At 35.7% G+C, this 72,089-nt stretch overlaps 4 protein-coding genes across 4 annotated transcripts; all 4 read left to right on the top strand.

Annotated features, from left to right (window-relative positions):
- The first annotated feature begins 33,397 nt into the window (after positions 1 to 33,397).
- Positions 33,398 to 37,346, top strand: LOC133798412 (uncharacterized). Its single transcript, XM_062236685.1, has 10 exons — positions 33,398 to 33,809; positions 33,904 to 33,979; positions 34,071 to 34,168; positions 34,794 to 34,895; positions 35,071 to 35,157; positions 35,353 to 35,469; positions 35,984 to 36,087; positions 36,275 to 36,414; positions 36,510 to 36,646; positions 36,765 to 37,346. Exons 1-10 carry the CDS (start codon positions 33,543 to 33,545, stop codon positions 36,939 to 36,941), a joined length of 1,305 nt encoding a protein of 434 aa, XP_062092669.1. The 5' UTR covers positions 33,398 to 33,542; the 3' UTR covers positions 36,942 to 37,346.
- A 7,468-nt stretch (positions 37,347 to 44,814) lies between these two features.
- LOC133798411 (serine/arginine-rich SC35-like splicing factor SCL30) lies at positions 44,815 to 48,305 on the top strand. Its single transcript, XM_062236684.1, has 8 exons — positions 44,815 to 44,932; positions 45,371 to 45,578; positions 45,719 to 45,796; positions 46,817 to 46,981; positions 47,088 to 47,134; positions 47,425 to 47,506; positions 47,587 to 47,763; positions 47,933 to 48,305. The coding sequence occupies exons 2-8, from the start codon at positions 45,379 to 45,381 to the stop codon at positions 48,027 to 48,029; spliced, it is 846 nt and encodes a 281-aa protein (XP_062092668.1). The 5' UTR covers positions 44,815 to 44,932; positions 45,371 to 45,378; the 3' UTR covers positions 48,030 to 48,305.
- Positions 48,306 to 52,092: 3,787 nt separating this feature from the next.
- Positions 52,093 to 52,680, top strand: LOC133796018 (uncharacterized mitochondrial protein AtMg01250-like). Its single transcript, XM_062233501.1, has one exon. The coding sequence runs from the start codon at positions 52,093 to 52,095 to the stop codon at positions 52,678 to 52,680; it is 588 nt and encodes a 195-aa protein (XP_062089485.1).
- Positions 52,681 to 53,616, top strand: LOC133796017 (uncharacterized). The gene has a single exon (XM_062233500.1). The coding sequence runs from the start codon at positions 52,681 to 52,683 to the stop codon at positions 53,614 to 53,616; it is 936 nt and encodes a 311-aa protein (XP_062089484.1).
- Positions 53,617 to 72,089: the final 18,473 nt, after the last annotated feature.

Here is a 72,089-nt window from a genome sequence, read left to right as displayed (position 1 = left end):
ATCTAAAAACATAGTTTCTAGAAAGAATTCGATAACTATTTTAAAGAAAAATATTTAATACAAAGTTGAAAATGAAAAAACTAATTTCCATGTCAGTTATCTCTTGGTCTACCAATCTGCAATCATTTTCTTGTTTTTCTTTCGCATTTTTTTCTATTCTTGAATAATGCGTTCCTAAAAACAAGACAAAAATATGGTTTGTGGCATAAAAATTTGAATCAACTATTCAAATATATTAAAATGAGAAGTGCAAATCATATTTACCCTTTCTTCTTGCAAACTTCTCAAGTGATCAAAAGAATCTCTTTTGATCCTTTCCCATATCTCGTATGTAGATCTAAGGTTCACATATCTCGATTTAATATCGTTAGACATAGTCTTTAGTATGCAATGACGAGCCAAATAATCAGATCTCATCCAATCCGCATATTTTTTTATGACTATCATAATCAGATAAAATGATGGCTCATATGGAGGCACATCAATGATTGTATCATACACTTTTAGTTCACTCAAAATTATGTGTATGCATCTGTACCAAACATCAAGATTGTTGAAGTCTAAATAAAAAGTACTTAGGTAGCCATCACGAGGATTCACTGGTTCTTTCACATTTTGAGGTTCTTGATCAGGATTAAGAAAATTAACCATTGTTGCTGGAAATAAATAAATAAAATATAATGAATTAAAACATATAATAAATATCATATTTTATTTGGAAAAGTAAACATGATGCATGAATGCAACATAAAAAAACACATAAAATATATACTAATCCACCATAAATTAAATGGAAAATTAATGGACCGCCTTGGGGTAGATCAGACTAACTTCAAATTAATTTTGAGACAAATCTCAATTTCATAAATGAAAACTTAAAAACGCATTTTTCTTCTTTTGACTTATGAACTACCGCTAGTTTGGTCAAGATGCACTAGTTGTGCTCGAAAGTCTAGATACACATTTGGAGTGTAACCCATTATTTTCAATCAATGACTTAACTCAAGAGTGTGCCTTAAGGTCAGTCAAACTTGAAATACTTCACTAATTATATTCTCATAAGAGAAGTCAACATTGAGATAAAATAAACATATTTGGAAGTCTTTCCTTAGGGAGGCCGAAAACGAATGCGACACGAGGCCCTTCCTATGCCTCTCAGTGTTCAACTAATAATGGAGACCATGGGACTCATTGTCATAACTCCCTCTCCCACTCACTATTTTGAAAAAAAAGTGTGTTTTTCACAAAATCAATATTTTTTAATTTAGTTGTAAAAATATATTTAGTTATTTTTACGAAATGATATTCTAATAATTACTAACCCAATTAAACAAAACAAAACAAAATTGTGCTCGTAATTCTAATTCTAATTTTGCTTTAATTGAGATAATATCATTTTTATTTTAATAAAATATTTTTCATTAAAACAACAAATTAAACAACTTTAATTTTGATTTACCATCTTAACTAATTAAGACTAAATTTATTATTATATGATTTATCATATATAAACATATAACAAAAATTATAGGACGTTCCTAATAGCATGTTTCTACACGAATGTAATGCATGTTAATTGCATGATGTGTGGGTATATGAATGGCTTGTTATAATGCATGATAAAATATTAAACATTTTAATCACATTCAAACATTTATAATAAGTAAATAAAAGCGGGTATGGTAACTTTTGGGTATTTCTAGAAAAATTACAACACTTGCAAAAAATACATGAAAATGTAACCTAGACTAACTAAGGCCTGATGAAGAGAACTTTGATCTTGAACCTTGAGATGTAGTCTTGTTGAGTCAATGCCACCATATTCCATATCCATTGAATTATATAAGTTTTTAATTATTTTAAACAAACTTTTAAAATAATTAAACTTTGGGTTTTAACACCCAAAAAGTTTCTAAAGCCCAATTTGAATTTGGGTAATTTAATTCAAAAATAAAATTAAACAATTTAATTTTAATAGATTAAAATTCAAGGTAATTTTAATTTTGGATATTTTAATTATGGAAGATAACAATTAAAACATTTTTAATCAAGAAAAATAATCAATATTATTTCAATTAAAGAAATTTCCAAATTAAAACCATTTTAATTCAATTTCTAATTTTTAATTAAAACAATTATGGTAACTACACATTAGGGTTTGTAAGATAGAAAACCTAGGTGTGTACCATAAGGTGCATTGGCTGGGAGGTCCGACAGTGGAGGCACAGTTGAGGGCAGGGGCGAGGCACAGTTGAGGGCAGGGGCGTGCAACAGGGCATGTGTGGGTGGCACAGGGGTGCGGGCTAGCTCAAGCGGGCACGCAGGGGCGCAAGCTGTCAGGTACGGCGCGACAAGGGAGCGGGCTGGCGCGCAAGGTGCAGGCGCAAGGGGGTGGCTCGGGGTTCGGGCCATCTTGGAATTTCACCCATAATTTTTATAAGAAAAATTACAAAATTCATATGCCCCAAAATTGGCTTACATATTTCATCTAGAAATTTTAAGAACAATTCCTCAACCCAAAAGCACCATAATAAACAACCCTTAAGAATCTATCATCATGAAAATAAACATACATCCATTCAAACATATATCACATATAATATAAAAATACACATAATCCCACACAACAATTAATAATATGCATAGATTAATAACCTGCTCTGGTACCAATTGTTGGAAAAATAATCAGAGTACGCAGGGGAATAGGCGTGGTGGGCCCATTGTATACAACAATAAAAATTTTCATCTCTCATATAAACAGTTTATATGATCAAGAAAACATCCAGACATAAACATTAATATACAATATTATTAATCATGCAACATATATATATAAATATACAATATATTTATATATCATATAAACATATACATAAATATTCAAGAACATAAGTATTTACCTCTTGAAGCCTATCAAGTTTTCTTGAGACTTTTCGTGTATATATATATATCAATTTTCCTATCCAACGCTTTGAGTACTCAAACCATAATCTTCTTGTAACGCCCTGGATAGCCAAGACCGTTACACTGTGTGTTTATAAAGTGCCAAACTTGCTAATCAAGTATTTAAAGTAAAAGCGTGTTACTCAAATAGTAGAGGAACTAGGGTTAAAAGAGTTTTGGTCTCAAAAGACACGTTTTCATTACTAAACATTGTTTATGTACATGGGATCCCAAAAATGATAGTTTAAAAGCCATTTACAAAAGTTACAAAGTCTATATACATCAACAGCCATACTAAGGCAAAATGAGCAGTTAGGTAATCTCCGTCCTGACACACTCCTTGACCGTGGTGATCGAACGGCTGGCTATGTACATTACACCTCGGAGCTCTCCACCTCAGGCCTGGTCCAGCTTGCCCTGGCCCTTACCTGCACCACGAAGCACCCGTGAGCCAAGGCCCAGCAAGAAAACACAGCAATAATAGAGCATGAACAACTAGCAATCAAGGCAATTACTCATATAGCATCTCATAAATTCAAGTATATCATCATTCAAGTATACCACATACTAAGCATCTCAACTCATCATACACAATGCACAGACGATAACCAGGGCTAGCGCTCACAGGCTGCTCCCTCTGTTATCCTATTGTTTCTGGCTCCCAGTGGCCAATTCGCGCCCCGTGCGCTAAAATCATGAACGGTACTCTTAGACCGTTTAAACGTGTCCCTTGGCATAATACCAACGATGACACAGTACAACTCTCGGGAGCACTTAGTCCCATCACAACCATACATTCGGGTGCAGTTTTCTTACCTTTCAATTCACTGGTTTCCGATGCCACGTAGCCACAAGCACGGTCCTCTACCCCGAGCCTCTTCAAAGTCCTAATCACAACACAAATATAATATTCTTTGTCATTAACCGATCCAAGACTACCTTCCCGGTACCTAACCCACACTCTCGGAACCCCCAAAACCTTAGAACAACACCCCGGAGACATCCCCCGAACCCCCGGAGCAAAGGCCAAAAATTGCAAAATGTAACACCCTGAAATTTGCCTTGTGCCGCGGCACCACTTTCCTTGTGCCGCGGCACCCAACACCAGAGACCCCTAGGCCGCGGCAAGCAAAAGCTGTGCCGCGGCACACCATCGCAGACCCAGATTTCTGGGTTTTCCTTCGCGTTTTTCCCGAGCCTAACTCACTCCAAATCACCCCAACTTCATACCCAAGCCCCAAAACCTGTTTGAAACCCCACATAGACCAACCAACAACTTTTAAACACTTTAACCCAACTCAACTACACATTTACCCACAGAATTCACACCTAAATTCAGATTTAAACCATTGAACCAAAGCTTGAGAAATGTGTAAACCAGCCCCTTTAGATTCTTAAACCATAACAGCTACGAAAATTTAAACATGATACACTCTTACCTCAGTCAAGTACTCAGCTTGGATTCTCCCCAACTCTAGCTTCAAATCACCTTCTCCTTTTGATTACTCCAACTCTAAATTCATGCAAAACCAGCCACCAACTTGCTTCAATTCATATTCATCTCTAAAAATTCAGACTTGAAACTTAAACATATTATAGCCAAATCCTTACCTCTGAGTTTTCTTGGCCTAAGCTTGGTTGATAACCTCAATCACCCCCTTGATTCTCCTTCCAAGAGCTAGAGTTCAGCTTCTCTTTTCCTTCTTTCTTCTGTTATATTTCTAGGTCTCCAATATTCAGCATAAACCAACTCCCAAAGTGTTATACGTAAATGTTATTCCTTCAGCTCAAACTCATCTACTAACTGCCAAAATACCATTTTAACCCTCCATTAATATCACTTACTAACTAGACCTCAAGGGCTTATTTGTCCTTTCCCTAACTTTGCAATTCTACCACTTTCCCAATAAAACCTGTTACTCTCTATAGTTACCAACAGTTACGCAGGTTACCAAATCACCAGTTACCATTATCTAGTTTCCTAGAACCGTCTTGGCACGTGCATCACGTTTGTATCACAGCACCCACACAGTACAATTCACATATCATAATTATCACATAATATAATTCACATAGTCATATAACATGCTTAAAATCATAATCATACATCTTAATCATAATAACCACACATAATTCCCATCTTGCCCTCCCGGCACACTAATCAAGGCCCTTAAGCCTTATTAGTAAATTTGGGTCGTTACACTTCCGGAGTGTTCTCTACACCTCAAGATGTGTGTGGGCACATAGAGAACATGCGTTTGTAACTTAGGAATCACAAGTATTTCTCAATACATGAGAACTTGAAATATGGTATGAGAAATGTTAGAATAAAGAAGAAGAAGATAAACTTTTGTCTGACAAAAATTCTGAAAACTATTTTGAATTCTATTGTATTTTCTTGTGTATCTCTCTTTATTCTTCTTATTATTCTATATCATATATATAGAGATTATTCTATTACCTTATTAATCCTAATAATAATATCATAATGATGATAGGAATTGAGTTAGGTAAATATCTAACTTACCAAATTTGAAAATATCTATTTTCAAATTATTAATTAATTAAATAAATAAAATAAAAACAACACTAATACAATAACAGTGTACTGATACACACATGTCACAATCCTTGGACTGTGTCATGCGTGAACTGCTAATTCCCTTTTCAGGGATATTGCATTTTTATTTTATTTATTTGTTTAACTAAAATCAATCTTCCACAAAATAAGATATTTATCTTTTTAAGGAAAAGATGACAATCATATTTCAAAATTTAAATTTTAAATTCAAAATTTAAAATTCAATTTGGTGATTATCATTATCATCATCTTTTAAAATTAAATAAATCAAAAACTATTTTTGACTTACCAATTTTATTTTCTCCCACTCAAATAAAATAATTAATTTCAAAATTTATTTATTTATATGAATTTCTAAAATTATATATTTAAATTAATAAGCATATTTTTTGAAAATTTAATAATTAATTCCAAATTAATTATTTAACATCAATTATCACATAATTGTATACTTGACCCGAAGAATAAAATTCTTCTCAAATTTCCAAATTATAGTTTTACCATTGTATCAACTCTTACATTGATATGGTGTTGATAGGGCCACATTAGGGACCTATGGACCTATAATATCAAGCTCCAATATATATTAGATTATTAATCAAAGCTCTTTGATTAAATCATCATATTAATTAATCTCATGATTACTCCACTATAAATATGAGATTGAACTCTTGATAATTATAGACATATATTTATAGAGTACTTTATTAAAGAATAAAGTGTCCATTGATATAATCATTACATACAACGTTAATCTTCGATTAATGGTTCATAATTAAAAGGGAATAAAATTATCGTTTTACCATTTTAGATATATCTTGTTTCTAGTGTACCATTAACTTTACTAGTGAAGGTTGTGTCACAACAAGTTTGTGACGTGAGCGCTCATAACCTTTTCAGTTCTAAAAGTCAACCCAATAGGGAACCATTATCCAATCTATAAGAAGGTATAGATTCCATATCTATTAAACTATGTCCCCAGCCATATATATCATTGAGTCCCCAAAACAATTGTTCTTAGCCTGATCATTATGACAAACCTTAACGCATGAATCAAAGGATCAGATGACATATATAGGATTTCATAGCAACCTCAGGATTAAGATCATCATTTGATGTGTTTGATTAATACTATGAAACAGTGTTTAAATAAGTATTAACAAATCACATCTTATAACGTCCCCAATTTCCTAATAAGGCTTAGGGCCTTGATTAGGGGGACATGATGGCAAATTATGGAAATTATGTGTGATTATATGATATTTATGTGTATCATTATATGATTATGTGAGTTATATTATAATATGAATTGATATGCATGTTTTGGTTTATTAAATATGCATGTGGGCCAATTTCTGATTAACTGGGCAATTGTTGTAATTTGGCCCGTTTTGGGTATATTTGGCATATATGTGATATATGTGTGTGTGAGACCACATTATTATGTGGATATATATATTTGGGTTACTCGGCACGAGACGATCCTAGGGAGCAAGCTAGTGAGAAAGTCACAATGGGACTCATACTTGACTTAGAGTGAGTCAAGGGGTTTATTGGGTATTTAGCACATTACAAGGATATTGGATAATGGGAATGATTATTTGATGATATATTGGGAGTTGTAGAGATCAGGAGGGAATTTTGACTATTTTACCCCGGGGGCATTTTTGGGACCCCAAGCATTAGGATTTGCTTGAGGTTACTTAAGCTCAAAGTAACATGTCAGAAACATAAAACAACGTTCAGTACGTTCTCTCTCTCTCTCTCCCGTTCCCTTTTTGACGTTTGTTAGTATTTTCAAAGGAAACTCGAGTTTTAGGACTCAAATTCAAGCAAGGTTAGAGTCATAACGATTCTAGGAAAGATTAGAAGCTTATTAGCTGGAGGATTTAACTAGGAAATGACTCAATCAGAGGTAATCCAAGTTTTTAAGTTTTGAGTTTTCGAATTTCTAAGCTTTGATTGGATTTTATGCTTGGATGAGTTTTCGAGTTGTTTAAAGTTTAGGTTTTTATGGTTTTGGGAAATTGAGATGTTTGGGAACTTTGATTTTGTGATTTGGATATGTTTGGATAGGTTTTTGGAAGATTTTTAAATGGAGAAAACGAAGAAAATGGATGGGTTCGAGGTTGGGTTGTGACCTTGTTCTTGGAAGTCGCGACCTATGTGAACCTAGAACCAGGAGGGGTTCTGCCTGGGGGTGCGCCGCGACTCTAGAGGGCAAGTCGCAGCCCGTGCCCTGAAACCTAGGTAGAGGGATGTCTATCTGGGAGGCGCGCCACGACCCCCAGGGCCAAGTTGCGGCCCGCCTGTGCATTTTTTTTTTTGGCCAGGTTGGGTTTTTAGTCGTGGGAACTTAAACCTAAGGGCTCTGGATTGATCCTACTACTCGGGTTGGTAGGATTCGACATCCCAGAGGCTAGGACTCGGTCCAAAAGTCTTTATTTACTCATTTTTTACAGGATTCTATATTATGGTTGTGACTAGGTGATTGCTAGGGGTTCAGAATCAGGATCATGCTCGAGGGTCGTTTATTGGTAACCTATGCTTGGACCAAAGGAAAGCAAACTGCACCCAGTATGTAATGCATGTGATACAAGTGATTATGGCATGGCATGAATGTTGAATATGGAATTGATCAAAGCTTAAGTCTCTGTAAATGTGCATGATTGATTATGCTCGTGATTATTAATCAAGCATGTTGAATGCCTTATATCTGGATATTTGACATATGATATATGCCTATTTGCATTACCTCATTGAGGAAGCACTAATTTATTAGTTAGAAACGGCAATAGTGCTGAGCGCTGGTCATAAAGCTCTGACTTATCAGTCATGAGCGGCAATAGTGCTGAGTGATGGTCGAAGAGCATTGACTTATCAGTCAAGAGCAGCAATAGTGTTGAGTGCTGGTCGTAAAGCTCTGACTTATCAGTCATGAGCGGCAATAGTACTGAGTGTTGGTCGAAGAGCATTGACTTATTAGTCAAGAGCGGCAATAGCGTTGTGCGCTGGTCGTATTGGTTAGGCTAACCAGAAGCGTCAGGTACGCTAATACAGAGGATGTGGCTAAGAGACCTGAGGTGACTTAATAATCACATATCCTAGCATTGGATTATTAGTCAAGAACGACCTTAGCACGTTGAGTGCTGGTCAGCGCCAGCTACGCTTATACAGAGGATATGGCTAAGAGACCTGAGGTGAATTAATAGTCACATATCCTAGCATTGACTTATTAGCCAAGATCGGCAATTACATTGAGTGCTGGTCGAAAGGCATTGACTTATTAGTCAAGATCGACAATAGCGTTGAGCTCTAGTCGAAAGGCACTAACTTATTAGTCAAGGACGACATTAGCATGGTGAGTGTTGGTCGAAAGGCTCTAACTTATTAGTCAAGGACAGCAATAACACACTGAATGCTGGTCGTAAGGCATTAACTAATTAGTCAAGCAGGGCAATAGCGTGCTAAGCGCTGGTCCATATTATCTAGCCTAACCAAAAGCGCATCATACGCTTGACCGATCTATTGGTCGAAGACAACCTAGTGTCGAGTACACTAGATCAGCTCGAAAGCTGGTTATATAGAGGACAGGGCACAGGGCCCCCGGGTGACTTATTAGTTCCATATCCTAGGGCGCCAAGCCAGAAAAATTCCAAAACCATTTATTTGAACTTGCTTGCATGCATGAATATGGTTATTACTACTAGACATGCTTATTATGATTTGGTGACATGTTATTAATTGCTTATGAGCATGTTCGAGTTTTCTTGCTGAGCCTAGGCTCACGGGTGCTATGTGGTGTAGGTAAAGGTAAAAGAAAGTTAGAACATCCTTGAGTTGAAGAGCTTAGGTGACGATGTGTACATATGCGGCTGCTCGACCACCACGGCCGATGGTTTAAAGAGGAACTAGGGTTAAACCCTATTTTGCCACTTAGGTCAGCTGGTTGTAAATCTTTTATTGTAATTAACCTTTTAAATGTATATTGGGATCCCATGAATACATTAAACGTCTTAGTGAAACGTTTGTATCTTTGACCAAAAGTTTTATCCATAAATTGTTAATCACATTTAGTTACACGATTATGGTCAAATGACTTATTTAGCGAGTTTAGCACTATTTAAAATACACAGTGTAATGGTCCCTTGGTAGTAGGGAGTTGCACATCTGGTCCAATTCTGTATATCACTATATATAAAGTACATTTACTAAAGTGTCCTACTACACTAGTGACCCGGATCTAGGTCACTTGTATTAATAATACTAGCAAACCTTACTAGTAGTAATTAATCTAAAGATTCTATAACTTTATTTTACTGTGAACTGTTTTAAGGTTATTATCTTAATCTTGATCCTCTCATACCATTATGATATTAAGACCACATAGATAAACTTTAGAATTTTCTGATATTTACTTAATATTATCAACATAATATCAGGCATAGTCTATATATATAATAATTCATTTCAATTATTTATTTCATTTAAAACATTTGTCAACTACAATTTCTTTAAGGGCACTATTCCCAACAAGAATGAGTTTGGGATTAACAAGTCTTGGTCTTTAAACAAGTCAAGCTTTCTTGATGACGATCTTGGAGAAAATTAGTAATTTGTGAGTTAGAGAGAGAGAGAGAAAGAGTGTGTGTGTGTGTGTGTGTGTGTGTTTCAGAGAGAGAGAGAGAGAGAGTGGAGAATGATCAATTCACCAAAATCTCAAATGAAACCCTTAGGCAATGCATCGCCTCTCAACAGGTGATGCAACGCTTGTTGCACTGACTTTTAACCCCGTCAATCGACCCAAAATACTTCCAAATGCCTCCAAAATTTTTGGGTACTCTTATCTATGCCAAAGAAACACGTTGGACCCCAAAATATAATTTTTTAAGTGCCTACAACAAAAGTCAACCTGCTCATGTTGACTTTAGTGAAATCGTTATGGTTTTGCACATCTTTGTGCATAACTAATTTCACTATGTATTTAACCAATCCTAACAAGAAATAATGCCAATTTCATAAGAACATTGGGCACACTACACTGACATGTTGGGTCTTGCAGGATGAAATTGAGGAGTTGATAAGGCAAGGGTACTTTTTAGAGTTCGTTGTAAAGAAGGAAGAAATGAGAGTGCCTCTATCTTTGTGACATGTGGCCTTCATAGATTTGTCCCTCAATCTTCAAAGAAATTCTATCTTCTCAAGGACTACAATCTTCATCCATGTATTCTTATCTTGTTGACTCACGTATATTAAGGCACTGAAGTGCTTCATTTGGCTCATAAAGATGATTGCAACTTTTTGGTGTACCTTTTTCACACGAGTAACTCACATAGGAGGGTGTCAAGGTTATGATGCTTGATTTTTCCAAGATGATATGGACCGTTCATTTAGACTTCAATCAAGGGCTGAAAATTCTTTGGGTTGGCTATTTAAACTGCCTCACCTTCCCACCTTTTCACATTCATACTTCTAATTTTCAAAGTGTTCTAGAGCTTAGATTGGCCATTTTCTTCAGCAATTATGTCTCCCTAAGCTTTTCTCCATATCGTGTTCATATCTCCATCTTCGTTTTCCTCATTCCCTTTATTTCTTTCATCCATTCAAGGAATCCTCCCTCGCCTATTCTATTTATTTATTTTTAATATTCACTTTGCTCTTTTGTTCATTTTTTTGTGGGTTCACTAGGTTTGCTTTTTTTTATTAGGGTAGAAATAGAATTGTAGACAGAGAATTTTTAGCATTATTGAGTGTAATAGCTACTGATATTTCACTAAATTATAACCTATTGAGATATCCTAAGGCTCGAGTTCACCAAGTTCAAATACTGGTGCATTAGTGAGGTTGACTGATGAAGTTCTTAGACGCAATGAAGAAATATTACAAAAGGATACCAGGAGTGCATCTTCTTGGGAGATTCCTCTTTAAGGCATGCATCACTCTTTTGTCCTTGTGAGCTTACTGCTAATGCACATTTCCCTCCCATGGGGATCTTATGAGAAAAGTAACTTAAGGGGCTTCAAGTGAACAAGAGGACATAGAGCTCGCGGTGCCTCGCCACTACTAGAAATATAGGCTTCAATTTTGATTTTTACACATGGAATTGTTGGGAAATACATGAAAACTGAAGTTAAATCCTTTGATGGGCTTTTAACTATTGATATTGGTTAAATATAATTGTTAAGTTGTTTACACAATGTGGTACTAAACACTTAACGATTTCAGTTAAGTTGAAGTGAAAATATGAGAGTTTGTTGTAGGCATCTATAATTGAATTTTATGGGTCTAAAGTGATATAATGAGGTATCTAAGTATGCCCAAAAAATTTGGGAGCATTTGGAGGTGTTTAAGACATGTTTTGAGAATGTAAGTCAGGTTTAGAGACGACACGTCACCATCCAAGAGGTAACGCATTGCTTGGGCCGAAACCTTTGAGAAACTGAAACATGCGATGTGTTGCCACTGAGGCAATGTGTCACCTATGAGGTGATGTATCGGATAGTGCAAGGCGATACATCGCCTGGTATGTTCATACAAGTCTGTACGGTTAATTGGTTTTATCCCCAAATGATGTGTTTAAAGCTCTAATCCTACTAGTTAGACTTAATGACGGTGCCTATACTATAAATAAGGGCTATTATAGTTGTAAAGTCTTGACCACACTTTACAACTCTCTCTCTCTCTCTCTCTAAGTTTTCTTCAAGAAACTCGCAAAGAATTTCTTGAATTTTGTGAGTTTCAAAGGTTTGTTCAATCTCAAACCTCATTCTATCTTGGTGAAGCTTCAAGCAACTAATGGGAAGGCTTGAAATAGAGATTTTCGACAGCGATACCCATCGTGTATAAGCCTTTAGTTGTTCCCCACATTTGAAGATTCAATTGCTCAATTCAAAGGTTGTATTTCTCCAAACCCTAACTTTTAATTGGGTTTATATTGTTAGTATTGATGATTAAATGTTTCTAAATTCACGTTATAATCATTTAATCACTTAACATTTGATTATCAAGATTTGCATTCATTCTTTGAATATGGTTCTTGATTAGTTTCTAGGGTTTGTAATATTTAATTAATTCATTTAATCATTGTTGATAAAGAAAATGTTGACCACAATTTTAGCCAACGACGAGTATGTTGGGTTTTATGCCCTTAATAAAACCATTTTTCTTATGTAACACGTTATTATTATCAATAAAAGAAGTAGAAATCATTTTGTTTATTCAATTGCATTGTTCGCTTGTTTTATTACATGTTTAATCAATTAATACAAACATTCATAAAATCCTGAACATATGGATAGTTACAATTATGGTGACTAGGTCACAGTGGATTATAGTTGTAATTATATGTTCAAAAGAACAAGTCCTAGATTAGATCAGTGCATTGGATTTTCACTGATTAGGAAATCTACGATATGATCTACTTACACATTAGGAGTGTGATGTCTTGTCCAAGGCATTGACCAAGTAGATATGATCGGATGTATTTGGTTACATCGGACTAGGACCGATATTGATTATTGATTGATAAATAAGTATCGTTGTTATCGAATCTAATCAATATCACAACGTTGACCATAGGTTAAGTCGATCTTAATTCTGAGTGATAATATTCTGCTAATTATATTATTTAAATCTTTTGACTTGTTCGTTACCAGCTTACCCTACGGTCTAGCCCATACTTACATCTTGGAGATTTAGTAATGAAATTGAGTGGGAGTATTATTCATAGATATGAAATCTATAACTTCTGTATGAGAAGTGAAAAGATGATTTCCTTAATTGCTTTGTTCAAAAGGTTAAATGATTGAGATCTCATTTCTGTGATTAAGTTCACGGAAATATCATTTATAAGGAACTTAGTGGGAGTTAAGGATAAAATACTGATGAGGGGTAAAACGGTAATTTTCACCCAGCTTGTTAGTAAGTCATTGATAGAGGATTGACTAACTGTAATGGTTATAACAATGGATAACGTATTTATGCTTTGGAAAATACGTTCTATGAATTCAAGAGTTCAATTCCAAGTCTATAGTGGAGTCACGAGGAATTAATAAGGTAGTGAAATTATTCGTAAATAAATTCACGGTAACTTATTGGAGCTTGATTTCATGGATCCATGGTCCCCGCATCACCTTTGAGTAAATCATCTAGAATGTCTCAATTAATTGATTTAATTATCAATTAGGATTTTTTTAAAGCTGACTAGGTCAATTTTGGAAAATTTATAGAGATATGAGATTTAGAGAATAAAAGAGAATCTTTGGGTAAATTTATTAATATTGATAAATTGGTGTCAATATAAATAAATAAAAATTAAATCAAGTTTCAAATTATAATTAGTTAATTTGAATAAGGATTTAGTTAATTAATTAAAATAAATAAATAAATAAAAGGTTTTGAATTTAGGCCCAATTGGGATTTAAATTCAAAATAAAAGTATTGGGCCCAAGTCCATTTGTGGGAGCCCAAGGCTTTTATCTTTTTGTTTATTAGTTTAATTAATTCAAAATTTAAATTTAAATTTAAATTTAAATAAAGCCCATTAAGTTGTCTATATAAGGAATATGATATCTAGGGTTTTCATAAGTCAGTATCAGTTGATTCATTGGGTAAGTGAAAACATAGACACTCTAATCCTTTCTTAGCCACTTTCTCTTCTTCTTTTCTAGATCTCTTTCTCATGTGTTGAGAACCAGCCCACACTAGTTCTAGATTGATCAAAGGCTTGGTGAGGAAGACTATGTTGCTAATCTAGTTCAATCTCTTGATAATACTCTGCTACAGAAAGGAATCAAGAGTTAGAGAGATTGAAGGAAGGAGTTGTTCCAGTTCCGCTGCGTATTCGTAAGTTTCTACATCATTGTGTTTATGTTAATTTACGAATCTAATGTTCATATGTATGTCGTGTTATTCTATGTTTCTATTATGTGTTTGGAAAAATAATAGGAAGCATGCATCTAGATTTAAATTTTAAGATCCTACAGAGTAGACATCAAAATGACAGTAAGCCTTGAATAGAAAATAATGACACAAATAATTTTATAGTGGTTCAGCCCAAATTTGTTGGTAACAGCCTAATCCACTTCTAGGGTTGGAACCCACCTACCCCTCATGAGGTACATTATTTGTTCGATCTTAGGACTAACCCCAGCCACAAGAGTACAGGTTTTTTCCACCTCTTTCATAGGCAAAAAAGGGTTAAGTGTCTTCATGGCATTGCCCATAAATCGAATCCGGGAAAGTATTATACGAAATAATTTTTTACTCCAGACATCAAAGCCAACAACCTGGCTTTTACGCACTTAGGCCCTTTTAATCAACCTCTCCCAATCAGGGAAATGCATTCCCGGGCAGATGATCTCGCTAACATGCCCATTGAGGATAAGGATGCTAAGCAGTTGGTCACCTTGGAGAATCTTCAATTGGTAGGATTGTTACAGAACAACCAAGATATTGTTGTGGGCAGAACAACTGATGAAGCAAATACGACTGATCAGTCCAATGTCGATACTGAAGTAGTGACTGACCAGTTTTCTCCTGAACCATCTCCTCAACCACACCGACCAGGTGGTCTCATCATTAGAGAGCCTCTTCTTGAAAATTCTCACCGACCTACCTTCCCTAATAGGCTTGGGAAAGGAAAAAGCACTGAGCTCCTTAGAGAAGACAACTCATCGTCAGAAGACGAGGACGACATTTTCGATGAAATTCTGAATTCAGGTTTTACTAACAATAACCATAATTACATTTTGAGAATGATTGTGATGAAAGTCTGTAGAGTCATGTGGTCACAGTAAAACGTTTCATTCACTTATATTTATTTCTCGTTTTCACTGACCGGACTTTGCTTTACTTTTTTGTAGATCCAAACATGTTTAAGTAGTTCAACACTACCTCTACCCAAAAGAGGAAAACTGATGAAGGGAGCAGCCTAAATCCTCCAAGCAAGGTCGTGAGGACTACACCACCTAACTAGGGGAGACCATCCGATCAGTTAGTCATTATCCCACGCTTGACTCCTCCGTCTATTCCTTCTTTTGTCAGCCTTCAAACTACTCGATCAGCCTGCTTAAGCGAGCCCTTTCGCATTGCTGGTGAGTATGGCAAAGAGTTACTAGACCATACTCTTCACCACTCAATGACAACTCAGACCTTTGAGACTCTACCCCAACAAAGCGTTGAAGATGTTCTTCACAAAGGCCTTGCTCAAATTATGAGTGTAAGCACCTTATCAGAAACACTTACTTTCTTATTGATTGTTTTTATTCTGAATACTTTTCTAGTTATTCACTCCAGAGACTCACCACTGTTAGTCATGCTCAACGCCAAGCAGTCGAATATAAGGAGCTGGTCAAGGTCTTGAATGATCAATTGGTGGAAGCCCAAGCAAAGATTGAAAGTCTGACTAAGTCTAAGAAAGATCTCCAAGAAAAGACTGAGCAAGCTAAGAAAACAATTGCTGACCATGATAGATCGTTGAAGGAGTTGGTTGATGAGAACAGCAAGCATGTCCAGGCCAATAAGACATTGACCGACCAGCTGAAGAAGAAGACTCAAGAGAATGAAGAGTTGAAACAAGAAAAGGAAATTGATTTGGCTCATTATGAAGAAATCTGCTTTAACTGCTTCTATCAAATTTGGAAGTTAAACAAGCCTCTCAACCTCGAATTTCTCTCTGAAGAAGCAAAGGTCAAAGAACTCGCCAAATGCAAAGCCAAGGCCACTGAGGAGGCAGCTCTTCTAGCTAGCACTGTGCCTGCCTCTCTTGCTCTATCATTCCGATCAGAGGAGGTCCTAGATGTTGACAACGGTGTTGACCAGCCAGAGACTAGTGTCCCCAACCAATAGACACTCTTAGTCGACCAGAGAGCATCCTATCCAACCATGGAGCTTCCTACTCGACCAGTGATGCATGCTCAGCCGACCAGGGAAGTTGTATCTTTTCTCCTGACCAGGGAAATCTTGCACCTGACTAGCAAAACGTTGTACCTGGCCAGTGATTTACTCTTTTTTCTTATACTTTTGTGAAGACAACTGCTGCTTAGCAGCCTTGATATTTTTCTCGTACGGCCGAGCTGTTGGCATTTATACTTTACTTTTCTTTGTTGACTTGAAACATTCTAAGTCTTTTTAGACTTAAAACATTATAAGTTTTTTGTGAATAGTAAAGTCACTCTGATGTATGCCTTATATTTTTGCATGAGTACTTAGTTTTCTAACTTAGAAATTCTAGACATTTCATAAGTCCCTACTAAGTATACTTTCTCACACTCTTATTGCTCTAACATTTTATGTTCATAATGTTTATTGTAACACGAATATTTGCTTCTAACTTGAAATTTTGAAAAATTCCAAGTTACTTAAGCTTTGTCAAACAAGTTAGCTTAATGACTTCGAAATTTTTTAAGTTAGCCTAAAAACAAATATCTTAACTCGTGCTCTTATTGCTTGTGTTAAATTATATACCATTATACCCATGTGCCCCCCCAGTGATTGAGGGTTGAAAGATCCTTGGTCAATTGCTACTTGACTGAATCTGTTCGAGCAGTTAATTACTCGTGAAACACATAGAATATATGGAAAATATTCGAGCAGTTGAACACTACTTGAACATACTGAGCAGTTGAACACTGTCCGATTTTATCGACCAGTTGAACACTATTTGAAAAATTAACACACATGCATATTTGTAGAAAGAATCAACCACACTGCGTGTAGTCTCTTTTATTACTCGTAAATTAAAAAAGGCAAAACGTGTCTAATAACGAGTCTTAAACAACAAAAATTGTTAAAAAATAAATGACTGGTCAACAAATAACCAGCTCATAAACCAAACTTAAATAACTTGAAATTAAGTTACCACTTTGAAAGTAGCATTTAGTGATAATATATCCATAGACGCTCGCCATTCCAGTGGTTCTTGATCAAGCTCTGTTCACCCAATCTGACCTTAGCACTCCAACTCATGTCGAAGTGTCCGGACATACCTCTCCCTTGCTTTGTTACTATCCCCAGCCAAGTGTGGACCTCCACATATAGTGTCTAAGGTAAAGTCCACAGGCCCAGGTTGCAAGGGTGGAGATCGCTGTCGTTTGAACCCAGGATTGTTGTTACCTCCTTCTCCTTGGGGTTTTTCTACCCGATACTTTTTCAACTTGCCCGACCAGAGAAGAATTTCTATCTCATCCATGAGGTGGTTGCATTCATTCATTTCGTGACCATAATCTCCATGGAAACGACAAAACTTATCCATGTCTCTCTTACTCATCTCTATCCTGATGGGTGGAAGTTTCCTGTAGGGAACCTCCTCATGACTAGCGAGATATATTTCTGTCCGGCTACCCTAGAGAGTGGTGTAATTAGTGAACTGAGGCTCATACCTAGTTGGCTTGTCATTTGAACACAACTTAGCCTTCTTTTCTTCATGGCGGTCAGACCCGTTATTCCCACATTAATTTCCACCATTTTGATCGTTTTCACTATTCTTAGGAGGGTCAGCTGATCCGCCCGGATTATTTATGCCCTTCTCCTCTTTCCCGATTACGTCGTCCAATTTCATATACTTGTCCGCTCGGTCAAGAAATTGTTGAAGTGTTGAAATGGGATTTCTATGTATACTATCCCACAAAGGGCTTCGGTAAGTGATTCCAGAGGATATGGCAGCCATCTTCCCCTCATCTCCTACATCAGTTGCTCTGTTGGCCTCTCTCATGAATCTCTATATATAATTCTTTAGAGATTCATCCTTTCCTTGTTTGATATCTGCCAAGTGGTTGGCATAAATTAATGGAGTCTGAGCAGCACTGAATTGTCTACTAAACTCCTTCCTGAATGTTTCCCAAGAGGAAATGGAATTCGGCTTAAACTTCCAATACCATTCCTGGGCAGTATCTGACAATGTAGTCGGGAAAAATTTACATCGATAATCGTCACTTACCCCGAGCAGTTCCATCTGGTCCTCAAATTTCCCAACATGTCTGATGGGATTTGCTTTTTCTGTATACACCGGTAGCATCGGTGCTTTATATTTTTCCAGTGGCTAGGCAGGCACAAAATGGACTGCTACTCCTGTGGTCTACTGCATCTATCCCGAAAGGTCGTTAGATAAACCCTGCACTACAACTGTTAGCGCATCAAGTTGGGCTTGGATGGCTGGTGCAACCGATAAGGCTCCAAAATTTTGACATCCTAGTTGGGCATTTCCATCTGGTGCAGTGTCATCAAGTATTTCTACTTGATCGGTAGGGCGGGTCAGATCTTGCCCTTCGACCGGGACGGTCTTCCTCTTGTTGCTAATAATGTCCCTTAGATCCTTCTGGGAAGCACGCTCTCCTAGCCAATCGAACACCGTACTCTTCAATTTTTCAGAGAGCTTACTACGTGGGACTTGCTCTCTCCCACTGCACTGTTGGCCAGGATGCACTGGCGGCTTCTTGGCACGGCCTGGGCGGTCCTTTCCTCCTTCTTGTTGTTTATTGCCTTCTTTTTCTTTTGACCGGTCGGTTTGATGACTATTAGCCTCATCCTGACTATACCCATCTTTATATTGTGGATTTTTCTTATCTCGAGGAGCTCTGGTCTAGTTGTGCCCGGGCGGAGTCTTCTTACTTCCCGACCAGTGACTTCCTGATCGAGAAGTTTCTGACTGGTGGCTTCTGGAAGGGGTTCCAGAATTCTCCCTTTGCGTTGATGCAATCCCAGAGCGGACCCCATCATCTGTCCGACTAGTGGGATTGCTTCTACTTCTGTCTGGCCCCTGAGAATCGGCCCTGCCAGCAGGGGACTTTTGACTATCATTATTGTTTCTTGCTCCTTGGGCAACTGCTCGTGCCGCGGCTTGGGCATTGGCATGGGCCAATTGAGTAGCTATTTCTAGAGAAAGTGCTTCCTCGCGATGTCGTCGGTCGGCCTCCTCCTGCCATCGCCTGATCTCTTCGCTTCGACAATCCATTTCCCATCTCTACTGCTCAAATGTAGCTTTCTGCTTGGCCATCTCCTTAGCGAAAGACTCATGTCGAGTGTTGAATTGCATCATCTCTTCCTGGAAAGCACCCATGGCCTCCTAGAGTTGTTCGACCTCTGGAGTTGTCTCCTCGAGAAAGACCCTGGGCTCAGTGTCAGGGTTATCAGGTGTAGGACCTTCTCATCTAACAGTTTCTTTACAGTTGACGTACCGAACTTCCTGGGCGCCATATTGGTAGGATAGTAGTGTATTTCTTCTATTCAGGCTCTCAATGAAAGCATCAAAATGTTGACCACGATTTTTTCCAACGACGAGTAGACGTCAAAATGACAATAAACATTGAATAGAAAATAACGACACAAATAATTTTATAGTGGTTCGCCCCAATTTTTTGGTAATAGCCTAATCCACTTGCAGTTGTGATATATGAAGCCTACACTTAAGATCAGATGGACCTGAGCCAACTGAGTTTCTCAAGTGTAAATAGAAAAATACAAAGTTTCTCTCTCTAGAGAATACAAGCTTTCTCTCTCTATAATCTCTCAGAAAATGCCTCAAGAATACCCCAAGTCACAGTCCCAAAGCCTCAAAATTAGAGAGTCTAAAATTATCCAAAAGATCAGATCCTTTAAATGATGCCATGAGCTCTTTATTTATAGGCTCATGGATCCTACATGTAAAATCTCCCGTTTTGTCGGAGTCCTTGGTTATTTTAACCAACTTTGACTAGAAAATGTATTTGAATATAACGATATGGCTATTACCTAGGGATATTTGAGAGATTCGTGCGGTAGTTACGAGCGATTCAGGTTGAAGTTGTTATTGAGATTCTATAAAGAAGTCACTGGGCAGTTAACTCCTGAGATTCTGACACATCCGGTCAGCTACACTCCTTAATCTGACATAGCTGGTCGGGGGAAACCCCTTCCTGAGGTGATTGGTCGGGTGAAACTACTTCCAGAGGTGACTGGTCGAGTGAAACTGCTTGCCTAGTCAGACAAGACTTCCTCCTAACTAGACAGATTTCTTATCCGGTCGGGTAGACCATTTCCTGACCAGGCAGAACCATCTTTTTCACCAATATCCTTCCCTTGGTTAACATCTTTTTGACCAATATCCTTCCCTTGGTTAACCAAGGGAAGGATATTGGTCAAAAAGATGATTCTGCCTGGTCAGAAAATGGTCTACCCGACCGGATAAGAAATTTTTCTGGTCAGAAGGAAGTCTCATCCGACCAGACAAGCAGTTTCACCCGACCAGTCACCTCTGGAAGCAGTTTCACCTGACCAGTCACCTTTGGAAGTAGTTTCACCCGACAGTCACCTCAGGAAGGGGTTTCACTCGACCAGCTACATCAGAAGGAAGATTTAGCCGACCAGCTATGTCAGATTGAGGAGTGTAGCCGGCTGGATGTGTCAAAATCTCAAGAGTTAACTGCTCAGTGACTTCTTTATAGAATCTCAATAGAAACTTCAACCCGAATCGCTCGTAACTACCGTGCGAATCTCTCAAATATCCCTAAGTAATAGCCATATCGTTATATTTTAAATACATTTTCTAGTCAAAGTTGGTTAAAACAACCAAGGACTCCGACAAAGCGGGAGATTTTACATGTACGATCCATGAGCCTATAAATAAAGAGCTTATGGCATCATTTGAAGGATATGATCTTTTGGAGACTTTTAGACTCACTAATTTTGAGACTTTGGGACTGTGACTTGGGGTATTCTTAAGGCATTTTCTGAGAGGGCTTAGAGAGATAAAGCGTGTATTCTCTAGAGAGAGAAACTTTGTATTTTTCTATTTACACTTGAGAAACTCATTTGGCTCATGTCCATTTGATCTTAAGTGTAGGCTTCATATATCACAACTCCAAGTGGATTAGGCTATTACCAACAAATTGGGGCTGAACCACTATAAAATTATTTGTGTCGTTATTTTCTATTCAATGTTTACTGTCATTTTGACGTCTACTCGTCGCTGGCCAAAATCATGGTCAACAGAAAGTATAAGCCATAAATTCCCAACATTAACTTCAGTTTTAGGTTTAGCACTCAAAGGCAGAGGGGCCTTTTTTTTAATAAAAAAAGGCAGAGACTTTTAACTTTGGTTATTACCGAAAAATCGAAGTTATAGAAAAAATCGAAGTTAAAAGTGACATTTTAACTTCGGTTTTTTTTTGTTTTTTGTAATAACTGAAGTTAAAAGCCCTATATAATTTTTCCCATATTTGACCCTCCCACTTCTCCTTCATTAGTCTGAAATGAAACTCTAAGGAAAACCTCAATAGTCATCGTACGAGAGAAAATGGTTTCGCTCATTTCCCCTATTTTTTTTCTTCTTTTGTACCAATTTTTGCCACTATTCTTGCTAAAAACTTAAATATATCATATACATTGGATTATTTTTTATTTTGAGAGGTAAAAGAGATTCCTTGGTCGTGGGTATGAGTGTGGTCAGAATTAGCAATTTCTTTCTAGATTTTGAGTATTCAAACATGTTCTTGAACTTGAAAATAGGTATGGATCACTAAATCTATGTTTGTATGATTTTTCTTTTTAATTTTTCTATATTTTTTGGATTTATTTTATTTTTTTAAATATTATTTTTTGATAATTATAGGTCTTAAGAGTTGCTAATCTTGATTCAGATGTGTATTTGGGCATTGAAGAAGATATGAATCTTTAAATATTTTTTTGTGTTAATTTTTTCTAAATTTTTTATTAATCCAAATTTAATAAATTATATTTGTAATTTTCTCATTTTTTATTTATTTTTTAATGTTTGTAATTAGTTATTATAAACTCAATAATTGTGACAATTTATTTTTTATTAAACTTTTTAGGACATTGATGTTTTAGTGGTATTTTGGTTTTGAATTGGTGGTGATTATCTTGAAGATTAATTTTAGAGGTGAGTAAGATTTTTAATTTTATTTATTACTATATTGACATACATATATATATTTATAGAATTATAGTTAGGTTATATAAAATTTAGTGGAAATTATGTTTGATAATTAAAGAAGTAGATTTTGAGAATTTTGTGTGCTGTAGTGGTATAAGGACAAGATTATGCATATTGATTGTGTTTGTATTTGTGTTGAATTTTTAAGCACTTACGAAATTGTGATTTGTTATAGAAACAAAGGAAACTCTGCTCATTTTTTTTAAGATTTATTTCATGAATATGTTTTTTATTCTGTAATATGGCTTAGGTATATATATGGTTATAACTAAATATAACTTTTTTATAGCTTATTTTGGTTTAAGATAATTTATAAAATATTTAGTAATCTTATCAAATTTTATTTGTTAATTTTACAGATTGATGGGAAAACTAAGTATAGTGAGATCGACGACCTCCTCCCATACAAATTGAAAGGTTAGCAAAATTCACCACTTTTATTTAATTTTTGAGACTATTTTTGTATATGAATGTATGAATGTTAGTTTTGTGGCTACTTAATTAGGTTAATATTTATATATATATATATATGTGTGTGAATATATGAATTATTCCTTGGATTATTTACAATTAGTATTCAAACTCTTATATTTTCAACTTGGTATAAAATATTCAATTTTAAATTTCTAAAGTTTTAAATTTTATTTATTTTATGTATATATTAAATCAAAATATTTTATTCAAACAAAAAATAAATTATATATATTAAACTAAGATAGATTTATAAATATTAAAATATTATAAAATTAAAATATAAATTGGATTAAAAATTTGGTCATTTAGGTTAAAATTTTGATTAAATATTGGTTTTTTTTAAAAAAAAAAGAATAGAGTTTGGTTATTTGGTAAAGACCGAAGTCTATTCTAGACTCTTAATTTCAGTTTTTACAAAATAACCGAAGTTACCCCCCTTTTAACTTCAGTTTTTAAGACTTTTAAAATCGCATGGATAGACTTTGGTTTCCATTTATGTGAGAACCGAAGTCTACCCCTTAAAAACTGAAGTTATAGCCTCTTTTTGTAGTGGTGCTTATCGAGAAATGTTGATCCCAAAAGAGGGTGTTTTAAAATTTAAACTCGCAAGTGCACGAATCGTTTCGGAATATAATGTTCATGTAAGTACGAGGTCGAACCCATGGGAGTTGACTAACATCAAAAGAAACTATTTCAAACAAAGCAAGAATATTCTAACCTAGTTCCAAATATTTGATGAGATTTTGTTTTAGAAAAATAAAAGACAAGTAATAAAAAGAATCAAGATTAAATAGAAAAATGGTTTTCAAATGAGATATGTAAAATAAGATTATTAAGATATTAGAATCCACAAAATGCAAGTTCAATAGCATTTATAAGTATATTGATTCCCAAGTTTAGATGTAGTTGAAATAAATCACACTATACTTTTTTTTCAAAATACATTTTCTATTCAAGCACAAGTTACTTTAAAAAATGTAGGATTTTTCTTCACTTATATAAGATATAATTTCTAAGCATTAGTTGTGTTACAACCTAATGAAACTACAAAAAATCAAAGAGATTATGTTTAGGCAAAATATGATATTTATGCTCTAAGAATTAGATGTGAACAATTTAATGAAAAACATTTAATCAAAGAATATCATATTTTTGCATAATGAAGAACTAAGTGTAATATGCTTTAACAATCAATAATAGATGAAAAATGCATATCTTTGATAGAAAAATCCATAAACAATATTACTCAAATGGGAAATCAACATACAAAAAAAAAAAAAACTATCTAGTTACATTTTGCTTCATCATCATCTTAATAATCTTGAAAAAAGATTAGAAGCTCATAACTAGATTGAAATAAAAATTACAAAATAACATACTTGACATGCTCTTCAAAAGATGAAAATGGTAGATAGAAAATAGTGAAAAGAAGAGAGAAAAATATGAAGTGTAGAAGATGTTCAAAAGATGAAGAAGAGCTCTTCAAATGGTCTTACAAGACTCTATTTATAGGCAAAATATGGAGATTAAATTAATCAAATTAAAATAAATAAATTGATTAATTTAATTGTGTTGGGAAGTGGTAGGATAAATAGAGTAAGTGTAAGAGTATTGGAAAGATGAAATGTTTGGTTGGGTAAAAAATTAGTGAAAAGCTAGGGTAAAAAAAATGAATTAGGAATGTTTATTGAGGTAAGAAAAATAGGGAAGAGTGAATTGATATTTGAGTGAAAAACATTGGGAATAAAAATGTGAGTTTTGGCCTATTGGTGGCTGTGTGATGAGATGCTTCGGGCTGGGCAAGAGGAGGCAGTTGGCTAGCCTTTCGATTGGGCTTGGAGGGATGAATTGGGCCACGGCTGGGGAGAAGGAAATGGTCAGCTGGGCGTTGGGGTTGGCTGAGTTGGTGTTGGGCCTGGCTGGTGGCAGGCGGCCCAAAATCTGGTGAGAAGAGCAGCTGAATGGAGTGGATTCGGCTGGGAGAGCTTCAGGGGATTTGCTGAAGGAATGCATCAGGTGGAAGCTTCGGCTAGGTGCTGAAGGGTGGGCTGGACGCGTGGCGTGAAGATACGCCGCCACCTGGCGCGAAGATACGCCGCCACCTGGCGCGCTGGTGAGAAGAGAGGCAGGCTGCTGAATGGGTGAGGCATTGGGCCTGGAAGCTGCTTTGGGCCTAAGAGAGAATGCAAAAATGCCACATTTTTTCTTGTCTTGCTTTCTTGAAAATGCCATATTGTCCTTCATTTTTCTTTCTTTTCAAGAGCATAAATTCCCTACAAAATAAATATAAAATAAATTATAATACAATATTTTCAATTATAAAATAAATCAATTTAATTCTTTGAAAATATTAATTATAACTTAATTTATATTTTACATTTAAGTTCAATAATACAACATTTTTTTACCACTATCTTAACAATAATAATTCAAATAATTAACTACAACATTTTACAACAAAATAATTATAAAAACACACAAAAGTATATAAAATTAAATTAAAGCTAATAAATTCAAAAAGTAATTAAAACTTAATAATTTAATTAAAAACTTAAGAACTAAATCATTTTTAGCTTAAAAAATGTGGTAAAATAACTCTAATTTCTAGAGTTATCAAGAAACCTCTTCACAATCTATTTGTATGCCTCCTAGCTTGAGGCAAGATAAGGTCCTCGAGCCTAGCGAGATGAAAGGTCTTGAGGCGAGCAAAGGTGAGCAACAAGCTTGGAAGATATAAGCTGCTCAAATATATGCAATTAGGTATCGCATTTGTGCCTTGGATGACAAGATATAATAGCTTCTAAGGAAACTAAGTCCAACCATATTGATGAAAATGTCAATTACAAGTAAAGCATAATCCAAGAGCAAGCTTTGCTAAAGAGAAAACTCGTTCATATTATGTTCAAAAGGCCACATAATCCAAAAGAGGTTCCTATACCCAAACTTACCCCTGAGCTCGAGATGAGCTTGGAATTCTTTCAGTTGAGTCTTTTAATACCCTTCCTATAAAGCCCTAAGTAGTCAGGATCATTACACTGTGTGTTAAAAAAAGTATTTAACTCGTTAATCAAATCATTTAGACTTAAAAGTGTGATTAGGTTAAACGACAGTTTGGTATTACAAGTTTTTGATCAAAAAGTTGAACTTTTCATTAAAAGGTTTGAATAATTACAAGGGATCCCAAAAGTTTCCAAATAAAAAATAATTTTATCACAAATTACAGACTTAGCCGACCTAGGTGACAAATTTTCAACTAAAGACTCCTGTTCCCCAATATATCTCGACCGTGGCGGCCGAGCAAGCTGAGTATGTACATGCCGCCCCTACAACTCTCCAACTCATGGTTAGTCTAGTTTTCCTTTGCCCTTACTTGCACCATGAAGCACCCGTGAGTCGAGGCTCAACAAGATAACCCAAACAATCATACAAATAATCAAATAACATTAACATGTATTGCATACTCTATAACCACAACCGATTCACACAGATTTTCCAAACAATATACGACTCATGTCGAGTAGATGGATGCCACATCTTTACAATGGCTTCGCCACTATGGCGAATATCGCATCTGCGTTATGGCCCCACCACTACGACATACTTTACACATGTAATGTCATTAATAGCCTCTCGATCGAGCAATCAGTACAAACAAGTATATCAGCTTAAATTCAAGCATAGTAGACATTCAACAATAAATGGTTTCATGACACAGTCATTCACGTGCCTTATAATTGGGGAGCACGCCCTACACTTGGTTCAAGAGATGGTTTTCGTACCTCAAGTCCTCTGCGATAGGGTAAGGCGACAATGAGCATGATCCTTTCCTTCCCAAGCCTTGCGGTATCCCTAGTCACAACATAATAATGGATATCCATCAAGAACTAAACCAATTAAAAGCTTCAAGATTGATTCCTAGCCTCCGGGACACAAATTCTACTAAATCAGGTTGTATAATCATTCCCAAGCCTTTAGGTTTGAGTTCCCGTACTCAAAACCCCCTTCTGGCTAACTTTCCCAATTTGAGTCGTGGAGCCTCTAACTAAGGGTCGCAGCGCTCTACAAGTCAGAGAGCCCCCCATCTATCTCCCTGAACACTCGCTTGGCGCAGCCCACCAGGTGTCGCGGCACCAAGGCGATTCAGAGAACTGCTCTAGCCTCTGAGTTCATGCGGGCCACGGTGCACCAAGAACAGCGTCGCGACGCAACCCCGAGAACCCAGAATTTTCAACATTTCCTTCGAGCCAAATCCCTCAAAATTTACCCCCAGAAAACAACCAACCCTATAATTGAGTTCTAAACTCCTAACAACACATCACAAACAACATATAAACCCCAAAAATCCAAGCCAAAACCTCACCAAACTCAACATCCCCACCTTGAGTTCCAAAACTTAAAAACACAAAGACAAACTAGAATTTTCTCAAGAAAACAGAGTTTAAATTCTTACCTCAGTCGTGCAATCCGACCCTATGTTGTTCCTAACCCAATTCTAGCTCCAACCTCCTTCAATTTCTCAAGCTTTTACTTCAAAAAATTCAAAACTTCACCAAGTGCCCAAGGGAGAAAGAGAGCAACGAGGGAGAGAGAGAAAGTTGAGTGTTTTTTATGTTTATCAATTTTGAAGGCTTCTCCTTAACTTACTAAACTTATCCTAAGGCTTGGAAAAGACCAAAATGCCATTAGCCTAAATCCTTACTCTTTATGCCCTTAAGGACAAAATGGTCATTTGACACCACTTTCCCACTAAACCTCAAATGCCATTTAAAATTTCCAATTATTCCCACTAATCTTCTAAACACTAATATTTTCCCCCAATTATAACTCCTACTCCAATACCCCCGGTAATTCACCAAATTACTAAAATACCCCTAGGCTCACCCCGAACCGGGTATTAATCCCCGATGTGACTTTTCCGGCAAATTGCTCACTAGGATCGTCTCGTGCCACACATCTCAAATATATCCAGATAATAATGTGGTCCTACTCACAAAACACATATATTTATAGATACACCCTCAGCGGGTAAAAATTACGAAAATGCCATTTTTAACAGATTCGGACCTAAGCATATTTAATACACCTAACACATGCACAGGTATTCATATCATAATATAACTCAAAGAATTCACATATATAACCACGATAAAATCATACTAACAAATAAACATCCAATTATGCCATCCTGGAACAGTAATCAAGGTACTGAGCCTTATTAGCAAATTTGGGACATTACACTTCCTTTAGTCCTCCAAGGTCTTGTAAGAGGAAAGATCTTGTGACTATTAATCAAGAATTCCCTTGTTGAGTAAATTGTGGGAAAGTCTATAAAAGAAACAAAAAATGTGTTGCTTTTTTCTCATGTAAGATTGTATCAGTCTTCTTTTGTAGCCATGGCTCACAAAAATACCAAGTTGGGCTCTAGTTCCACCTACTTTTAGAATTCACAACATCGAGCCTTCTTTTAAGATGACTGGCAAGATGACAAGTGATTTGACTAATAGGTTTTGGCTCAACGCCTACCACGTTTTTTACTTGCGAAGGAATAACGAGCCAACCTACCTTTCGAGGGGTAGGTTGCATTTGGGAAGTACATACTCAGGTTGGCGACCAATATCCCTTTTCATGATGATTTTGTTAAGATGATTGATTAATTCGGGATCATGCTGATGCAGCTCGCTTCCGGTGAGTGGATGATCTTTGCTTGCATGTGCATCCTATATCATTAGGAGAATTTCTTCGACTCAACTTCCAAAGAAGTAGGGCACATGTATGCCTTTAAGATGATGCATGTGTTAGACTATAACTATTTCTACCGATATCACCATATTGATCAGGGTACCAATTTTAATGTAGGCAGCTGAAAGCCTAAATTTTTCTTCCTCCAGGAAGATCCTATCAAATACAAGATATTTCAGCATCCAAGTAAGGGTTGCATTTTTGTTTGTTGTTGGTTTTTGTTGTTTTGCCCTGTGTTCTGATTCCTTTAGCTCTTTTGTTATTTCAACTCCTCGCAAGCGAGTGAAGAAGGAGCACACCTTTCCTCTAAAGAGAAGCAATGAAGGGAATCATTGGGCTTGTGGCCTCCTCAAGGTCGACTAGAAAGTCCTTAACTTGTTTGTTCCCTTTTCCCCCTACAAGTCTAAGGAAAAGACTAGTGAGCCCGAGGGGCAAGAAGTTGTGGGCTCAAAGAGAAAGCCCACTCTTCTTAAGCCAAAGTATGTGGAGGCCAAAATAGAAAACTCTAACACGAGCATGGCTTGTGCAACAATAATTCATGTCTCGAGCATTGTTTATGCAATAATGGCTCTTGGTGCGAGCATTTCCTCTGCTACTATTCTTGTCTCAATTGTTCTGACATTTTGGCTTTATTTGGAAAAATGTTTAACTAAATTTAGATGCTAGGGATTATTTTTTTAATCATATTAAAAAAAGGACTCTTTCAAAATTTTCTTAAATAGAAGGTCTTAATTGGTAACCCAAAAAATTATCGGGTACCAAAAGTATATAAACTTTTTTATTATTATTATTATTATTTTGAGGGAAGTATTTACTTTTTTTTTAAGATTAGTACAAGTATTATAATAATTATTTTTTAAGTTGAAATATAACAATTAATACATTATGTCAACCTTAAGTTCACAATAAGAAGAAGACAATGCCAACTCAAAGATATAGACATCAACAAAACCCACAATAAAAAAAATCAACAACAAAACTAAAAAAATGTATAAATCCAAGTCTTTTACCATTCTATCCGTCCCATACCTTTAAGAAGTGACGATTTTCCATGAAACTATAAACCCTTTATTATTCAATATTTATTTTATATAAACAAAAATGTATATTTAACGATTTTTTTTTATTTTAATGATTTTTTTTTGCTAATTTTAACATAATATTACAAATATTTAACGGAATATACATTTAAAACCTATTAAGAATAAATATTTATTGACTATATTAATATAAATTCAAATATTATAAAATATTATTATTATAATAATATTTAAAACAAGATTAGGTATTTAATAATTATATTAATATAAATTTAAATGTTATAAAATATTATTATTATAATAATATATAATACACGACTAGATATTTAATAATTATATTAAAATAAATTTAAATTTTATAAAATATTATTATAGTAATATACAATATATAATCCTAATTTTTATAAAATTTTGGTAGAATAAATATTTAGTAATTATATTAATATAAATTTAAATATTATAAAATATCATTTTTATAGATATTTAATAATTATATTAATATAAATTTAAATGTTATAAAATATCATTATTATAATAATATATAATACTCAATCTTAATTTTTATTAAAAATATTATCATTTATATTTAAAAAGAAAATATATTATTTTTTATTACTTAATCTAACTTATATAAATATGTATTCATATTAAATAACAACGAACATTAAATATAAGTGTCATGTGTGTACAAATAATATAACTGTAACTATATAAGAAATTATAATAATACTTCTTTTTTTTCTATCAGTAATAAACAAGCTTCTTATTCAATAATTGAGTTGTGATTTGAATAATATCATGAATGTTTTGTACCTTAATTATGGTAGTCTATGATCTAAAATGTTATCATATTATATTTTTTAAGAAAAAAACTATAAACAATGTTCTGGGTTAATTTTTCTTTTAATATGCTTATGTCATTTTTTAAATATATAATATTGTTTATTTATTTAAAATTTACATAACAATCATAAAAACTTAATAAAAATTATTGTTAAGTTTTCTAAATAAATCTAAGTAAAGTGCATTGCATGTTGCTTGCACCTAGTATATATAAAATCTTAAGTTTTTATTAATTATATATATAAGAAATAATTTATAAATTTTTAGGAAGTGTGTGTAGGAGGAAAGTCTTTTTTACTAGCTAGTACAACTTACTTCTTATATGGGCACAAAGAGATATACTATAGTTTTTTTTAATATGGTGTTCATTGTAATTATAGTGAACTTTCTTTAAGATTTCAAAAATTATAAATAATTTATGGCACTAAAAATAAAATTCAAACAGTTCGTTGGAGGGGTGTTGTTGGAGGGGGTGTTTATTTATTTACAAGACGCTTATCTAGCCAACGTTTAGATCCGACTCTACCCAAACTTTTCTGGTTCACCCCAATATTCCTCACTTGTCCGACTGTTGCTGAGCAGTTTTTGGGTATCAAACAGACTTCCCCAGAAGGTAATTTTAATGTGGCCGATTTCCCCACTTTTGCAATCAGTTTCGCTACAGCACCTGCTGCTCTAGCTAATTGTCCACCATTTCCAAGTGTGATTTCTATGTTATGTATGGTCGTGCCTAAGGGCATATCGGTTGAAGTAGATTCTTCTTTTTGATCAATCAAAACCCCTTCCCAAACTGTACAAGCTTCTTCCAAAGCATACAGTTTTCTGGATGTAGATGGTGATATCTATACAGATAAGTCTTCTATCTATCGTATAATTCTTATATATACGATATAATGAAGTACCACATGAAAAACTTCCATCGAAGAGAAGCAAATGAAAGGCTTTCATAAAAATTCTCGTAGAATCGAGAATGAAGTTTTCATTCTGTACATGCCAGATCATGAATTAATAACTGCATCCAATCTCCAAAAAATCCCAATTGTTTCAAACTTTCTCTTTTTGGAGTGGAATTTTTACGGAATCCCCATGAATAGGATCAAACCTTATTCCATGATATTTCCATGAGAATCCTCTTTCTTATTCTTAAACAAGTCCCCGAGAGGGCTTAGTTAATCCATGATTTATGTTTCATCTTTCGTTTATTTTTCGTTTATTTCGAGAAATATATCGATCAATTCCGATTCTTTATTTTTCTATTGATTTTTTTCCGATCGAGATGTATGGTTCCTGTTGGAAAAATTATATTTTATATATAATAAATAGCCAATTTAGGCTAATGTGTGAATGGAAAATTGATGCCTTAAATGTGGTCCATTGATAGCTGCTAATAAATGCAGATTTGGTCAAGGATGTAATCACCGTAAAAATGGTGAATATTCTGATCGATATCAGAAATTATGGTAAAGATTGTGATTGATCAATATCACTAATTTTGTGGGATTTTTGTAATTCCCTTGTGTTCACACTTGGTATTCCACCCCATATGAAGCCTATAAAAGGAGGCTTCACCTTTCATTCTAGACACACCAACAAAATAGAGTCACTCACAAAAAGCTCTTTTGTCTTCTTCTTCTTTGTTTTTCGTAAGTCTTAAGGTGATAGAGTGAAGGTATTAATCCGAGTTCGCTAGAGTAGTGAAAGTGGTGTATTCCTCTACTCGTTAGTCGTTGTATCCTGGGAAGTGGTTGCTCACGTATCCTCTAACACCAATCAGGTAGAGGGGGCAAATCTGCTTTAAGGAAAGCGTGTTTTACGTGCCTCGGCTTTCTTTTCACTTATCAGTTTTATAATTTATTATTTTGTATTTATTTTTTCTGTTCTTCAATTAAATATATTACTATATATTTTGTTCTTCTCCACTATATTAGTTCTAACAGTTCCATGGGTCTATGTGTCTATATAGATTAGATCCTGTTCATGGATTAACGAAAATGTGCAGCTATATTTGCCTTTGCCATTCTACGAGTCTCTTCCTTTTTGCGTGTAGCATCGCTACTCCCTTTGGCAGCATCCACTAATTCGGAACTTAATTTGAAAACCATATTTCGACCCGGACGTTTTCAGGATGCTCCTAATAACCAACGATTGGCAAGTGCTTTTCCTTGTGTGGATCTTATTTCAATGGGAACCTGATGAGTCGATCTGCCTACACGTCTTGCTTTTACTACTATATTGGGAGTTACTCCACGTATTGCTTGACATAAAATAAATAGTAGATTTGTTTCTGTCTTTTGTTGAATCTTTTTCATGGCTCGATAGATAATTTGATAAGCTAATGATTTTTTTTCTGATGATCTACATCTCAGGGTCAGGCATTGATAAGCACATTGAACTATCCATGTGACTGAGAGCCCTCACAGCCCAGGCACAACGACGCAATTATCAGGGGCGCGCTCTACCACTGAGCTAATAGTCCGTCGTGCGGGCCTCCTGCTGGGCTCACTATGCCAAAAGCTAAAGAAACTCCATCCCTCTCTTTTCTTTTTTACCCCCCACGTCGCAACACGAGAAATCGAGCTTTTCGTGGTTTAAAAATGCCGAATCTTGTCTTAATTATCATTTGTCTGGACTATTTGGAGTAAGCTCCTTGGCTTGGATAAGACATTTAGTTCATGTCGCTATGGATCCAGCGAGAAGTAAAAATAAATCTTTGAATATTTTTTTTTTTTTGAAATCGTGGATAAAATTCGAAATAACTACAACCAACCCCCGTCTGCCGGTAGGTATAAAGTACTTCCCTAACACAGAATTCCCCAAAATTTTAATACAAAAAATATAATCCGTAGGGAGGGCTAACATAGTCTTTTCATAAAAAAGCTGAGGTTTTAGGCTTTCAGATTCTCTTCTCTCGTTCTAGCTTAGCTTTGTCGAACCTGCAAGTTTTGTGACTTGACGAAAACGGAGCCAACAGCAGAGTGAGTGAAGTGTGAAGATGACCACCTCATCATCAATGGCGTTCATTCACAACGTGTGTTCCGCTTCCTTCACACGTGCGTTTCGTACTCGCACCTTAGTAGCCACTACCATTATATCTTCACAAAAGCACAACAACCTCTCCACCGCCACTACCACACCCACTCTCACACTCACGCCATCTTCTTCTTCCTTCTCCTCCTCTCGTATCCAGAACAACGACTCCAAAGTCCTCCTGGGTTTGTCCGAGTCCGACCTTCAACAAGTCGCCCTTGACTTTGGTCAGGTAACAAAAAATATTAGTGATTTTAATAAAAAAAATGAATTAATTGAGTGGATTTAATTGGCTTAAATTTATTTTTATTGTTATCATTGTGTAGCAAGGCTACAGAGGGAAGCAATTGCATCATCTTATTTACCAGAGAAAGATCAGAGAAGTTGAGGAATTTAGTCAGTGTAAGCGGATTTTATTTTATTTTATTTTATCTATTTATTTTGTTTAATTTTGGACCCGTGTGTGAAATTTGGTTCTTTGTGCATATATAAGTGCCTCAGGCATTTAGGAAAGAGCTTCAGGAAGCTGGATGGAGAGTTGGGCGGTCTCCCATTCACAGTTCTGTCACTGCAGCTGATGGAACTATCAAGGTAATGGTTTTAAGACATCAGGGTACACCTTACTAAGACTATAGTAATGGGAAATATTGCTTGAAATGAATGAGAAAGAATAACATAAGGAATTAAATATTGTGGTTTACCTCTTTAGTTTTTCAACTCTAGTTATGTGATGGGGCTCAGCAAAACATATTTTTCTAAGCGTGTAACTAAACGCATGAATGAAAGAGAAAGGAAAATTCCCCTTGTAATCCTTTTCCTTTACGGTTTATTGGGAATAGCAAACGTGGCCCAGATGATATAAGTTGAGAACTTGAGAGAATGTTTTATTGTTGGAGTCAAAGCCAATCTCTGGGATGTGGGAATTACTCCCTTTTATTTATTTTTTAAATGATTTACATATATATATATATTATATATACATATAAATATTTATATGGATGGAATGTTGTTGTCAAGAATATATCGTAATGTTAAAAGGGCATGTAGATTCTTTTAACTTGAATCGTGATTTTTTATTTTTTATGTTTCTGGTTGGCCAATTTAGCTGCTCTGCATAGGCCTAACTTTGGTTAGTCTTTGTTAAAATGTTGTATTAAGGTGCTTGATAAAAGTTATTGATAATAGTCTTTGTTTATGTTTCCACTGATTTTTACAGTTATTGATAAAGTTGGAGGATAACAGGTTGATTGAGACTGTTGGTATACCAGTTGTAGATGAAAAAGGTCCAATGCGGCTTACTGCCTGTGTCTCGTCACAGGTTAATTTTCTGAAATGTTGATCAGAAAGTTCTAGCTTCCGCTCTTTATTTTAATTTGTAATGTTAGTTTTTGTCAAATTGGTGTATTTGAGCAATTGTCTATACAACATTATTAGTCTATCAAATTTAATTTTTTTCAGAACTTATTGCAACTACCTTTTCTTTGATTATTTAGGTGGGCTGCCCTTTGCGCTGCTCATTTTGTGCAACTGGAAAAGGGGGGTTTTCAAGGAATCTTCAGCCACATGAAATTGTTGAACAGGTTTGAGTTTCTTTTTTTGTTATGCCCATTTATTTAAACACCAAGGCGCTTGAGGTTTCCAAGAATTATCTCACTTTGCACAATCTCTTTGAACAAAATGGACACAGTTGATTGAAATTTGTTTAATAATTTCTTTCGATGAATTGAATTCTCTTAATGTATACACATTGACTGTAATATCTGACGTTCACCCAGGTGTTGGCTGTTGAGGAAACCTTCAAGCATAGGGTCACAAATGTAGTGTTCATGGGAATGGGTGAGCCAATGATGAATCTGAAGTCTGTACTTGAAGCACACCGTTGCCTGAATAAGGTGCTATAACAAATTTGCCAGCCATTCACCAGCATAGCCTTTTTTAAAAAAAAATAAAAAGTCTTTCACTCCTCATTTTTGGATTGCTTTACCATTACTTCATATGTGATAACAGCCTAACAAGTTTTTATTCTTCCTTCTCTGTTTTCGTAGACTCATTTTGTTAGTTCATTTTTCTGTAACAGCACCATGTTCAGTGAATTATTGAATATACATTCATGTAGTTAAAACTGTTTCGATAGACTTAGCTGAGTGTATCATGGTATAGCTTATAACTATGGACCTTGCAATCCCACTCCAAATGTCAAACGCAGATATGGATATAAGGTCTTAGAAAAAAATGCCTAATGGATATTTGTCCTTTAACATCAACCAAAAGAAATAGAGCTTCATATCAAGACTAGTGTTTTAGTTTGACCCTTTTTCTGCTCAGGTTTCCTTTTTTAAAATGTTTTTCACATTACAAACGATCATATTTAGTGGATTTATTTGTGATTGGACTTTGTTTCTTTAGGATATACAAATTGGTCAAAGAATGATTACAATTTCGACTGTGGGGGTTCCAAACACTATTAAAAGGCTGGCTTCTCACAAACTTCAGTCCACATTGGCAGTCAGGTACGTTTTCTTATTTTACTTATTAGTAAAAATAAAGTAAAAAGAGGAGAGAGAGAGAGAGAGAGAGAGAATATTTAGTTACATGATTAAACGACAAAATAATAGGAAAAATCATAAATTTCTCAACCATGTTTCATTCCTTCGTACGTGTACCTTTCTTGTTAAACATGACCATTCTGTGCATCAGCCTGCATGCTCCTAATCAGAAACTCAGGGAAACAATTGTGCCTAGTGCAAAATCCTACCCTTTGAATGCAATTATGAATGATTGCAAGAATTACTTCCTTGAAACCAATCGAAGGGTGTCTTTTGAGTATGCACTTTTAGGTACTGTAAAACTCTATTCATTCCTTCCATACTTGTCTTCTTGCTTGAGTGTGACAATGGTAATGATGCAAGTTTTTTTGTTGCATATTCTGCAGCTGGAGTGAATGATGCTGTAGAGCACGCAATAGAACTTGCAGAGCTGCTCCAGGAGTGGGGACGTATTTATCATGTGAATCTGATACCTTTCAACCCAATAGAGGGATCGGAATTTAAGCGGCCAAGCAAGAGACAAGTAATTGATTACTATTTGTTTTTTCTTTTTCATTGTCAACTAGAGTGGTTTATCATCTTCGTCAAGTTTTGCGTTGTATTAATGTTTTTGACCTTGATTTTATCTAATAAATCTGTAGGTCTCAGCATTTGCAGCTGCTCTGGAATCCCGTAAGATAACTGTTAGTACACGCCAAACAAGGGGCCTAGAGGCAAATGCAGCTTGTGGGCAGCTGAGGAACAAGTTTCAAAAGAACCCTCTGGTCCTTGACTCGGACAGTGTACAGACTGAATCAGATGTTGCAGTTGCTTGTTGATCTCAAAATCTTCATGGGCAAGTTTTCTCTTCGAACCCATGTACAGATGTCCTCACATCTTCGTCTCAAAGAAGCTTGATGGAAATGGTGGACGAGATTCAGCATGGTATACTCCTCTACTCGGGGAAAAATCCCTAGTCTGACTCTAAAGTTCTAACTCCTTCACATAGTTTGGAGGGAGAACTGGAAAATGAAAGTGCTCTTTTGCTGATGCAAAGTACGACCAACTGTTGTCGCCTTGTTGGCCTCCGGGAAACACGAGAGAATTTAGTCAGTTTTGCTTTAAATTTATATATAAACATATGGGATTTGCTATCCTTGAATGGATTTGTATAATGATCTTAAGGGGTTTTTCCCTCATTTAGCGTGATAGACTTTTATCATAATAAAAATACATCTTCACAACTGTCATTTTAAGAATATTTGCGACATAAATACCATATATTGTCTGTCTGGTTTATACAGTTACGTACTTACTTTTTTTTTCCGACGATAAAATTGCCGAACATTAAGTTTTTGTTACATCCGTCATTACCAAATTCGTTAAGTATTAACATAGTTGTTGTGACGACACTTGTCTCATTACCATTTCACCACTTCATAATGTTTTTTTTTTAATTATTAATTTATTTTAAAAATAGATGTAAAAAATAAAAAAACTAATCAATTAAAAAAAATTTAAAAACCTTCCCTTTTTTTTTTTCTCTCTCCCCATCTCTTTCTTTTTTATTTCTCTCTCCTTCTATTCTTCCCCCCTTTGTGATGTCTGCAGATCACCTAAACCTAAAAGCTTAAACCCCACAAATTTCCTCTCTTTCAATCGTGACAACCCCGACCCCCTTTCTTTGATTTACACTTCACCTCTGGCATCTCAACCTCCTGCATGCTCATCCATGGTAGATCCACGACGGTGGGGCTGGGCTTCAGAGAAGACCATGATGGGCTGGGTTTCAGGGACAGCGATGGTTGGGCTACAATGGCGAGGCGAGGCTGGGCTTCAAGGACAACAACAGTGGGGCTAGGCTGGGGTTCAAGGATGACAATCGGTAGATGATTGTTACTGAAATTACTTGTTGGTTATTTTCTTCAGATTGAACGTATCTATTGGATAAAAAATAGGTAGATGATTGTTGTTGATGAAGATGATGGTTGCTATTATCTAGTAATGGGAATTAACGTGATGAAGGAGAGAAAAAAAGGAAAGAATAAAGTTTAGTTATTGTTTTTAATTAATTAGATTTTTGTATTTTTTTTAAAACAATAATTAGATTTTTGTTTTAGTTTTTATTTTTATTGATTAATTGATTTTAATTAATAAGATTTTATTTTTTCTTATTCTTTTATCAATTAATAAGTGTATGTTTTTTAAATATAAGTTGGACCACTAATATGTTGACACATGACATTTTTGTCCGTGAGTACTATATTTAACGGAGATGTAGTGACGGATGTAACAAAAATATATTGTTCGGTATTTTTGCCCTAAAAAAAGATTAGATATATAAGTGTATAAATACGAAAACATAAGATATTTATGTTGCAAATAACCACCCGTCATTTTACAGCTGATTTGAACTACTTTTCATAACTAGTTTGTACGTTTTTTAAAAACTTTTTTTCACAAGTAAAAGTTAAAACCACGGTTAGTATACTTAATCAATGAATAAGTTACAATTCTTAATTTTATCTTTGGTAATAAAATTGAGCTAACTAAACACTTAACCATAATAGTTGATCTTTAATTCGATGTGAGAATATTTTAAAAATATGACTTTTATACCATCAATGTGCAAAAATATGAGAATTATACTTTTTTTAATTTGTATAGAAAAATTTATTAAATAAAAAATTAAACTATGATAAACATAATTAGTCACTAACTAAAATATAAAAATGTTATATTTTTATTATAATTATGTTTTATTTGATTTTGAAGGTTATTTTATTCATTTTTTTATTTTTTCCTTCATTTTTTACTTATTTTATCAGTTATTTTTTCTTTCTTTTTTTCCAAACTTATTTTTTCTTCCATTTTTTCATTTTTCTTTTTTTTTTCTACCAATTTTTTCATTCATCTTTTTTTTTCTTTCCATTTTTATTTTTTTCTTTCATTTTTTTTGTTTTGTTTTTTTATTCATATTTTTTCAGTTTTCTTTTTTCCTTCTATTTTTTCTTCATTTTTGTATTTATTATTTTCTCCTTCCATTTTTTTTTCTTTTTTCCTTCTATTTTTTCTTCATTTTTGTATTTATTATTTTTTCTTCACACATATGAACTTTTTTTATTTATTTTTCTTCTTCCATTTTTTTTTCATTTTTTTCTACCAATTTTTTCATTCATATATTTTTTCTTTTCATTTTTCTATTATTTTTCTTTTTCTTATTTTTATTTTTATTTATTCATCTGTTTTTTTTCCTCATCATTTCTTTTGTTTTTTTTCTTCATATTTTTTTAGTTTTCTTTCCTAAGTTTTTTTTTCCTTATTTTTTCTTCATTTTTTTTGTACGTATTCTTTTCTCATTTCATTTTATTTATTTTTTTCCTTTTTTCACACATATCTTAACATTATATAATTATTTTAATATTTTTTATTTATAATCTTTTATTATTGTAATTTTTTTATAGCTTTCTCCACTATATGTAAAAAAAAATCAAATCAATTTTTTCAGCATTTTATTTTTACTGTAACCCTTATAGGAATACCAAAATTTAGAAAGAAAACTAATAAAAATATGAGAACATGAATGAGTAACCAGTTACCCTAATGAGAACATTCAAATCTAGAAAAAAAAATTATATGAAGAAGACGAGAGAGAAGGGAAAGGGGGTGGATTTGATTTTTTTAATCTATCTTCAGATCTGTGGTAACTAGTTACTTTTCCGTTCTTTGTGTGTATATTTTTTGGGGTAACTGGTTACCTTCATGTTATTTGTGTGTATATTTCTGGGGGTAATTGTTTACCTTCATGTTCTGATTTGTATGTGTATTTCTGGGTTCTTTATGGTAACTGGTTGCTTATGTTATTAAAATCATAGTTACTTCTTTGTCCTTTTTTACTGAATTGTTCTTCATCTTTTTCCTTCAAATTTTATGTTTCTTTTCATATTTAATATGAGTAACCTGTCACCCCTCTTATGGTAACTGGTACCCCTCTTATGGCAGAAAGTTACTCCTCTCAGGATAATTGGTTACCCCTCTTAGTACATGTTATTTAACCTAGCTCTAGGATTTTTTTTTTTTACATAACTGTCAAAAATCAATCAAGTAACTGGTTAACTTACCCAGGATTTAAAAAAAAAACGTACAATAAAAAAAAAGGAAAAAAATGTTTATAATAAATGAAAAATAATTTAAAACACAATTCATATTAAAAAAAAGAAAAATTTAATATAAAATTAGTAATATAAAAAAATAAGCTAAAAAATAATAATCAAATAACAAACATATCCTTCCAAATTAATAAAACTTGATTAAGAGTAAAACTATGGCATAAACCAACTTTTATACAAAAATATGAGAAAATAAACTCATAAAAAAGTGAAATTTCTTTAAAAAAAAACCATATTTTTGCACATTCTATTAAAAATCTCATATAAAATGTAATTTCCTCCCAATAAGAAATTGAGATATTTCCATGAAACACCTCATTATATTAAAAATCTTTTATACGGTAAAGCGATATTTTTTTCTTTCATTTTTACGTTTTTATTATTATTCTTTCAGTTTTACAATTCACTTTCATGTATGCAGCTCTCGACATCGTGCTCAACCATGGCTACGAGGAATACCTTACTGTGAAAACCCATTCGCGTACTCATCAGAAGACCCAGAAGTTGTCGAACATGTCATCCTAACATCGGTGATCGACCAAACCACAATCTCCATTGTATGGACTTGGACCCCATAATCTTGCTTGTTGTCGACTTGAATGGAACCAGAGCCGGAAAAGAAGATCTTGGGCTATCCGATGGCAACGCTCCATGAATTGAAGAAGACGATCCTTGTGTTCTCTTCACCTGGAAGCTTCCTTATTGTCAGAAAACGAAGAAGAATCGACCAGTTGCGGAAACCCTGTCGGAGATAGGTCCTCAACTCATCGGGCTCCGTCGACAACTTTGCGAGACTCGTCGGCAACTTGTTGAGCTTCATCGCTTTGCAACAACTTCTGAACTAGCATGGTGATGGTCGGAGTAGAGGTGAAGATGCTTAGCTATGACGACGACCATGATGATGTGTAGCTATGGCAATGGTCATCTATTGGAACGACTCATTTCACTGCATATATTCTCTAGTGTGTGAAGCTGAAGATGAGGATGGTTTGGCTTTGGTTTAGAAACAAAACCATGTTGCTTTTAAAAGGGTTGTGTGTGGGTTTTTTTTTTTTTTTTTTTGGTGAGTTCTCCAACAAATGGGTATGTACAGTTATGTTATCTTATGACTGCACGAGCTAGAAGTGTCAGTGTTTTGGTGTCTTGCGCCATGAGTTCTTTGACTGGAAATATTGTATGTTGCTTGGTAGATGAACATGCTATAGCTTTGAAGTTACGTGAATCCAAAATTTTGTTGATTATATATATATAAATATAAATATATACAATATGAAAGTCATGAGCTCTAGACTTTTTTTTTTTGTCTTTTTCTTTGATGAGATATTATTATTATTATTTATTTGTATAAGATATTGTAGAATCTATTTTAGTAAGACCGTGTATGATATTTATCATAAGTGGTATTTTTAATTTATGGTAATATGTATTTCATTACATACATTGTTTCATAAATTATCTAAATATGTACAAAAAAAAATGTTGTTTTGATGTTATTTTTTAATTTATGTTGGCAACACACACATATTCATAAAAACTACACACATATATATCACGATGATAGGATTTGACATATAAAAACTATATTTCAATTAGTCATGCATGAACATGGAGTTAGTGTCTTTCGACAACTCCATAAAATTTAAGCATGAACACTTCTAATACACTTGACATCACACCATCTTAAAAATGTGAGGAAGCCATGACCAAGAGCTAAACTCTTGTACGTATTTGATCTATGTAATATTAGTAGATAATGATCTCCACTACACAAGAAAGCACACAAAGTAAACTCAAAATGGAATAATATATTATTGCATGTTAAAGAGCACAATTATAAAAATTTATAATCTAAACAATTGTTAGTTCTAAGTAGTAGATTTATGTAAAGTTATTTTCATGTTGTTTAAGTTTATATATAGTTGTCATGTTGTTGTATTGATGTCTAATTATTGTTTACTTATTTTTTGATATATTTTGATTTAAAAAAAAAACATATTAGTATGCAAAGTGTTGACTTCTAGTTGTTGTCCAATTGTTGTTTATTAGTTGTTTTTTAATGTGTTAGTATGCAGTGAGTTACTGTTTAGTTGTTTTCCAATTTTTTTTTTCTTTTTTAGTTTATTTTAGATATATGTTTAGTTGTTTTGATAATTATTTTGAGTTTATTTTTTACACATTTAGAAATGCAGGAAAAGTTGTTGTGAGGTTGCTTTTTTGTTGTTTTTTAGTTTATTTTGAGTTAATGCAATGAATTGATGTCTGATTGTGTTTTTTAACACTGTATTGTTGTGAGGTTGTTGTCGTGTTGCATTTAAGTTACTTTTTTGATATTGTATTACACTAGGGCTGAGCATAAAATCCGAAAAACAAAAAAATCCGTGTACACCGACCTACCGAACACTGAAAAAACCAAAACCGTTTAAACCGAAAAAACCGCCGACGGTGCAAACCACCACTGTTCGGTCGGTTTTGAAATTTTGGGTGAACCGACCAATAAAACCGAAACCGATCGAACATAATAAAATAATAATATAATATTATATAATTATTAATTATTAAAATTTGTACTTTTAATTATGGACTTTTAATTATGTTTCAAACTTTAAAATTTGTAAATGTAATTATGTTCTATATATTTATGTTTTAAAAATGCACAAAAATGAATTCCAACAATCCAAAATTTTTAATTTTTTAACTAAAACTTTCAAAAAAAAAGAAAAACAATAATCAATTCGGTTTGGTCGGTTTAACCGACCAAACCGCGGTCCAAAACGGTCGGTTTTTGGATTGCACCAATCTGGACCGAAAATCGAATTCTGGATTTTTTGTTGTGAAAAAACCGCCTAAATCGACCGATGCTTACTCCTATATTACACTAAGTTGTTTTTTTAAAATGTAAGAATTAATTTTTTGATGTTGTGTTTTTGTTTTTTTTGTAGTTGCATTGTGTTGTTGTGAGGTTGTTGTCATGTTACTTTCTTGTTGTTTTTTTAACGTTATGTTTTGTGGGTTGATGTTTAGTATAAATCGTATTTTTGTAATTTTGAAACATTAAAATCGTATTTTTGAAAACTTAAATTAGTAAAAATATATATAAAAAAAATAAGGACGGTAGGTATTTTGAAAAATCCCTAAGAAATTGGAAAAATTACATACATCCCCGTATATCTCAAAAAAATTTAAAATATACAGTGCATGTCAAATATACGGTTTAACTTTTAATATTGGATGTTTTAAGACATGTATCCATATAAATATGCATACTATAGTGCTCCAAGTATAATATCATCTATATGACTATATCCTTACCCATTTATGAGTGAATATATAGCTAGTTATAGCCTATAGGGATTAAAATTAAATTCTTTAAATAATACTAAAACACAAATAATTATTGAAATAATAATAATAAGTTGTTACAAATTAGTAATATTGTTCCAGGAATACTATTGGAATGATAAATAATTATTAAAATTATAAAACTAGTTTGGTAAATTTTTATTATAATTATGTTAAGTAAATTTATAAATTATTTATGCAAATATTAGTTACAAAAATATATTTTTATTTGTAAATTAGTTATGTAAACTTTTGTTACAGAAATCATTTTTTTATATGAATTAATTTGTAAATGTTGTTTACAAATTTGTAAAAGTTGTTTACTTATTGCAATAGTTTTGTTACTACTTATTACAATTTTGTAATTGATTTGTTTACTTTTTAATGATTTTTAGTTACTGTCGGTAACAATTTTGTTATTGATTGTAATAGTTTTGTTACTACCTGTTACAATCTTGTAACTTATATTTTTACTTTGTAACTATAGCATTTGTTAAAAATTTAGTTGTTCTTTCATCTAGCATTTTTGTTGTTGTAAATTTTAGTTACAAAAATTGAATAATTTAGCTATAAAATTAATTATGTAAATCATTGTTACAAACATGTTAACAAAAGAAAAGAGTGTGTTTCTATGTGGGCTTGAGTGACGTATTTAACAATAGATCATTATTGGTTGGTATTATAATTGGGTGCCGATTTGTAATTAGTTTCACTTGGCACTTTTTTTTGTTAACTTACAGTATATATGCAAATTTCCCCTAAGAAATTCGTGCAAATTAGATTATGTACCCATTTTAAATAATACACTTTAATTTTTACCTACTATTTTTAATTTTTATTTTAGTACCCAAATTTTCAATTGATATACCTATTATACCCCTTCAATTACATGTTTTTTTTTCTCCTTAAACACACTACAATTAGAATGTATTTCCAATTTAACTATAATATGACATATATAATACACATTACAGCTACACTTAGAATCATGTGCTCAAATAAGGGTAATTTGGGAAATCTCATGATAATAATGAGTAAAGTTCAACTAAATATATTTAGTGTCTAATTTTAGTTAACTACTCTTAAAAATGGTTAGTTCCCAACTTTTTCCAAGAAATTCCCCAAATCTGATTGGGCCTAGATGGGCCCATATAGAACGTGGTAAGTTAGCCCAATACTAGGAAACCCTGAGTTTAGGGTTAGAATATATCAGAATAAAAAAAAGAGCGACGTCAGCTTCATATTTATTCAGATCTAAGTAAAATATAGCGCTTCTCTCAGGCTTTACGAAGCTCAAACACTCGTTGGCGTACGCCACACAGGTAATATTTCAACTCTTTTTCTGTATATTGTTTTTTTTGATCTCCCTGCTTCGGACGAAAATTCCCGTTTGGTTACTGAGAAAATTGCAGGAAAAGAACAAATCGAAAAAAAAGATCTAGTTCTTGGAATTTTCACCGACTGTCCAACATAGGTCTTTGATCCCGAAAATTACATTTTTATTTTAAAGATTCTTAACAAGAAACGATTTTCACCATTTTTTTTTTATCTGTATGGTTGCCAAGAAGACGTTGAAAGATAAATAAACGGGTTTTTATTTGGTTTTAAAATCATGTTCAAAACCGAGCAGATATGATGAAAAATGTTCTTACTTGTTTTAAGTACACTTTTTTTAAAGAATAAACATGCATTTAGTGTTCTCGAGTTGATTACGAGTTCTTTTAAGAGTATTTATAGGAAATGTTAATCGTACGTTTCAGGCAGTAGGATGAGGAGGTATAGTCCACAGTATTATAGTCCTCCAAGGAGAGAGTCGAGAGATTATGGTGGTGGTCGAGGAAGAAGCCCCCCAAGAAGGGGTTATGGTGGTGGCGGTGGCGGAGGAGGTGGTGGTGGTGGTGGTGGTTATGGAAGGCGCAAGGAACAGAATGGAAGCCTTTTAGTCCGCAATATTCCTCTTGATTGCAGGTTTTTGTCCATACTATTATTACTATACAATTTGCTATTATATAATCTAGACTGTGTATTATTTTGTTATTATTATTAGTATTATTTTTTTTATGTTAATTGTTAAAAGGTTTTATGACAATTTTAATGCCTTTCTGCAGACCAGAAGAATTACGGGCACCATTTGAGAGATTTGGAGTTGTTAGGGACGTCTATATCCCTAAGGACTATTACACAGGGTGAGTCTGCATAAATTGCCAACACATTGTGATTGCTGTGGCTAGATTTGCTTTCTATTTCTATGCTGCCTTGATTGTACAATTGTTACTAAAGTTGTAGCTAAAGAGTTGAGATTCTGCACTAGTGCATATGGGAGGCTTCTTAACCAGATTGCATGCTAGGTTTTAATCTTCTCAGGGCTTGTAGATAAGTTATATAAGCACGTGAACTTCCTTGAAGTTAACTGCAATGAGTAGTTTATATCTTTTTTTTCCTTTTCTTTTTTCTTTTTTGCGTAGCCTTAGGACTCAAGTTCTTGGGATTGATAAGACAAATATATTGAACTGTTAGTCGTTGCAGATGCGCATCACATTCGCCTACTACCTAGGGATTGCGACAGTAGGGCATTTCCTTTTAAATTGTCTAAACTACTCATAAAGGCTTTATCTTCTTCTTTTATAGTGGATTTCTGAACTGGTTTGTCAGGGGTGTGTTGGTTTGAACTTTGAAGTTAAAACAAGCCCAAGCCCTACATTTGATGAAGGCCTTCTGTTTATCTTTGCCTAACATAGTGGTATATGAAGCGTGTTAGTAATGTTCAAATGAAGCATGTTCCATTTACGAAGAGATATTTTTTAAGTACACTATCATTAGAAGTTTGATGAGGAAGAAGGTTGATACTTGGCAATTTGAAGCCTACATGTGAAGAATTTTTAGTTTCGGGACACGTTGGTTTCAAGTGCTTCTTATAATTACAAGATTTTGAAGACTTTCCAAGTCATTTGGATCTTTTGAAGTTACCTTTCATACTTGACTGTAAAGAAAAGGTCAGCTACTAAGCCTCAATATACCTGCTTTGAATAAATACAGTATCCACTTATGTGGATTATCTTCAAGGCTAATGTGAGATGTGTAAGACTGTAAGGTAAAACCATAATGACAATGTGGGTAAAATTGTATGCCGAATTTTGGTCATTCACTGTTAGTATCTACTAATTTTGTGCCTTACTTTGAATGAAGTTTGGTCTTTCTTGCTGCAGGGAACCTCGAGGATTTGCGTTTGTCCAGTTTGTGGATTCTTACGAGGCTTCAGAGGCCCAGTACCACATGAATGGGAAAATTTTTGCTGGAAGGGAGATATCAGTTGTTGTAGCTGCAGAGACCAGGAAAAGACCAGAGGAGATGCGTCAGAGAACTAGGGTTAGGTAGTTTGTTCTCTTTTTTTCTAAGAAGATACATGTGAAAAAAAAAAGCATATTTGTTTTGTTTTTCTTTCTATCTTTTGAATTCTAAACATTTTGTCTCTTTCAGCCGAGGGCCACCATCAAGTTATGGGGAAAGGCGTTCTTCTTATTACGGTGAGTGTTTACTTCATATTCTTGTACAATCCTTCATGTAGTGTTAAATTTTTGTATGTTCTCTTGATTTTAATCCATTACCCATATGGTAGGTGCTACTACCATTTGTGGATGTCAAAATTACTGCTTTTATTATTGTTCACAAAATGCTTGAATAACAACCTTTTTTTTGCATCTCAAAGTACCATGGTTATTTATAAATCTTTACCACTTTGTTTTTTATAAATATATTTTTAATGCTTTTTGAGTTAGCCATGTTAAAGTCTCTTCTTTTTTTATGCTCACCTCAGGGCGTTCTCGATCTCGTTCTGTATCCCGCTCGCGTTCTCCTCCTCGCTATCCATCAGGCTCTAGAAGTCGATATCGCTCAAGGTAAGCTGTCCTTGGTGCACGTGTCACCTTCTGTCGGTACTGAATTGTGAACTCAATTGGTTTTAATTAAACCCTGCCAGGTCCCGCTCTCCTGCTCCAAAGCGCCGGGCTGACTACTCTGTTTCCCCAACTAGAAGAGATGCCGAGCACCCACGATCACCGAGAGGTCCTCCCCGGGAGCGAGATGGTGATAGCAGTCGCAGATCATATTCTCCTGGTTATGACAGTGCTGCTGAGAAAAATCAAACTAATGATGGGTAAGGATTGGGTTATAATAGGAGTACCCTTCTATTCATTTCAACCTTTTTAGTTAAGCAATGAGTCTCAGTGCTTGTTATACTTCATACTTGAGTAATATGATTCATGTTTATTTGTGCTTCTTATCATGTTTATAATTGCATGCTCTTACATCGGACATATGTTCAGGAAATCTGCATACGAAGCCGAGGAACCGCAACAAGGTCAGTGGAGGTCGCCTGGTAGAACATCTATATCACCTCCTGGATCCAGGCGTAGTCGATAAATGGGGTGCAGAAACTTCATTTGGTTGTTAATGTTGGCCAAATGATCAATCTTTAGGTTAAAACATTTTCTTTTGTGAAATGCATCTTGGAAAAGTACCTCTGGTGAAATTTGCTAATTATCTTTCTGGAAGAAGACAAATATATCATATATAATATCCTCTGCGGTTGTGAGAAATTTTATTAGTTATTAGAAGTGGCTTTGCTTGTTTGTTGTAATGAATGTTCTCACCTTGACATTTTACTTGAATGTATTTTCAATTAAACTTCCTATTTTATGTCAAGGCACCTTCAAATTACGCCTGGGAAATTTTTTGAATGAGATAACATACCAGGTTGGCAGAGATGGCAAAAGGAAAAATAATTGCCATAAAACACGGTTCCTTTCTTTTAAATTCAATCGAGGACCCTTTTCTAGGATTTCGGTTGTTCTAGTGAAACACTAGAAAATAAATCAATTGAGGTTGACAAAGAAGCTTAAAATTCGAAATTGAAAGCTAATATTTCGACTGTTGCTACTTTACAAACGCTGTAAGCGTTAAAAATAAAATGGAAATTATGAAATAAAAAGACAGGGTAAGCTTTGAATTGTTAGTATTCAAAGATCTCGGGACCACATAATATAATCAAATTATTTCAATATGTTTTGTACTCTTTTATTTAGAAAGCTATCCCTCTTGAATGCTGAATTTTTATGATCAGGGTTTATAAGTATTTATTTATCTTTTCGTTGAAATATTCTTGAAATAATGAGTGAGAATATTTCTACAAATTAAAAATTTGGAAGCCGAAAGGTTGGGTTGCTCTTTTCCATGGCGAAGAAGAAGAAGCCAATTCGTAGGCTTGAAATTCATATTGATGAACGAACTGAGCTGTTGTCTCCTGAGGTACAAGCGCAGGATGTTCATTGTTCTGAGGGAGACAGATTCGTAGGGCTGGATCTTGACAATCTTTTGGATCTAGAAGTGCTTGGGTTTGGAGATTTGCAATTTGCTGATACGGGTCGGCCGAGTGTGAATACCCTGGGTTCTGAGGTTAATGGCGATGGAACGGGTATGGGTTTGAGAAGTGCGTTTTGGGTGGATAAGGTTGACGAAGGGGATAAGGTCACAGAAGGGGACTTTCAGTCAGTGGCTCAGCATCAATGGCAACAATTTCGGTCGAGTAAGCTCTCTTTTTTTGATCCGAAACTCGAATTTACTGAACCTTTGTTTAGAAATGGGCAGAAGCTTGCTAAGGTTGATATTGAAGAGGTTAAAATTCAGTCTGCAAATTGGAGTTCAGCAGTTATATGCATGGTGCTTGGAGCAAACCCTCCAATGGCAGTGTTTGAAGGGTTCCTTAAAAGAGTTTGGGGCCATCTAAGGATTGCTCAAATTTCTAGAATGACGATGGGGCTAACTTTGGTTAAATTTAATGATGAAACAACAAGAGATCACGTTTTAGAGAATGGTGTGCTTCAATTTGACAGGAAACCTGTTATCATTAGGCCGTGGACAGCTGATCTTAGTGCTATTCGCCTCATCCATTCTGTCCCGTTATGGATTCGTCTACATGACCTTGGACTTCAGTATTGGGGTAGCAAGTGTATTAGTGCTTTGGTGAGCACTATTGGCAAACTGCTTCTTGTAGATAAGTTTACTAAGGAGCGTTCACGAATTCAGTTTGCCAGGGTTCTAGTGGAGATGGAGATTACTGATAATCCTCCTCGAAGTTTTCAGTTTATCAATGAGAATGGCCAGATTATGGAACAAGGAATAGAATATGAGTGGCTGCCTACTAAATGTAAGGGCTGTTCTGGGTTTGGGCATTCTATGGTAGACTTTCGTAAGGAGCATAAAACTCAATGGGTGAAAAGAGAAACTGTTCCTAAACCTGAAGTTCTAGCTGAGAAGTCAAAAGATTCAGAGGGGCTTAATGAAGAGATACCAGAGGAGCGAGTTGGAGCTTCTGATGTAGTGAAGAATTCATGTCAGAAATCTAAAGAGGTTCAGCTTTCAGGGCAAGATAAGTCTGGTCAGTTAAAGGATCTAAATAAGGATGAGGAATGGCAAACTCCTAGACGTGTAGCTACACAGATTAGGCAGGGTCTTACTACTGGTGGTAACACTCTCCCGGCTGTTCAAGTTCAAAAGCAGATTAATCAATTTGTTGTTCTTCAGGAGCAAAAGAAGGGTGGCAAAGACGGACATCTTAGAGCTAGTTCATCCAATGGATAAGTGTAATCTACTGAGTTGGAACTTAAGGGGGCTGAACAGTGCTAATAAACATATTTCAGTCCTAGATGTATGTATAGGAATAAGATTGGAGTTGGTGGTTTGTTAGAAACTAAAATGAGGGGGAATAAAATTGTTGAGTTCATGGAACATAAATTTCCTAATTGGGAGTTTTACTCTAGTCCGACTATTGAGGGTAGGCTCTTAATCATTTGGAGGAAAGGTTTTGTGCGAGTGACTATATTGGAGGAGTCTCATCAGTTTGTCCACTGTATGATTAACTTGGTAGGCCAGAGGGGTATTATTTATGTAACTTTTGTCTATGGATACAATGTATTAGAGAGCAGAAGAAGCTTGTGGCAAGATCTAACCCGGATTTCTTTGACTGTGAAAGCTTGGATAGTGTTAGGGGACTTTAATGCCCCTTTTTCTGGTTTTGATAGATCTGGTGGTAAACCCATTTCTGGTATAGAGTTGACAGACCCTTTATGTTGGCTAGCTGATGCCAAAGTTGAGGCTCTTAAAAGCATTGGTTCTTATTTTACTTGGACAAATAACCAAGAAGGCTCAGCTAGGATTTACTCAAAGATTGATCATGTTTTCATGAATGAGAATTGGCTGGACCTATTTCCTCAATCTTTGGCTGTTTTTAGTTGGGAGGTAGTCTCGGATCACTGCTCCTGTGTAGTTTCTAATATTCCCATGGAGGCAATGGTAATTAAACTTTTCAGATTTTATAATTTTTGGACTGGCCATTCAGACTTTAAACATGTCGTTTTGAGCAGTTGGAGGGCTCCTCTTAAAGCTTCTAGTCTAAAGAGCGATCTATCTTAGGCTTATGAGGCTGAAGCATAGACTTAAGAAATTTAACAGAGATTCTATAGGAGATATTGGTCTCAACTATCAGTCAGCTAAGGTGGCTTACCAGGATGCTCAACTTCAAGCCCAAGTTTATCCTCATGATTTCAGATTGCAAGAGGAAGTTAAGGAGAGGGCTACTGAGTTTCATTTACAGGAGCACATGTACCATAGCTTTCTTGCTCAACGCAACAAGATTACTTGGATTAGGAAGGGGGATATGAATACTTCATATTTTCATGCCTGTTTAAAGAAACGTAGAGCAAAGAACAGTATTGTTACATATATTATAGATCAAGGATTAGTGATAGATGATTTTAAGGAGGTGGTAGGCCATTTTGCTGACCATTTTAAGAGCTATCTTGGCAGTCCCATTTCAGCTACTGATAAAATAGACCTGCAGAGTATGGAAATGGGGTCTAAGCTTTCCTTAGATCAACAACTCTTTCTCTTAAAACCCTTTTCCAGCAAGGAAATTAAAGCTGCATTTTTTGGAATTCCTAGGACTAAGTCCCCCGGACCAGATGGGTTTGGCTCAGGATTTTTTAAAGAGCTTTGGCAGGATATCGGGCAGGATGTTTGTTCAGCGATTATTCATGGTTTTACAACAGGTCAATTTCCTTCTGAACTTCATGAGACTACTCTTTCCTTGGTGCCTAAAGTTCCTAATCCAACTCGGGCTATAGACTACAGACCTATTGCTTGCTATTCTACGTTGTATAAATGCATGGCTAAGTTGTTGTGTTCCCGATTGGCTGTGGTTCTTCCTGTCCTTATCCAGTCTAATCAGGGTGTGTTTGTTAGGGGTAGGTCGATTGCTCATAATATCATGATATTTCAGGACCTCATCAAGAACTATGGAAGGGCTGTAACCTCTCCTCATTGTGCTATCAAAATAGATCTTAGTAAGGCTTTCAACACAGTTGACTGGTAGTTTCTTGAAGACCTTTTGAGGGCCTTTTGCTTCCCTATGAAGTTTATTGGCTGGATAATGACTTGTGTGAGAAATACATCCTACTCTTTATTGTTAAATGGTAGAGTGCAAGGTAGATTTAAGGGTGAAAAGGGGTTGCGTCAAGGGGATCCTATGTCTCCCCTTCTCTTTGTGCTCATTATGGAATATATGACCAGAAGTCTTCAATTGGCTGCTCGGAATTCTTCATTTCGTTATCACCCTATGTGTAAGAGTCTTAAGCTCCTTAACTTGTGTTTTGCTGATGACCTGATTTTGTTTTGTAAGGGATCCCTCTCGGCAGTGAGCATTTTTAAGGAAGCCCTTGGGAAGTTTAGTGAGGCTACTGGTTTATCAATCAATGCCAGTAAGTCTCATATCTATTTTAGTGGAGTTAATGCAGCTGAGAGAAGGGTGATTGCTCAGGCAATTCAACTTCCTGAGGGGACCTTTCCTCTTCGGTACCTTGGGGTTCCTATGAGACCAACCAAATGGAAACACGAGGACTGTGAGATTATTGTGCATAGAATCAGGTTGAAGTTGTTAACTTGGTCTAGTAGGCATTTGTCCTATGCAGGCCGATTACTCCTTATTCATTCTGTTCTATTTGGCCTCAGAAATTACTAGATGAGTGTGTTTATTTTGCCTCAGAGTATTGTCAAGGAGGTCGAGAAATTATGCAGATTGTTTCTGTGGGGAGCTTCAGGGAAGTGCAGTAAACTTCATCTAGCTTCTTGGCATCAGGTTTGCCTCCCTAAGGCTTATGGAGGGCTCGGGTTCAGGGATGGGGCTAGCTGGAACATAGCTCTTCTAGCCAAATACGTTTGGGCTATTTCAGAAAAACAGGACCTCCTTTGGGTCAAATGGATCAAGGTTATATATCTGAAGGGAGTTAATTTTTGGAATTGTGTTATGAAACAGGACAGCAGCTGGTATTGGCGGAAACTTTGCCACTTAAGGAGTAAGTTCAGCAAGAGAGAGGTGCTTGCAGCTGGAATCTCAGGGAAGTTCAAGCCTTCCAAATTATATAACAGTACAATAAATCAACAGCTTGTGGAGTATAAGAATGCAATTTGGGGTAGAACAATCCTTCCTAAGCACAGGTTCTTGCTTTGGCAGGTGGTCAATTCTTACCTTCTGACTAAAGACAATTTAGCTAGATTCAATATTCAGTTGAATAGATTAACTTGTCCAGTTTGTGAATACCATTTGGAGAGTCACAATCATCTCTTTTTTGATTGCTGCCATTCTAAGAGGATTATGTCTTTCATTTTTGCTTGGCTTGGGTTTCAAGCTTGGTCTAGTAACTATAATGATTGGGTAGTTCGGCTCAATATTGGGCAGAGTGGCATCATGGATTCTATTCTGAACTTGGTGTTAGCTGCAGTGATTTATAGCATCTGGCGGAATAGAAATAAGTGTATTTTTTATGGTTATTCTTTGACAGCTAGTTGTATAGCAAAGGAAGTTATTACCTTAGTTAAGTATAGGTTATACATTGTTCATAACAGGAAGATTTCTCCTCAACATAAGCTCTTTATAAGGAAACTTCAATGTAACTAGTGTGAGTTTTGGGGCTATTTGTAGTCGTGTTCTTGGTTATGTTGGTTGGGTGTCTTGCCCTTGGTTGTAATGTTTTGTTTGTTCAATGAAGTTTTTTCCTTCTTGATAAAAAAAAAAAAATTTCTACAAATTTATTAAACACCAAAATTTCATCATTGTCCAATGAATGCTAGAAAATGTAGTATGTTACTAATTCTATTATTAAAAATAGAAACTTCCAAAATCGAAATTTGTCTAGTGTTTTTTTTTGTTGCTAAATCTGAAAATTGTAAAAGAAATAAATGGGCGTGATTTCCTACCATAATAGAAAATTTTAAAATATTGTTATTTCAATTAAAAATAAAATCTAAAATTATTAGCTTTAAAATTTGAGAAATCACGGTATGTACGGTTTTTTCCAATTTTTTTTTCCACTTTTATGTTTTTTATTTTGTTTGCAATTGTGTATTTTGTTTTTTTACATATAAAATGTACTTTTATTTATTCATTTCTACGTTCTTTGTCTTCTCTTTTCTTCTTCTTTATCGCTCTTCAATATTTATTTTTTTCTCTTCTCTTCTCTTCTACCGGTTTATCTTCTCTTTGTTTCACTTTCTTTTCTTTTTTTCTAGTTTCTCGTCCTTCTCTTCGTCTCTAGCATTTTGATGATTTTGAGTTTCTTTCATTTCTTATTTTATTTATTTGCCCTTTTGTTTAAGGAGTACAAACTTGCACCATTTATTTTTTAGTACAAAATTAACCATTAGTAAATAACTCTTTTAACCTTTATAATTTATTATTTAAATAAGAGATATTTACACTTAGAGTACCAAAACTTTTATTTTTTTACACTGAAGTACCAAAACTTTTTTTTTGCAGGAAAAGTACTAAAATGTTACTATTTCTTACATTTTGATACCAATCGTTAAGTTCGATTTTTGACCAGTTAATAGACACGAGTCAGTTAAAGGTTGGTCCACGTTTTGATACTTTTACCACTAAACAACAAAATTTTGGTATTTATCCGTAAGTAAACACAAAGTTTAAGTATTTTAACTATAAATAAATACAAAGTTTGGATATTTTAGTCACATTTCGCTTATTTATTTTTTAGAAGACAAAAATAAATTTAGGATTTAAGATTAATTTTTATTTAATACCACTAATTTATTTTTATTTTAATTAAACTAGATTTTAGATATATTTTTTCATTTTAAAAATATTTTTTATATTTTAATTGCGCTATGAAACTAAATGATTCTATGAAAAAAAAAATAGAAAAAAAATATAATCATGTTTTGAACCCTTAATTTATACTACAACCACCACGGTTGGATGTCACGTTTTGAGCATAATTAAGCATCATTTATTTTTATTTTCGTTTTTTCATTTTTGAAATCCTACAATAATTTTAAAATTAAAATATAGTTTAAAAATATAAAAAAAACTATATGTTAATTGAATTTAAAATTAATAATATATCATAATTCTATTTTAATTAAAATTAATAAAAATTTGTATTAAAAATAAAAATTAAATCCTAAAATTTACTTTTGTATTCTAAAATATAAATAAGAGAAATTTGCGTCTAAAATACTTAAACTTTGTGTTTACTTACGGATAATTACCAAAATGTGGACCAACTTTTAGCTGACACGTGACTATTAACTAGTCAAAAACCAAACTTAATGGTTGGTACTGAAATGCAAGAAAAATTAATGTTTTGCTAATTTTACTGCAAAAAAAAGGAACTTAAGTGTAAAAAAAGTAAAATTTTTAGTAGTTTAGCTGCAAATATCCTTTAAATCAAATTAAAATATATTTAGTACTTCCAATTAAAAATATTAATTTTTAAAACTAAAAAATTAATCACAATTTTTTAATTCAAAATAAGAAAATATAAATATAAATAATTTTAAAGTTTTTTTTAAACAAATTGTCTTTTTTTCCCTTTTGTTAGAAAAGACTGTATTGAATCAAGACTACAAAGGAACACAGTTACAGAATGGAGGAGAGATTTCTTCAATCCAACAAAATTTATTGTCTAGCCAAAGAGCATGCTAAGCAAATCCATGAGTCACAATATAAAATTGCAACCGACATGAGAGAGAGTTGCCCTCAAAATTTTAGACAATAAAACCTTAAAGTAAAATTGAAGACCAACAACTTGAGCCAAGTTTCGTCTCACTAAATAAGCAATTGCTATTGTTTGAGAGACCACTAAGACATATGTTGTAATGACCCTCAAAACATACAACACTAAATTATGCAGAAATTTAAAACTTTTTACTTTTAACTCATAGTACCGAAAATCCATATAAAAAAAACTTTTAAAAAAGATTGTGTGCGCACACTTTTAGTTTAGTAAACAGAGATACAACTACTCTTCCACAGAGTTATAACAAAACAAATGTCATAAAAGAAATAACAAGTTGCCAATGTTTCTTTTCAAAATGGGTTCCATCAAAAACCTCCCCAGGTCGGGCCACATGTACATATCCACAAGCAGACTCAGATGCTCACTGCTCCACTTTGCTTTTACACTTACCTACAACATGAAACAACTAGGTAAGCAAAAACGCTTAGTAAGAATAACCTTGCACACAAATATACTAAACCCAGTAATGAGTTTCCCTAAGGTAGTTATCACCACAGATCATTATGGTATTGGATAAATTCCAACCCTATCATACAATTCTCAAACAATAGCCAAATAAGAATCAAATACTTGGATTGTACCTAACAAACAACGTTACACATAACATGATAACATGCCCACAGAAAATCCTTGTAACATTCAAGATATACAACACATATAATAACTAATCAATAAATTAACGGCAAGGGATCCGGGCCTAAACCCGGTTCCAACATTTATGTCCTGGCTCCAACCCAGACTATACTACCATTGATCTAGCTCCAACTCGGACTATATTTTTACCATGTCCTTGCTCCAAACCGGACCATATTACCATTGCCCTGACTCCAACCCAAACTATATTACCATTGTCCTGTCTTCAACCCGAACTATATTACCATTGTCCTGGCTCCAACCCGGACTATATACTTACCATGTCCTGGCACCAATCCGGACTATTTCACGTTAGGGTTTTGGCTTCAACCCGAACCTACTTACCATTTAGCCGCAAAATGCCAAAGCATTGCAAGAGTAGGCATTAAGCATACCCTGGTCTTAATGACCAAAAAAATAATAGTGTAATCTACTACTACAAGCACACTAGTGTATTCATGTTGTAGGCAAGAAAGAGAAAGACTAACTTACTTAGAGTCCTTAGCTCCCAACTGGATCTTTAACACCTATTCGTTTTCCCTTTCGTAGTTACTGTAATTAATACAGTGTACTCGGATTAAACTATGACATACTCTTATAGCTAATATTCTATGATAGCTACATGCAATAACGTTCTCTTAGAGACTCTATACTATAGCCTCTTATACACCTCAGATTTTGTTTCAATCTTTACAGTAACATGATAAAATCGGCCTCACCGCAACACGCTCTTCGTGCTGTGCATCTTAATATTCATTAACTAGAGAACACTCTTATTGGATAGCTCGTATTTTGGTTTTTTGGAAAAAGGAGTTCTACTCAACTCCTGTCTTAGAAAAATACCAACTTGTTGTCCTCTCACGAAAGTTTACCGTTTTCTATCATTTACCAAAATACCACTTTTTGATCATTTACAAATAATATATGACAATGTTATCCTGTTCTCTTAAAGATTCTACAAAAACCCAACTCCCATTCTTACAATTTTTATCCATAACCTAGGATCTCTTTTTACGTTATTTTTTAAAAGAAGGGCAATTGGACCCTTAACTTAAAAATGGTAAAAAATCAACTTTTAAATTAACTCAAGCTGATTTGGGATTGGTTAAGTCTCCAAATCCTTAGTTATCTTTACAAAAGATTATTTCTTCTCATTTCCAAAACTTTACTTCTACTATTTAATTTAAGGGGCAAAATCTCTGTTTTAAACTTTTGCCCTAAGTTGAGTTTTGGGCAAAATCCCTTAAACTATCGTTCACGTGTTCTGTGTCATAAGGACAGAAACTAGACGAAATCCTCACATCAAAACTTGTTTTAGTTTAAGAGAACTAACCTTCCAAAAATTATTTTATAAGGTTCGAAATTACTACCTTTCAATTTTTAGGGAAAAATTAAAAAAATTATCTCTTAAACCGTGACACATTTTTCTCTAAAAATTTACAAAAGTCCTTATACACATCTTAACTAATTTTCAACAAAATTTAATAATTTATAGGATAGCAAAACTTATTCAGTTTTGTAAAGCAATTTGGGTAGTGCCTGCTGCCAAGAAGTTTTTCCCAGATTTTAAGGTAACTTTGAAAATTTACTTCTCTTACACCATAGCCCAGTTCTTTCTAAAATTTTACAGGGATATTTATACATACCTATATTAGCTTCCTTAAAAATTTAAATTTTTTTTGGAATAATAAAACTTATAAAAATGTTTAAAGAAATTTGGGCAGTGCTTGCTGCCCTGATGTTTTGTTTCCAGATTCTATGGAAAACTTTGAAAAATCACATCTCATACACCTTAAAACATTGTTGACCCTGATTTTGGCCAACTGACACGGAGTCAAATTTTCTTGATGTGGACAAACACGTTGGAAAGAATGTGATGACGAAATGATAAAGAACACAAGGGTTTATAGTGGTTCGGCCCCAGAATCTGGTAATAACCTACGTCCACTTGAATTGTTATTGATATAGGATTCAAAGGAGTGATCAAAGAACTAGGGTTCAATGAGTTTCAACAACCTCTGAAGAACAATACAATGTATCAAATAGGATGACTCTAATCTCTAGTGATCCGAAAGCAAGAAAGAAGAAAAAGAAGATCCCCTTCCCTTGAGCCCTCCTTCTCTATTTATAGGCTCAAGGAGGATTTACATTAATTTGTTACAGATATTATTTCCTAAATAATCGGATACTCAGGAAATCATGGGAGATAATTTCGGATACTATCATAACTGTATAAGATCTTTTCCGCGTTTATCATTAGTACGACCCGGCTGGTTGTATGAAGAGATCGAACGTCGTGACACTAGATGTCTTATTGGTCGATAGTCGAGCACGAATTCTGCCAGATGTTAGTCACGTGTACTTAATGTTTGCCATGTCATCCATGCTTGTTTTTTGGATAACATTTGCCCCCCAAGTTTGTTTAGTGCGACCAGCAATAAAGAAACTTTAAGGAAGCAACCGTTCATATCCCCACGATGCATGTCAGAATCCCCGTGTGTTTTTGAAAATCGTGACATAATTATGTCCAATCAAGCCCTTTCAGTTTTCAAGAAAAAAATTGACGGCTTATACACTTCCCCACGTTTCGAGAATTAAAAATAATGATTGTTACTTTTTGGCCATACCTCGGTCTCCATAAATATCTCCCTTTTTTTTTTCTTTCTCAAAAAGGTTTTTCTTACCGTCTTTGTCAAGAACTTCAAGAACTTTGCCATCAGAGCTTCGAAAACAGACAGTCGCCTAGCTGAGGATCTTCCTGACTCGAACTTTTTCATTCTCTTCCGAACCTCCATCTTCGCCCAGGTAATCACTGTCTTTCAAAATTTTTCATTATGCCATGCACGCCGTTTCTATGCCCTGTGATTTCTGTGTTCTCGAATAGGGTTTGATGAGGATTTTTTCTCTTGCATAAGCCTTCCATTGCTAGGTAATAGGGCGTATTTATGCTTTGTATAGGTTAGGACTTAGTTCGATAGTAAGGATCATAGGCTTAGGGCGTAAGATCGACGTAAAAATTCAATCTTTAAGCTAGGTGAAAAACTGGGTATTTTCCCGCCCTTTAGGAGTCGAAACAGTTCTTTTTCAGAAAGCAGTTTTTTCTCCCTTCCTGATCCGTTTTTCAAACCGTTAATGCCGAACTTAGCGTAGGAGTAGGATGATGCTGGTTTTTTAGACGCGAGCAACGTTATCCCAATCTTCCACACTACTTCGCAAATTGTGTCTTATCTCCTCCATTGTCTGTTTGCAGTTCTTATGCAAGACCCTTGGGAGGGGGGGGGGGGGGAGGAGAAAGACCTATTGAAGATGACCTATTGGCCCAACTCCTTGAAGGCGAAGATAACCCATCTACTTTGATACCAGAGATCCCCTTTTCTAGCCCTAGCTCAAACCGTCCTCCAGTCCCTAACCAAAGAATGGCCCGAACCAAAACAAAAGCTCGAAAAAGGAATAACCCTAACTCTTCAGGCCAGCCTCCTGCTGATGCCCCCTCGACCAGTGCTCGAGGCGAATTTGCTCCAGAGACCGATGTCCAAAGGCGTGCCCGCCCTCGCCATGTCGACCAGCCAGACGTGGCGTGGCACGTCGTTCCTCAAAGTACGGTGACACTACGGATGATTGCCAACTATTTAAACAGATACAATCTGACGGGTGTGACCTTAGTCAAACCATCTATCGACCAGCGCGCCAACCTGCCAGGCGGGGCATACAGTGCCTGGTCGAGGTTCCACATTGAGGTAGGTGCCACCCTGCTTTTCCACTCGTTTTTTCAGGGGGTGGCTAATTACTTCGGAGTAGCCCCCTTTCAAATCACCCCAAACGGATATAGAATGCTGGCCGCACTCTATATCCTTTATAAGCTCAAAAAATGGCCAGTACCTTCCCCCCACGAGGTCAATTTTCTTTTTGACCTTAAGTCCAATCCCAACCAAGATGGTACGGGGTTCTTTCAATTCTGCCACCAGGAATCCGGACGTACCTTTTTGTCCGACACCACCCATATCTCCAATGTGGGGAAGTATCACCAAGAATACTTCCTCACACCTGACCTTGCTGCGGACAACATGGTTTTCACCCGAGGAGGTAAATTTTTTTATGCGAGTAGCTTCTTTACTTAGTGTCTTTCTGTCATAATATCTTGACATCCGTCATGTTCCAGGCCCGTGGCTACGTCCAACTCCTACTCCAGGAATGGAGTCAAGGGCAACACTCTTAGCCAGCATGCCAAATGCCGATAAGAGTGTAAAAAACTTAGTCAACGAGGCCAACCTTAGACTGGTCGGCCTTTGGGGCTCTCAATCTGCGACGAACGAACCTTCGGTGGGTGATGTCCAAGTTGACGTGGTACACGAACAGGAACCCGAGTAGCAACCTCAGGCACCTCCTCGGAGGCGGCCAACTGGGGTTACGATCAGGGAACCTGTCATCCCCCCCCCCCCCCCGAGCAGAGGAACCTTCAGTCCCCAAGGGCAAGGGAAAACAAAAGGCTGTCGAGCCTATCGAACTTTCTGACGATTCGTCGGATGTAAACGGTACAATAATCTTGCTTTTAAATAATTTGCCAATTCCCTCTCATCTATTTGATGGGGACGGAAACTTTAGGAATGCTCCCTCTCTAAACTCAGATTTCTTCCAGGAACTAGGTAGTTCAGTAAATATTGCTACGACCAGTAGTTGTAGCTCGGGTACTTTGCTTGTAATCCTTTTACTTTTATCTCTGTTCCCCCTATGACCACTTAATCTCACTGCTCGAGTTGTTTCCCTTTGTGCAGGTATGGACTCTGGAGACGTCTTCGCTCATTACGAGGCCGCCGCTGCCTCTTTTGTCCCGAAGAAGGACAGCAAGAGGGCTCGAGGGGAAAGCAGCAAGACCCCCTATAAGAAGGCTCGAACATAAGATACTCCAACCGCTGTCCCCCCTAAGGAAAACATGACACCTCCGCCCCCCACCGAACAGTCGACGCCCACGCCTGTGAATCCACAGCCCTCCTCTAGGGCCGCTGATAAGGAGACTTTGGACAACCTGTCCAAAGGCTCCCTGTCCAGCCTTGTGGTCGGGTCGGCCAGGGAGAGGATATACAAACTCTCGAAGCACAGACGCAGCCAGACCGCCATCAACGAAACTGCCACAATGGAGGTTGACCAAATCATCAACAGAGGGTTGAATGAGATAGTCAGCGTAAGTCATCTTCTGCTACTTCATCATTTATGTCAAACTTATTTTCCTTACTTTCTCATTTTTTGTCTTCAGGGGCTGCTGTCTTTAACTGCTAGCTGGCGCTGTGCTGGGGTGTTGGTTTCTCGCGGACAGAACTTCGACTCCAGGCTTGCCCAGGCTAAGCAAGCACTTGAGGATGAGAAGAGCAAGCTGCTCGAGGAGAACAAGGAGCTGTCCAAGCTGAATGAACAACTGTGCGAGGACCAAGCTACTCTCACCCAAGAGCTTCAGGGCAGGCAAGGGGCCTTGAAGAGAGCCAACGAGGAGCGGCATAAATGGAGGGAAAGTTCTGTACTTAATACCCAAGAGTGTAAACAGCTCAAACTCGATCTGACCGCTAGCAGGGATGAGGCGAAGAAGCTTGAAGAGAGGGTGCGGGAGCTCGAGGGGCGAGTGCAGGAGGTTGAGGAGGAAGGGGTCATGAACTTGAAGAAGTATAAGGAGGCCACCCTCCTCTGCTTTTATGACTTCTGGAAGCACAACCGGGAGGCCAACTTCAACTATCTTTCCGAGCGGTTGAAGAGAACTTTGATGGCGCAGTGCGCCACCCGGTTGGAGGCAGAGGAGAAGGCTAAGGCTAAGGCTCCTGCTGCCAATGCTGAAGCTGGTACTCCTGCCGACCAGGGCACTTCCCCAAATCCTCAAGACCCTCCTGCCCAGTAAAAGTTTCTTTTATTTTGCTTTTATGGCCCACGGGTCTGTTTGTAAAGATAATTTATTTTTATTGCTGCAAGGGCAGCTTTTTTACTTATAACTGAACAATTGCATCATAGCAATAATGCTTGCGGTGCAAAAGCTTTTTACTTTTAATAGAACAATTACATCCGAGCAATACTGCTCGCGGTGTAAAAGATTGCTTTATTGATATTATAATGTTTCTTTTATTATAATATCTGTTCGCATGACCGAACTTAGCATAGTACTTTGGTTTGATTTAACAAAACATAAATTTTGAAAAATACTCTAAGTACCGTAGCATGCTTTCACTCATTTTGTTCATGTGTTTGCATACTCTTTGGTATGCTTTTCTATCGATGTACCTTATGTGCCCCCCAAGTGAACGAGGAGCTTTAGGTCCTTGGTCACTTGCCTTGACCACGACCCGTGTGAACACTACTGCTCGATAGTAAACATAACACGTAATACAACAAAACAACACACGTAATGAACAAATACTTGTAAAAATAAATTTACAAATGTTGGCAAGAATGATTGGCTGCGCACAGTCCCTTATAATCTCGTATTAAAAATGGACTAATCATGTCTTTACGAGTGATCTTAAAAAGATCTTACATTATAAGCGATTAGCCATACAACGTGGCTAACCCTTTTTCGAAACTTGTAAAAAGTAAAAATTAATACAAGCCAGTCCTTTAGGAAGGACTGTTCACTGATAATACTTGCGCAGGTGTTCTCCATTCCAATAGCGTGGAACGAGATCTCCATTTAAGCGTGCAAGTTTGTAGGTGCCCGGATGAAGGACTTCTTCAATCTGGTAAGGTCCCTCCCAGTTTGGTCCGAGTACTCCAGCAGTGGTGTCGCAGGTATTTAAGAAAACTCGTCGTAGCACTAGATCTCCGACGTTGAATTTTCTTTCTTTCACTTTTGAGTTAAAATACCGGGCGACCTTTTGCTGGTACACAGCAACTCGGAGTTGGGCTTTTTCTCATTTTTCTTCAAGTGAGTCTAGGGACTCCATCATCAGTTGGCTATTCTGGTCCTGGTCGTATGTAACTCGTCGATGCGAGGGCGGATCTAACTCGACGGGCAACATAGCTTCATATCCGTATGCCAAGGAAAACGGAGTATGACCTGTCGCTGTTCGATGAGAAGTTCTATACGACTAGAGGACTTCAGGCAGCTGTTCTGGCCATGCTCCTTTAGCGTCTTCAAGCCTTTTCTTCAGGGTGTCTTTAAGTGTTTTATTCACTGCTTTGACCTGCCCATTTGCTTGTGGATGTGCGACTGAAGAAAAGCTTTTAATAATCCCGTGCCTTTCGCAGAAGTCTGTGAATAAGTCACTGTCAAATTGGGTTCCGTTGTCTGAGACAATCTTTCGAGGCAAACCATATCGGCAAATAATGTTCTTGATGACAAAGTCAAGGACTTTCTTGGTCGTTATGGTAGCAAGTGGTTCGGCTTTGGCCCATTTGGTGAAGTAATCGACTGCTACAACTGCATACTTTACTCCACCTTTTCTCATTGACAGGGAGCCAATCAAGTCTATACCCCATACTGCGAAAGGTCACAGACTCTGCATCTGCTTCAACTCGTTTGGAGTTGCTCGTGGGATTTTGGAAAATCTCTGACACTTATCGCACTTTCGCACAAACTCCATTGAATCTTCGTTCATAGTTGGCCAGAAATAGCCCTGCCTTAGAATATTTTTCGCCAAACTTTGCCCCCCAGCGTGATCCCCACAGAAGCCTTCATGTACTTCTCTCATCAGCTCCTTAGCTTTCTTGGGTGTAATACATCTGAGCAATGGCATGGAGTATCCTCTCCGGTATAGAACACCATTGACCACTATATACCTAGCAGCTTGCCTTTGAAGAGTTCTGGCATTGTTTCTATTTGCTGGTAGTACACCATTTGTTAGATACTCCAAGTAAGGCGCCATCCATGTATCTTCCATTCGGATCTCCATATTGGTTTCATCTGCTCGTATGCTTGGCTCGCTCAATCTTTCTACTAGCACAATATTCAAAGTGTCAGCATCTTTCGCGCTTATGAGTTTGGCTAAGGCATCTGCGTTCGAATTCTGATCCCGCGGTATTTGCTGGAGGGTAAACTTCTTGAACTGGGCCAATAGATCTTTTGTTTTGTTCAAGTAGGCCATCATTTTTAGGCCTCGTGCTTGATATTCTCCTAGAACTTGATTCACTACCAGCTGTGAATCACTGTAAATATCCAGCACCTTTATACTCATGTCTTTTGCCATTCTTAATCCAATGAGGAGTGCTTCTTATTCGGCTTCATTATTTGACGCGGTGAAGTCGAATCTAATGGCGCAGTGAAATCGATGCCCTTCTGGCATTATCGAGATCACTCCCGCTCCTGCGTGATATTCGTTTGACGACCCATCTGTGAATAACTTCCACGAAAGAGCTTCATCTTGAGGCTCAGGCGCATTAGACTTTTCGCACTGCTCGCTGTACGGGAGTTCGGTGAACTCTGCAAGAAGATCAGCCAAGACTTGTCCTTTTACTGCTGCTCGCGGTGAATATGTAATATCGAACTGCCCTAGTTTGACTGCCCATTTTAATAAACGTCCAACCGCCTCTGGTTTTTGGAGGACTTGCCGAAGGGGTTGGTCAGTTAAGACTGTAATGGGATGGGCTTGGAAGTAAGGACGTAGCTTCCTCGAGGCCAAGATTAAATAGTATGCTAACCTCTCGATGGGAGGATATTTCAGTTCTGCTCCGATTAGTCTCTTACTTACATAGTAAACCGCTTTTTGTGCGCCTTCTTCCTCTCGTACTAGTACCGCACTAGCAGCAACTTCAGTGATCGCCAGGTAAATGAACAAAGTTTCTCCTTTGATAGGCTTTGATAAAATAGGAGGCTGTGCCATATGGGCTTTCAAGGCCTGAAAAGCTTGCTCGCAGTCTCTTGTCCATTCAAATTTCTTGTTGCCCCTAAGTAGATTGAAGAAAGGGATGCACTTATCTGTTGACTTTGAAATAAATCTACTTAGGGCTGCAATCCTCCCAGTTAAACTTTGTACATCTTTGATCTTCTCTGGCGATTTCATGTCGATTAGGGCTTTTATCTTGTCGGGGTTGGCCTCGATTCCTCTTGAATTAACAATGAACCCCAAAAACTTCCCTGATCCAACTCCGAAGGAACATTTGAGAGGATTTAGTTTCATCTGGTACTTGTTCAATACATCGAAACACTCTTGCAAATCCTTCACACGTCCTTCTTCCTTTTCCGACTTTACCAGCATGTCGTCCACGTATACCTCCATGTTTACTCCGATCAATTCTTTAAACATGTGGTTAACCAACCGCTGGTAAGTTGCACCTCCGTTTTTCAGTCTGAAGGGCATTACTTTATAACAGTATAATCCCGTATCGGTCCGAAAGCAGGTGTGATCCTCGTCAGGGGGATGCATGCTGATCTGATTGTAGCCTGAGTATGCATCCATGAAAGAGAGGATCTCGTGTCCTGCAGTAGTATCGACCAACTGGTCGATCCTTAGGAGTGGGAAGCAATCCTTCGGGCAGGCTTTATTGAGATCTGTAAAATCCACACAGGTTCGCCATTTGCCATTAGGCTTGGGAACCAGTACTGGATTAGAGACCCACGATGGATAAAATGCCACCCTGATGAACCCATTCTCCTTTAATCTCTCAACTTCTTCTTTTAAGGCTCTCGACCGATCCTTATCGCGCAGCCTTCTTTTCTGTTGCACGGGTGGAAAACTCTTGTCTATGTTCAGGACATGGCTGATAACTACAGGATCTATCCCAGCCATGTCTTTGTGTGACCAGGCAAAGACTTCCTGGTTTTTCCGCAAAAACTCCACCAGTGCATGCTTCGTAGTTGGTTCTAAGTTTTTCCCGACCTTCACGACTCTGGTCGGGTCTTTCTCATCAAGTTGAACCTCTTCCAGGTCCTCGTCGGGTCCAACGTTTTCTTCAAAATCCCCAAAGCGAGGATCTAAATCTCTATCCTCACTTTGGGCAATACCCTATTTGGTGACTTCATCACCGGATTGGGCTTGTGTATCAATTTCCATCTGCAACCTATCTGGGGGAGTGCTCTTTGACATTCCCTTCTTTGCCTTCATGACTGAGGCGTTGTAGCACTCCCTAGCCTCCCTCTGGTTTCCCAACACGCGCCCTACCCCTGCGTTTGTCGGGAATTTCATGGCTAAGTGCCACATAGAGGTGACGACCCGTAGATCAACCAGTATAGGCCTCCCAATGACAGAATTGTACGCCGAAGGACAATCAACTACTATGAAAGTAGCGAGTAATGTCCTGGTAGCAGGCGCTGTACCTGCTGTCACTGGTAGTCTGATTGACCTTGCGGGGGCGAGTCCCTCACCAGAGAAGCCGTATATTGTTTGGTTGCAGGGCTCCAGGTCCTTAACGGACAACTTCATGCGTTCCAGCGAAGATTTATACAGGATGTTCACCGAACTTCCTGTATCAACTAGCACTCTCTTCACCATCATGTTGGCCATCTGAATATCCATAACCAACGGATCAGAATGTGGGAACCAGACATGTTGGGCATCGCTATCAGAGAAGGTTATTTCGCCCTCTTCTGACCGAGCCTTTTTCGGCGCGCGGTCATCCACAGTCATCATCTCGATGTCCTGGTCGTGGCGCAGAGTCCGAGCATATCGTTCTCTGGCCTTTTCGCTGTTTCCGGCGAGGTGCGGGCCTCCACAGATGGTTAACAATGTGCCAGTCATGGGGTCAGGCTGCAAAGGTGGCGAGCGTTGGTGTGTGGGCACTTGCTTGTTGCCACCTGGAGCTTCTCGTTGGGAATTTCCCGAGGCCCGTTTATATCTTCTTAAGTGTCCTTGTCTAATAAGGAACTCGATCTCATCCTTCAGTTGGTTGCATTCGTTGGTATCATGTCCGTAGTCGTTATGATAACGATAGAACTTGGTAGTGTCTCTTCTCGAAATATCCTTTCGAATGGGAGTGGGCTTTTTATAAGGCACACTGGAACTCGTGGCCTGATAAACCTCTCCCCGAGACTCAACTAGGGCAGTATAGTTAGTGAACTGAGGTTCATAACGGTTACCCTTGGCTCGTTTATTGTCAGAGGTGGAAGGCTCATTGTGTGGCCGTTTCCCCCCATTCTTGCCATTGCCATTCCCGTTCCCGTTGCCTTTACCGTTGCCGTTGGGCTTGGACCCATTGGCGGCTTTGGCGGGCTCGGAAATCCCCTTATCCTTGCCTGGGGGCTTTCCTTCGTTGGCTATGGCATCTTCGAGCTTGATGTAGCTTTCAGCTCGATCCAAGAATTCCTGGGTATTTCTAACCCCATGTTTTTGGAGGCTTTCCCAAAGAGGCGTGTGGCGCTTAACCCCTGCGGTTATGGCCATCATTTTGCCTTCGTCTCCCACTGTTTTTGCTCCAGCAGCCGCTCGCATAAAGCGCTGGACGTAGTCCTTCAGTGGTTCTCCATCTTGCTGGCGTATTTCAACCAGCTGGTTTGCCTCAGTCGGGTGCACACGACCCGCGTAGAACTGTCCATAAAATTCATTTACAAACATTTCCCAGGAAACTATATTTGCAGGAGGGAATTTGAAAAACCACTCCTGTGCGGCATCAGAGAGTGTTGCAGGGAAGATCGTGCACCGAGCGTCTTCGGACACTTTCTGAATGTCTATTTGTATCTCAAACTTGTTGACGTGAGATACCGGGTCACCATACCCATCAAAGTTTGGAAGCGTAGGCATTTTAAACTTGCTAGGAGTTTCTGCCATTGCTATCCTCTGGATGAAAGGAGTGCCTTTCCTCCTATCGTGGTTGATGTAAGATGTTCTTCCCTCGACCAGCTGCTGCACTGCCTGGTTGAGGGCATCTATCTGGGCCTGCATAGCGCCAGGAATCGCCGTGGCCTCTGGCCGCGTAGAATAGTGATCGTGTAAGCAAGGATGTCGAACCCAAATGAGTTGTCTAAAATCGAAAATAAAACTATTTTAAATCAAAATTAATAAATTCTAACCTAGCTCCAAAGATTGATGAGATTTTTCTATAATGAAAATAAAATAAAAGACAATAATAAAGAAATTAAAGACAATATATAAACATAAATTAATAATTTTAAATAAGATAGTAAAAGAAAGATTATTAAGATAATAGAATCCACAAAATATAAGTTCAATAATATTTAAAAGTACATTGATTTCCAAGTTTTAGTAATAGTAGAAATTAATCAAACCATTACTTATTCAAATTAGATATTCTATTTAAGCACAAATTTTCATAAAAATATAGGATTTATCTTCATTTTTAAAATTATAATTTCAAAGCATTTAGTGTAAATCAATCTAATGAAATACTAAATAAATCAATGAACATTATTTATAAGGCAAAACATAATATTTTTGTTCTAAGCATTGGATGTGTACAATTTAATGACACATCTTACACAAAGAATATTATATTTTTGCACTAAAGAAGAACAAAGTGTAAATATGTGCTAACAATAAAAAATACATGATATTTAAGATGAAAGAAAATATTTGAAAAAGAAAAATCCATAAAATTTGTTGCACAAAATGGGAAATCAACATACAAAATAAACACTATCTAGTTACATATTGTTTCATCATCACCTTAATAATCTTAAAAAGATTAGAAACTCATAACTAAAATAGCAAATACAAACATAAATAGGAAAATTTGGAGGAGAAACCCCCAAATTTTTCCTCTAAAAACTCATAGGAAAAATGACCAAAAAGAAGAAAAAGATGAAGAGAATTAAGAGGTTTTGAAAGTGTAGAACTTGTGGTATGGTAACCTCCCCCCAAAATTAAGCACCAAACTCCCTTATTTATAGCAAAAAAAAAGTATTAAAAAAAAGGGTATTAAGCACTAAACTCCCTGATGCTGAAGGAAGGATTCGGTGGCTTCAGTTGGCGTGTTGGGTGTATCAGCCGTGGAGAGAAGCCAGAGGCGTGTTGTGTGCAGCTACTGGAAGTGGGCAGGATTGGGTCTGGGCCCATGGCTGGAAGGAGCAGTTGGTGTTGGAGGTTTCGGGCCTGAAGGCTAGGCAGGCCCACAGTTGGGAAAATGCTAATTTCCTTTGTTTTTTTCACAAAAATACCACATTTTTTCATCATTTTTCTTGCTTTTCAAGAGCAAATAAAATACAACATACTCCCTACAAAATAAACATAAATTAAATCACAATAAACTATTTTCAATTATAAAATAAATCATATTAATTCATTGAAAATATTAATTAAAACTTAATTTAATTTAACATTTAGTTTCAATAAAACACACATTTTTTTACTTCTCACTAAACACAATAATTTAAATAATTAAACTACAACGAAATAACTATAAAAACACACAAAAGCATATAAAATCATGATAAGACTAATAAATTCAAAATTACTTAAAAACTTAATAAATCAATTAAAAACTCAAGAATTAAGCAACAATTAGCACATAAAAAGTAGTAAAATAACTCTATTTTGTAGAGTTATCATACCCCCAAACTTAATATTTTGCTAGTCCTCAAGTAAAAGAAAAATTAAAAACACACACACATTTTTTTTAATTAGTGATGTCAAATGTTTTCGTCAAAAATTACATAATGGAAATAGTTAAAAGAAAATCACAAATAAAAGTAAAACTTATGTAATTAATTAAAAAGTTAAAATAAATTTCAAAATAAATATTTAACATGCAAACACAAAAATATCAAATCATCAGGTGAACATTAGACAAGCTTATGCAAATAAAAATAAATTAAATCTCAAGAGATAATCAAGCAAATTCTATGATTTTTTAATTTTTTTTAGAGATTTAAAGAATTTAATGTTTAAATAAACTATATCCAAATATAACAAATTCGAATAGCATAGAAAAGTGACCTATTATGAAAAATATATATTTAAACAAAACTAACTTAAAAATTAAAAACAAAGCTTAAGATTTATTTATACTTTTCTATGAACTAAGAACAATTTCAATCATAATTTTTATCATCGAAAAAATGAAAATCACCAATATATTTTTTTTTCAAACAAAACAAAGAAAATATATATTTTTTTGACAATATATAACAAATGAAAATCACATAAAAACAAATAAAGAAAATATATTTTTTTAATTTTACAACAATTGAAAAACATGCAAAAACACAAAGAAAACACAAAGAAAAATACATACACACTACCCCCAAACTTAAATGAAACATTGTCCTCAATGAGTAATAAAATAGAAAAAGTTAAGAACTACCCCCTTGGAGGTATGTTTCCTTAATTTGACTCATTTGTTTTCTTCTCTTCTTTTCTTTTTGGGCAAGAAGTTTCCTTCAAGCTTTTTTTTTTTTTTTTTTGAAAAACATGGAACAAAAACACATAACAAAAGTGAAATAAAAAATGAAACATAAAAAGTATGGGTTGCCTCCCACAAAACGCTTTAGTTTACAGTCTTTAGCTCGACTATAATTTTTTTTTCTTTCAACCTACAGACAATCGATGGTATAGAATTTCATTTGTAGAGTGAGTTATGACTTTGATGCAAATGCTATAAATAATAATTAATAACATCACACCTACAAGAAAATTAGAAATATGTAATTTTAAGGGAATATCAATAAAATAAGAAAATTGCATATCTATATTAGACTCCTTTTCACTTTGAGTAAATATACAAATTTGTTCAATTATGGGCTCTTGAGATATAACTATATATTTTTCATTTTCCTCATGAGCCTCGAGAATTATTTCATCAAACTCTTTTGTTTCATTAGGGGGTTGGATGCATATTACAAGCTCTTCAACAACTTCATTCTCATTTTCATTTTCAATTTGACTATTTGGATTAGGAATGGGTTGGTTGTGATAAACTTATTTTTCCGACTCTATAACAGTTGCAAGTTGTCCTACTATTGTCTCAATTTTTGAGATCGATTGAGATTGGGCTTGTAAGATTTGGTAGGTTGATTGCATGAACTGGTGTAGGGTATCCTCTAAAGATGGGCTCGTTTCTTGTTGAATGGGATATGATAGGTTGGATTGGGCATGACTTTGATTATGCATGTTGAATTCATGCCCTATTGGAGACTGGGTATGACTCCATGAAAAATTTGGATTATAGGTGGGGGAAAATGGGATATCAAAGGATTTATGCATATCATACATATCATTAGTTTCTCCATAATTTAAATTTGAGTGCTCATAATAGTTGTACTCAGAATTCCAACTATAGTTAAAATGATCCATATGGTAAACTAAATGACAAACTATTTTTTTTTAAATGACAATTAAGGTAAAAAGAAAAATAAAATAAAATTAAGATAACAAAAACAATGTTAAGATATTAAACAATTACATGATAATATGATAAAAGACAAAGAAAAATAAGATAAATTAAGTAAGATTATAAAAAATTAGGCAAGAGTAGGGAGGCATAGCATGCTATCAACCATAAAAAAATTAAGGTAAAAATTAGGAGGCACAAGTGACATCAAATAAAACATAAAATAAAAGATTAGGAGGCAAAATTGCCATCAACTAGCTAGGAGGCAAAATTGCCATCAACTAGTAACTGCAAAAATAAAATAAAATAAAAACTACAACAAGATAAATAAAGAAAGTTACAACAAAGGTTAGGAGGCACAAATGTCATCAACTAACAAAGAAATACAAGGAATAAAACTATAAAAAAATTAGGATGCACAAGTGCTGTAATGCCCTAGTTACCCCAGAACAGTTACGGTGAACTGGAAATTTGACTCGCTACCCGAGTCCTTTGGTTAAAAATGTGCATCTAA

The sequence above is a fragment of the Humulus lupulus genome, chromosome 8 (assembly GCF_963169125.1).
Source record: "Humulus lupulus chromosome 8, drHumLupu1.1, whole genome shotgun sequence".
Classification (NCBI taxonomy): domain Eukaryota; kingdom Viridiplantae; phylum Streptophyta; class Magnoliopsida; order Rosales; family Cannabaceae; genus Humulus; species Humulus lupulus.
This window is presented reverse-complemented; position numbering and strand designations above follow the sequence as displayed.

What these genes read in the sequence shown, in the direction of transcription:
- LOC133798412 (XM_062236685.1), top strand. Translation starts at nt 33,543, where the DNA reads ATGACCACCTCATCATCAATGGCGTTCATTCACAACGTGTGTTCCGCT. An exon ending in TCGCCCTTGACTTTGGTCAG is followed by an intron (nt 33,810 to 33,903) that starts GTAACAAAAAAT and finishes ATCATTGTGTAG; the next exon opens with CAAGGCTACAGAGGGAAGCA. An exon ending in CACATGAAATTGTTGAACAG is followed by an intron (nt 35,158 to 35,352) that starts GTTTGAGTTTCT and finishes ACGTTCACCCAG; the next exon opens with GTGTTGGCTGTTGAGGAAAC.
- LOC133798411 (XM_062236684.1), top strand. Translation starts at nt 45,379, where the DNA reads ATGAGGAGGTATAGTCCACAGTATTATAGTCCTCCAAGGAGAGAGTCG. An exon ending in CCTAAGGACTATTACACAGG is followed by an intron (nt 45,797 to 46,816) that starts GTGAGTCTGCAT and finishes TTCTTGCTGCAG; the next exon opens with GGAACCTCGAGGATTTGCGT. An exon ending in AAGGCGTTCTTCTTATTACG is followed by an intron (nt 47,135 to 47,424) that starts GTGAGTGTTTAC and finishes TGCTCACCTCAG; the next exon opens with GGCGTTCTCGATCTCGTTCT.
- LOC133796018 (XM_062233501.1), top strand. Translation starts at nt 52,093, where the DNA reads ATGACTTGTGTGAGAAATACATCCTACTCTTTATTGTTAAATGGTAGA.
- LOC133796017 (XM_062233500.1), top strand. Translation starts at nt 52,681, where the DNA reads ATGAGTGTGTTTATTTTGCCTCAGAGTATTGTCAAGGAGGTCGAGAAA.